Source organism: Panthera leo, chromosome C1 (genome assembly GCF_018350215.1).
Source record: "Panthera leo isolate Ple1 chromosome C1, P.leo_Ple1_pat1.1, whole genome shotgun sequence".
In the NCBI taxonomy this organism is placed as follows: Eukaryota; Metazoa; Chordata; class Mammalia; order Carnivora; family Felidae; genus Panthera; species Panthera leo.
The window spans coordinates 172,792,628-172,864,716 of NC_056686.1; the positions used below are offsets into that span (position 1 = coordinate 172,792,628).

General features: G+C 37.6%; 1 protein-coding gene across 4 annotated transcripts; it reads left to right on the forward strand.

Annotated features, from left to right (window-relative positions):
* The first annotated feature begins 10,148 nt into the window (after window positions 1-10,148).
* ZC3H15 (zinc finger CCCH-type containing 15) lies at window positions 10,149-59,726 on the forward strand. 4 transcript variants are annotated; one of them, XR_006205597.1, is made up of 13 exons: window positions 10,149-10,349; window positions 18,321-18,422; window positions 22,776-22,887; window positions 23,939-24,091; window positions 24,535-24,626; window positions 25,773-25,955; window positions 27,553-27,699; window positions 27,865-27,966; window positions 28,647-28,770; window positions 30,218-30,594; window positions 44,973-45,045; window positions 53,972-54,166; window positions 59,433-59,726. XR_006205597.1 is itself a non-coding variant. In XM_042949389.1 (10 exons), the coding sequence occupies exons 1-10, from the start codon at window positions 10,275-10,277 to the stop codon at window positions 30,406-30,408; spliced, it is 1,281 nt and encodes a 426-aa protein (XP_042805323.1). In that variant the 5' UTR covers window positions 10,149-10,274; the 3' UTR covers window positions 30,409-31,035. The 4 variants fall into 4 exon arrangements, 1 of the variants encoding a protein (XP_042805323.1); XR_006205596.1 differs by having other exon boundaries at window positions 44,976-45,045; XR_006205595.1 differs by lacking the exons at window positions 44,973-45,045; window positions 53,972-54,166; window positions 59,433-59,726 and adding an exon at window positions 34,625-34,782.
* The last annotated feature ends 12,363 nt before the right edge of the window (window positions 59,727-72,089 follow it).

Consider the following 72,089-nt stretch of genomic DNA (forward strand, 5'->3'; position numbering starts at 1 on the left):
TTTGTCAGCACTGTTCTTTCCTTGCTTTCCTTCAACCTCTCCGACAACTTCTTGTTGTCTTGTTTTCTTCAATGTCTTTGTATGTTATCTCTTCATGTGTAATGAATCACCATAAAACTTAGAGGCTTAAAACAATAAATTTTAACTAACTCAAAGTGCCTGTTGGTCAGGGATTCAGGAGCACCTTGGAGTGGGGGGATGGGGCCATTCTGGCTCAGGGTCTCTGATGAGAGGCAGTTAACACATTGACTGGGGCCACAGTCATCTAAAGGCTTGAATGGGCCTGGAGGATCCTCTTTAATGATGTGTCTTCCACATGGCTTTTGGCAGAAGTACTCAGTTCCTCTCCACTTTTTTCAGATGATTCAGTTCCTCACCAGCTGTGTGCTAGAAGCCTCAGTTCCTCACTACATGAGTCTTTCTGTAAGTTGCCTGAGTGTCTTCACAACATGGCAGAGGACTTCCCCCAGATCAAGCAAAGAGACAGACAGACAGACAGAAAAGCTGCAATACCTTTTATGCCCTAGTCTCTGAAGTTGTACACTGCCACTTTTGCTTTAATTCTATTTGTTGGAAGTTAGCCACTGAGCTCAGCCCAACACTCCAGAAGAGAGGAATTAGGTTCTACCTCTTGAAAAGTATCAGTTAATTTGTGGACATATTTTTATATTACCACAGACTTGTACATTTCATCCCTTGAATGTTACTGTTACCTAAGGGTTTCATCTCCATGCTCTTGCACTCTTGCTTTATTCGCTCTTTCTTGGTGATCTCAACTACTCCCATGGTTTCAAGTGCCGTCTATATTGTTGAATATATCTGTCTATATTGAATCTCAAATCATTATTTGAGATTCATTATTCTAGCACTGACCGCTCTTCCAAAACTTGTATTTGTAAATATTTATTTATTTATTTTGAAAGAGAGAGTGTGAGGGGGGTAGGAGCAAAGAGGGGTGGGGGGGAGGGAGAACCCAAGCAGGCTCAGCGTTCTCAGCGCCGAGCCCAACACAGGGCTCAGTCTCACAAATTGTGAGATCATGACCTTAGCAGAAATCAAGAGGAAGACACTTAACTGACTGAGCCACCCCGGTGCCCCCAAAACTTGTGTTTGTAATGTCAACTGCCTATCATACATCACCAGAAAGCCAACTCAGCCTAAACAAAATCATATTTTTGTTTTCCTCTCTCCTTGCTTCCAATTCAGCTTTCTTCTGTACCTTCAACCCAGTTATCCAAAATAGAAAACATGAAATTATCCTCAATTCACACCTCTCCTCACCTCTTATATTCTTTGATATATTCTCATTGTTTATACCTCCTAAATAACTCTCGATTTATTTCCTCTATCCATCATCACTATCTCTGTAAAGGGTGCCATCATTTCTCTCCAAGACTACTACAGTAGTCTAATCATTGATCTCTATGTCTAGTCTCTCCTCTTTCTAATTTATCTTTTGTCAGATTTATCTTGGCTAAAATATATACCTGAGATCATACATCTCTATAAAAACCTTGAACGGCTCACTAATAACTTCAATTTAAAGTCCACGTCCTTTAAAATGATATACAAGGTCCTTTAAAATCTGATCCTAAAACGTTTTTAGCTTCATCTCTTGTCACTGTGTTAACACATCTTCACCAAATCATTGGTGTTCCCCAAAAGTGTCATCTGCTTTCACAGTCATATGTTTGCACATACTATCTTCTCTGTCTGAAATACCCACTACTCCCCACTCTGCTTGGTAAATTTGTATATTCAGAGTTCAAACAGCACCTCCTCTAAGCTCCTCTCTCTGACTTCTGAGGTGTGAAGTCATTTTTATCACACCATTACATCTTGCATATACTGATGGCATATTTTTGTCACCTATATATAATGAACGTTTTTAGGGCTGCTTCAATTTCAGATGTTCTGTCTTTATTTCTGTACATGAATAAATTTGTCAGACTATGTTTCCCACTTTTTAATTCAGAAAATGTTACTCCTCGTGACATTCCTTGTACCCTCTAGGAATTCCAGAATAACTAATTGCAGGAAGACACTTTCTCTCACAGAATTTTTGGAATATTGTTAGATTTTATGTTGCAGACATGCACCATTAAAGAGGCAAAGAGTCATTTCAAGCCCAGAGCACAAGTAAATATTTTATTAGCATTTATGCCCTTCTCCACATTGCCCATTCCCCATCTACCACAACCCCCAACACACCTTTGCAAACCCACATTTCATAATAAGCAGCTGAGATGTCATCAGGAGAACTGGAAGAAAGGAAGCCTACAAATGTGTCTCTATACCTAATTAAAGATGTTTATCTTCAGAAATATCATCTATTAATTTTGTCCTTTTCTTGTGGAATGTTGGCATTTAGTGACATATATAGCACATCTCCATAATTACTGGAAAATTCCCCAGATGGAACTGGATGCTCAAAACATTTTGGCCCAGAGGCTTTTATTAAATTCATCTCCATAGATAAATACCAAAACTAAATTTACTCTTACAGAGAAAATGGGAAGGAACTCTCATCTCTCACCTTAGTTCTCAGCCATCATTTACTTTTTTTTTTTTTAACACATTTACGGAGTTCCTTCTAAGAGACAGGTTGTGTTAGGCACTTTTAAGGCAAGAGACTCAGGATCCCTACTCCCAGGAAGCCTACATCCCGGGGCAAGAGACTAAGAAACCAATTAAGAAATAAAGAAACAAAAGCACAAAGTAATTACAGATTGTGGCAAAAGCTATTAAAGAATTGAGGACTAATGAGATAGAGACTAACTGGGAGCAGGGGATGGGAGCCCTTTGTATATAATGGTCACAGATAGCCATTTGGAGGAATTGGTATCTGAACTGAGACCTCTGCCATGAAAATGAGCCAGGCACATGGAGATCTGGGAGAAGAGTATATATACCCCAAAGAGGGAACAAGGGCAACCATACCCTAAATGGTACCCTAACCACAAAATGCAGGTTACCAGCAGATGGCAGTATCCATATATACAAGAAAAGAAACATAGACCAAGACTGAAATATCTAACAAACATCAGAATTTCATGTCTTAAATTGAATGTCCAGTGCAATTCATCCTAACTCTAAACGTGTAGCCATATTTTTAAACCAACTCCAAAGTCAAAATTACCCTGTCGACAACCTCCTACATGAAAGATTCTTCTTCCTAAGTATCCCTGTCACAGTTGCCTCTTCTCACTTTCCTCCCTGAGCTGCTTTTTCTATATTTGCCTTTTAAATGTTGTTCCCCTGCATTCCTATTATTTTTGCTATATATTCCCTCTCAAAGTTGTCTATTCCCATTGACACCCATATGTCCCAAAGTCTCTCCTGAGTTTCCAATATGTCAAATATCCACATGCCATTGGATTTCTCCGCATGAATGTCCTGCTAGCACCCAAAATTCAACAGAACAAAAACTGTGTACATTACTGCCTGCCTTGTCTGCACACTCCATGCATTACCGATGTAACCTACCTAACATCATAACTGATTATTTGGCCATGCTTGACACATGGAAATCCTCTCCTTACTGTCTGACTTCTTCCCCCTCAGCTCCCACACCTAGTAAGTAGCCCAATCTCTCAATTTTGCATTCCTAATATTTCTTGGAACAAATTCCTTTAGAAATTAATGAGTCAACACTAACTTACTTCTTTACACTATGACTTGGATCATATAGTAATATAAACTAATAATGTGCCTACTATCTGCCAGGCACTCTAATTCACATGCATTAGATCATTTCATCCTTCTAACAGCTTTATAAGCTACGAACAGTATTATTATTTCACTTTTATACATAAGGACACCGAAGCTTTGAGGCATTCAGCAATTTGCCTAAAATCACTTACAGAAGTGGAAAGGATGAGGTTTAACCCACACACTTCTGACTCTAAAATTTGATCTTTTAAACATTGTATCACAGAGAAGTAGAAAGCTAACTTTCATAACAGAAAAATCAAGCAATTAACTTGATGGTTCTTTCCAGGAACAAACTTAACACCTCAAAGGTTTTAGCATTCTGGGATAATTGGCACTAAAAGCAGATATGTAGGGGACATGGTATTTGATTAATTAAATCAGTTATTCTAAAATGTGTTCAGGTAGCAAACGTCTGGAAGTTGTGGTGTTATTTGGACAATAACAAAAAATATATACATTTCACAAAAACCTAGATATGTGTCTAACAGAAAATAAGACTATTTTATATAATATCCTCAGATTATTTGTAATGTATACACAACATTCTTTCATCGCATGAAATATTTTATCCATTACTACTTGTTGCCTCTTTGTTCATTTCATGATCTGCTAACTAAAAATGTAGCAATCTACTAACTTTTTAAGAATAAATGTGAAGGAGAAAGGTTGAAATTGAGAAAAAGACTTTCTTGCAACAGTTCAAGCAAGAGATGTGGCCCTGATATAAAGTAGTAAGGTGAGAAGGGCAAAATTCGAAAAATATTTAAGAGGTAGAGTAATTAGGACTTGACTGGATTTGGAGGCTGAAGGAGGAACCAAAGATAACTCACCAAAGTTTCTATTTATGGTGCTTGGAGAAAAGGTAGACAGTTTCTGTTACATACATAAGGCTATATATGAAAAGCTCTAAGAGTGTAGAGAATATATCAGATACAGAGGGGATAGGAAAAGTTGACCTAAAATGGAGAGTATAAACTGAAATAACCAGATGAAAAGTAGACACTCTTGAGCTGAGGAAAGTGTAGAATCCTCAGTATTGAATTCAGAGGGGCATGGGAAATCATCAGAAAGCTATTACTAGGGAAATGACATGATTGATGGGAAATGGTTTTAACTTCAATGAAGCAAAAAATATTTGGAAATTGTACATCTTGATATCTTGACAAATGCCATAATAACTATTATCAGAATGACACCAAGGAATATTTCAAATAGCAACAGATAAGTCACCCACACAAGTCACCCATTTAAGAAAATTTTATGTCAGTGTAGGTTGAAGTGAAAGTTTACAGAATTGAAACTCAAACTGACAAGTTAAAAGAGATTTTACATGCTCTATTGAAACATTAGCAAATCTTTTGTAATAGTTTATTATTTTGGAGAGAAAAAAATGTCTTAAAGGAAACTGCCTACATGTCAGAAGCTTTTTGAAGAATCCAACACTTAAATCAAAATACTTTCTAATATGTACTGCCTCAACTCATAAAATGCATCGGTAACTTACACGTCCAGATTAGTCTTGTCTTTATGACAAGACTTTATTTAGAAAAGCTAGCAGTCCTGTCTCTGCTCACCATCAAAGCAACAGCCACAGCATAGATCGGTCCTTTATCAGTCAGGGTCTATTGCTAGAGCTGCCATAACAAAATATTACAGACTGGGTGGCTTAAACAACAGAAATTTAGATTCTTATGACTCTATAGGCTACAAGTCCAAGATCAAGGTATTGGTTTCTTCTGAGGCCTCTTTCCTTGGCTTACAGATGGCTGCTTTCTCGCTGTGGACATGTGGTATTTTCTTTGAGTGTAGGCATTTCTAATACCTCTTTGTGTGTTCAAATTTCCTCATCTTCTAAGAATACCAGTTAGATTGGTTTAGAGCCAACACTAACAGCCTCATTTTAACTTAATCGGATCTTTAAAAGCCCTAGCTCCAAACACAGTCACATTCTGAGCTGCTGAGATTAGTGTTTTTAACATATGAATAAAGGGGGTATAATTCATCCCACGACAGAGTCCTTAGTTGCAGACAACTAAAATCAAGTCTAACTTAAGTCAAAAGGGAATTTATTGGAAAGATTGCTCACAGAATTTAAGGAATCCTGGAAATCTTAGTAAATCAGAATCTTGGGAAGCCTAGAAATTAGGCTAGGAAAACAAAAGCAGCAAGAGATAATAGCAAAGAATGTAATTAAAGTCCAGTACAGATGTTGCCATTGGCCTACCACCACTGGACTTGTAATACGTTTAATGCTCTTTAGGGGAAGAAAGGAAATGGGTCGGAGGGGAGGGATATAAGCTAGAGTTTGTCAAATATAACATCTTTTGTAGCTTTGCTTTTAGAGCCATGTAATTATTTTATAGTTATGAAACAAGGGTTGTGTCAAAATGGCTCGGGGGTAACTTTCAAAACCTGCCAATGGACCAATATGGGACAATTTGAGGATCAGTGCAAATTATAACTCTATTTGTATGAAATTATACCAAAATAAAAGTGAGTATCATTCAAAAAGAAACAAAACAAAACGAACTCAACGCTTCCAGAGTCTTGTCTCATTCCTTTGAGAGCAAAAGCCTTACGCATAGGTAGGAGATAACAGGAAGAATCTGCCTAACTCTAAATTATGTATCTAGGATTTGGTTGAGATAAGGGAAAAGGAAAAACTTGCCCCCTTTAGCTGGTAAAGCAGGAATTTTAATGTAATGGGGAATTTCTCGCTCACACATACACACACAGGGAGGACCTTTGCTTTGTTTTCGATCTTGGATCTCTACCCCTTTCTCTTTCTTCCCCCATTTTTATTGATACAAGTAGCATATAACACTGTGTAAGTTTAAGGTGTACAACGTGATTTATGCATACACTGTAAAGTGATTACTACTATAAAATTAATTAACACATTCATCTCACCTCACATTCACCTCACAGTTACTTCTTTTGTATGTGTGAGAGACCTTTTAAGATCGACTACTCTCTCAGCAATTTTCTTTTTTTTTAATTTTTTTTTTAACGTTTATCTATTTTTGAGACAGAGGGAGGAGACAGAGCATGAACAGGGGAGGGGCAGAGAGAGAGGGAGACACAGAATCCGAAACAGGCTCCAGGCTCTGAGCTGTCAGCACAGAGCCCGATGCAGGGCTCGAACCCACGGACCGTGAGATCATGACCTGAGCCGAAGTCGGACGCCCAACTGACCAAGCCACCCAGGCGTCCCCTCTCTCAGCAATTTTCAAGTATATCAACTATGGTCAGAAAGGACCTTTGGATGTTGGGTAGCAAAAAAAAAAAAAAAAAGAAAAAAAAATTCTACTTCAATACCAAATCTCCTAGAGCCTAGTGACTCAGGTTTGAAAAATACATTCTGATGTCTTCTAAAGATGCAGTTTTGGGAATGATATCCAAGGCAGTAAATTCGCAGCCTGTCCCTCAAATCAGCCAGACATTTTTTGCATCTTTTTTTTTTTTTTTTTTTTTTGAGCTTTTATGGTGGGCATTTACTTCAGGTTTGGTCCTGGTCCCACTATTCCCTAACGTATTTCACTCATCTTGACACCCAAGTTTATATCCCTGCCTTCTGGGCATTTGAATTTGTAACCCCAGACTACAACATTAAACTTCATTTAGTGGAAGTTCACTTTGAATTATGAAGAAGTAGAGTAGAAGGTCTAGAATCCCTACTCCTATTGCCATTTTCTATTAGAGACCGCAAACAAGAATTACCTTATTTCAGAAAATAGTGAATTCAATGACTGAGACTTATTTCTAATCAATGAAGAAATAACTATGAGAGGGAGAGAACTATCAGAGAAGATACCACATTTAGAAATGTATATATTTCCACCTGAGGCCAGGAAGGATCTTTTTTCTCTACATATCACAACTTCAGGGCAGAAACAAAAGCAAAGGCTATAGGCAGAAGGTATAATAAGAATTATGAGCCTGGGGGCGCCTGGGTGGCTCTGTTGGTTATGGGTCCGACTGCGGCTCAGGTCAAGATCTCACAGTTCATGGGTTTGAGCCCTGCATTGGGCTCTGTGCTGACAGCTCAGAGCCTAGAGCCTGCTTCAGATTCTGTGTCTCCCTCTGTCTCTGCCCCTCCCCTGCTCATGCTCTGTCTGTCTCTCTAAAATAATAAACATTTTAAAAAAAAAAACAGAATTATGAGCCTGGGGCGACTGTTATAATTTATGAGATTCTAGATTCTTTGTATTTTCCCTATACTTGTTACTTATTATTATTAATTAGTTTCATGATTGCCAGTAAAAATTCTTCAAAAAACAAAGGACCCAAAGTGTATCTTTGAAAGCACTAAAAAAAAAAAAAAAAAAAAAAAAAAAAAAGAATAAATTAAGGCAACTACATTCCACCCCTACAGGAAGTCTTAAAGGAGAGGATCTCCAAAGAATCAAACTGATTATAACACTGAATAAAGGGGGAAGCAGGCTGGGTCCCTCTGTGCTCTAAGAACAACTACAAGAACAAAAGATAAACAAGGAAGTAAATAAGTAAGTAAAAGACAGCATAGTCCATCAACCTGAGACAGGAGACCAGATGAAGTAAATTTCATGAGTGTATACACAGACAGTCCCCAACTTATGATGGTTTCACTTACAATTTTTTGACTTTACAATGATACAAGACTGATATGCATTCAGCAGAAACCATACTTCAAATTTTCAGTTTTGATCTTTTCCCAGGCGTTTATGTGATAAGATACTCTCTTCTGAAGCTAGGCAGAAGCAGCAGCCACAGCTCCTGGTCAGCCACATGATCACGCCATTCTGTTTTTATGCTTTCAGTACAACATTCAATAGATCGCATGAGCTATTCAATACTTTATTATAAAATAGGCTTTGTATTAGATGATTTTGCCCAACTGTAAGCTAATGTAAGTGCCCTGAGCACGTTTAAGGTAGGCTAGGCTAAGCTATAATGATCAGGAGATTAAATACATTATGTGCATTTCAACTTAGACGATATTTTCAACTTACCATGGGTTTATCAGGACATAACCATAAGTTCAGGAAGCTCTGTATATACACACTTCAACATTATCTATCTTAACATAGAAAGCTACTATTCAAATAATCAATTGCACTAAGTAAGGAGATTCCTAGTTCTCTTCTTATGGAAATTAATGAAAAAGATTTTAATTTTTTAATGCTTTAGTTTTAGTTTTGAGAGAGAGAGTGCACTCGTGAGCAAGAGCAGGGGAGGAGCAGAGAGAGAGGGAGACAATGGATCTGAAGTGGGCTCTGCGCTGACAGCAGAGAGCATGATGCAGGGCTGGAACTCACCCATAGACCAACCCCAACCGTGGGAACATGACTTGAGCTCAACTTGGACGCTTAACCGACTGAGCCACCCAGGCACCACAAAGAGATTTAAAACCTTTATCTATAAAGATGACTCCGGGCACGACAATACTTCCTAACAAAAACAGTTTAATAATCATGGAACAATAACAGCCAAGCATTATATATTTTTTAAAAAATAGCATTTTGGTTTATATAAATATTAATGGGCACCAATCACTCATTCAAGTATTTTTTCAAACAAGACCACTTTTGTAATGTTAGTGATAGGAATTTAGACTTCAGAGTTTAAATCCCGGTCTCAGCCTTTACTATGACCTTGGGCATGTGCCTTCCTTTCTGTACTTCATCTATAAAATGCAAATAGTAACAATTCCTACCTCAAAGTCCTTGTAATAACTAAATAAAATAATGTGTGCAGTGTTCCCAGTAGTTCCCAGACTTTCAAGCACTTCATGAAAGCTGTTGAGATGTGCTCTTCACACACAAACTACGTTTGGTTAATTTCACATTAAATTTGGGTTTTTAGGTTTCATCTAGGCACTTTCCTAAAATCTGAAAATAACTTGATAAGTATTGGACATCAAAAGATTTCAAGTTCCCCTTCTCTGGGAGGTTACTCCTGGCGCCCTTCAAATGAAACTTTTTCATTTCTTTATAAACCTTCACAGGAACCTGAAGCATGCTGTGCTCGCCAGCCGACTGGCCCTGTTCCATCTGTGCACGAGAAGAAAGTAACTGCATAGTTTGGGACCTGAGTTTTGGTGGCTGCTCGGTGATCATTCAGGATAGAGACAGTAAGGGCGACCATTAAACAAGCAAGCAGGATAAAAGAATCTCCCATCTTCAGCGAAAAAGAACGCGAAGGAAGGACCCAAGCGCAGCCGGCACCAACCAGCTCGCCTCACTGATCCTGAGGCCTGCCACAACCTAGAGAGCCAGGTGGAGGAGCGACATCACAAGTGACGCCAAGTCATTTTCCCACGTCCCTTCCCTGCCCCCTCCAGGCCTGCCGCGGCACAAGCGCACGCGCAGCTCCACTTCCGGGCTCCGCTCTTCGCTACCCACCATGCTCTGCGGCACCGACCTGTCGCAAAGGCCGCATTTCTGTGGTGAGTGAGCGCCTCGCTTTCCGTGCGGTGCGGCGGCGAAGGAGGCCCGTGTCTTCTTCCTCCTGCCGCGGGGCCAGATCCCCTGACGGTGTCCAGCTGCGCTTAAGTCTGGCCGGTGCCACCTCTCTCCGCAATGCCCCCCAAGAAACAGGCTCAGGCCGGGGGCAGCAAAAAGGCGGAGCAGAAAAAGAAGGAGAAGATTATTGAAGTGAGTACCCACCCCCCCTCCCCCACTCATGCTGCGAGCCCTCAGGGAAGCAGCCTCCTGGTCCCCCGCTCCATGGCTCCTGCTCGCGTCCTCCGGGGCGACGTGTCCCTCTGTTTGGCTCTGTGTAGCCCACTGCCCCTTCTCCAGCCCCGTGATGAAGCTCGCTACCTCTCATCGCTATAGTGACGCTGCTGGCGCCCCCGCACCCAGCCTTTGCTTTGCTTCTCCGCCCACACGCCCGCCTTCGCCGACCCCGGTTCAAGAGGGCACCCCCACTCCAGTGCCCGCTTCAGGGATTTTGTCCTTCTCCAGTCCTTAAAATTGAAGACGTTTCTAGGCTTGTGTTTTTAAAAAGTACGCTGAATGGGGTCGGGCTAGACTCCTTCTAGCAGGCCGGCTCAGGACGAGCTTTGTGTTTTTTTACCTAACACTTAGGAGTACTAGTTACTTATTTCGAGCCAACAAATTACCATTTCGTGGTTTTCCGATCCATTTCTAAACTGGTACAAGTTGCATAGAGAGTGTAGGTTTCTTTAAGGTCGCAGCCCACCGATTTGTACATAGCTCTTGATATATACGTTGTAAATTACATCGACAGTGCTTGAAGAGATTACGTTTCAATGTCACTAGCTGTGTTGTGTCGTATCTGAATTTATTATATATATTCATTTAGCGCACTGAACCTATATAGCTCTTTAATGGCAGAGAATACTATTGACGTTCTTGAATGTGTTGTATTTGCCTTCCAACGACTGCTAGTGAGTTTCTGAAGAGAGTGAACCATCAGTGAGTTTTAAGTAGTTCTTCCTGAGCTTTGGATGTAATTGGAAAAAAAACATGACCATTTTTCTGCGTGTGGTGTACCGGAATAATGGACAGTCTTTGTGGAATCGTTACTTTTTACTACAGCCCGACCAAAATGCCTGTTGGGTGTTTTGAAATGATAAGTTTATTTATAAATGTTCACTATTTTTAATATTTGGTATTTACAGCCGTGAAAAATAGCAATGAAAGCGCTCAGGGCTGCATAGTATAAACTTAATCAGTACTTGTGTTTGTTTCTTTTCACATAATTTTTAACGTTGCTGGTTTAACCTGCCTATAAAGAATTCTAGTAATCTTGGCCAAGTTCCAATTCTGAAGCAGAACCTGTATTCTAATTGCCAATTTGTACTATTTAGAACTGTGAGGAAGCAACATAGCCAGAACTTTAATTTTTTTAATTTAAATTTTTTTTTTTAACGTTTATTTATTTTTGAGACAGAGAGAGACAGAGCATGAATGGGGGAGGGTCAGAGAGAGAGGGAGACACAGAATCGGAAGCAGGCTCCAGGCTCTGAGCTGTCAGCACAGAGCCTGACGCCGGGCTCGAACTCACGGACCATGAGATCATGACCTAAGCCGAAGTCGGACGCTTAACCGACCAAGCCACCCAGGCGCCCCAACATAGCCAGAACTTTAAAGGCAGACTGTCATCTTCACATCTGTGTCTAGTATTATCGTTTTGAACAATCTGGACTACTGGCACTTAAGTGGATCCCTGGGAATGGTGATCTGCTAGCATTCAGTGCTGTGTAAACCAAGGATATTTTAGGGATGACATTTTACTTGTCAGTTTTCTTTACTGAAAATGAATTAACATGATACAAAGTGAAATTTCCTTGTGGATAAGAAATTAAATGTTACCTGACAAAGTACCTCATGCATTATTGAGCTGTAACTCTATGAAGTTATTTGTTTCATTTGTAATTGGTAGGAGTATTTTTGTTTTAAGTAATTGTGAATGAAAGTCATTGATAGTATTTATCGACTAAGAATGTCGATAATGGCTTTGTTCATCTTGTACAAGGTTATTCTTAAGGTAAAGAGGAAGCAGCCTTAGTTTCATTAATGAAGACTTAGCCAAAGAAAAAAACAAAATTAAGACAGTTGCATTCTTTCATTCTTTAACTGACAAAAAAATACCCTAACAGAGTGGTGAACTTAGCCTGTCCCCCCCACTCCCATTTATCATAAATGATGAGCACCTTTTTAAAAATTTTTTTTATTTTAATGGATGTAAGGTTTTGCAGATGGAAGTGTGTTGCATGGATATTTACTACCACTCGAGAGGTACAACAATACTGTGAATTAGTGTTAAGTTTTATCATTTGTTGTAAACTAGATTTATAGAGAAAATTCTGTTACCCAGCCTAGTTAGGAAATAATATATTCCTTTTTGTTAAATACTATAATAGGTGCCTTTTTTTTTTTTTTTTAACTTTGCTAAAGCCCTAGCATGTCTTGATGGTTAGTGCATGGGGTTAAGGATAAAAATTGATTATCCAGAGCTAAAACTGCTGTACCTCTCATCAGCAAAATGGAGTGAATTTCTGTATTACAGAGTTATATGATTCATGGGTTAAATGAGATGACATGTAAAATACCTGACATATGATACATACCCAATAAATGGCAGCTACTATTATTTATTAGTATTATAAATAAGAACTAGTTAGGAGAAATAATCAGACTGACCTATACAGTCTGTACAGGGCTTACTTTCTGTCACTTGAAATAATTTCTTTCTGTTGCCTACATTTTTTCTTTCCTTCTTTAAACCTCCCAAAATTTATGAATTCATTTGGATTAATAGGTATTTTTTTTCTGAAATGAGTATATTGAAAAGGTTATAGTTCTGTTAGACGTTCATGCAGTTGTCCCAAATGGCATATAGCATTTGCTTTCTTATAGCTAACATTTAATAAACTGAAGTCAGCTTTGAGAAATAAAGGGTTTGATTATGGAAAGAGAGAAATAATCTTTGTGTTTGGGACAAGTAAATAAAGGACATCCAGCCAAGGACTTGTAGCAGCAAGGAAGTAGTAATAAGACACGTATAGAGATGGGATCTAGATGTGTGAAGGATAGAGGAAGAGAAATGATTGGTTGCCAATGAAAAACTTAAGTCCAAGTCAACTGTTGATTACTTGAAGCTAGATTAACCAGCTGCAGAATATCTCTTGTATGAATGGACAACAAAAATACATTAGACAGTAAGTACGTGGGGGGGGGGGGGGGCGGTGGGTGAACGTGACCAATTAATGAAATAAAACAGTGCTAGCCTCTACTTACTCTAGTGACCCAAAAGGTAGACCACAGTTATCTTGGAGCACTAGTCAGTATTGACCTGCTTTCCCAACCCCTTCCTTTTTTCAGATATCTTGTTTAAGGAGTGGAGGTTGGCTGTAAAAGAAGCATGAATATATAATAAGGTGGGAAAGGGAAGAAGGCTCAGTTTTTTTTTAATGTTTATTTATTTTTGAGAGAGAGACACACAGAGTGTGAGCAGGAGAGGAGCAGAGAGAGGGAGACACAGAATCTGAAGCAGGCTCCAGGCTCTGAGCTGTTAGCACAAAGCCCGATGCAGGACTCAAAGCCATGAACCTTGAAGTCATGACCTGAGCCAAAGTCAGATGCTTAACCAACTGAGCCACCCAGGTGCCCCAGAAAGGGTTAGTTTTAAATGAAGTCTGGAGTTCACTGAATGTTAAGGCTGTGGATCCTCAGGGAGCCATCCTTTTTTAAGAAATACTACCTGTTTTCTAAACTCCTTTGTATTCAGTTTCCCAAATCTGAAACACGCACACAGACACCTACACACACTGTTCCTTCCTTATAACCTAACTTTTGGGGCCTTATTGATCCAGTAAGGACTATTTGTTTTATTTTAACCATGATTTGGATTTGATTGTAACCTCCAGTCTTCCTGTCTCATATCCCCCAGACCCCCAAATCCAGGATAATCTTCAGGTAAGTGTTTGTCCTAAATTCAAGAAAAAGGGAGAAAGTCCTTTTAAAGTATTCCAGATTATAAACCATTCTATTTTCACTAGGTGTTGTTGATTTCCCAGATCAACAATGTGGTATTCAGAAAGCTTTTTTTGTACCAACCTGCACAATAACCTAATTAGGTTTCTCTGGGAAATAGTTTTTCACAGTGGGAAGAACAAAGACTTTGCTTGGAGTCAAATATACCTTGGTTCACATTTCATCTGTGTCACTTAATAGTTAACTCTTACTGAGCCAGACATAGTTATCGATGTGTTGGAGAAAGGAGAGAAGACAGCCATCTACAAGTGATAAACTTATGCAGCTTCTTTAATTCTCTCAGTAAGATAAGTATTATTACCCTTTTTATAATTGAGGAAACAGGAACAGAGATTAAGCAATTTGCCCAAGGTTACTAAACTGGCCATTGGCAGAGCCAGGATTTCAACCCTGTAGGTCTGGCTGCAGAGTCCTGTTAACCAGTGTGCTATACGACTTCTTTATAGTGAATCTTTTAACTTTCGTAACAATCCTAAGAGGTTAGAGTGAGACCCACTTTATAAATAAGAAAACTGTGGCAAAGAAGGTAATTTGCCCAGTTTTGTTTGAGATTAGAACTTTGGCAGTCTGACTCCAGAGCTCATAAATCGTCACACTATACAGTCTGACTTAAGAAGAATTATTGAAGATTTCTGAGCTTCAGTATCCACATTTACAGAGTGAGATAATAGTACATCATAGAATCGTTAAGAGGATTCAGTAAAATAATATTGAGGTGTTTAGGTTTCGTGAATGCTAAATGGATGTGTCCCCTGTCTCCGTAGAAAAAATAATTTCTGAGCTCCAACCTAATTAGAGACTTTAAAAAACACAACTCATTCATTATCTCTTTTAGGCTGGTTAATTATGTGCTAAAGCAGTGTAATTAAACCTGAAAAACTGTTTTTCTTCAGGGATCTGGAGCTTATATACCTCCACCAGAATCTGTTGTCATGAGTACTTCTTTCTAGCTGGTCAAGTCCCCTTAGAGGACTTTTGTTTTTCCTAAATCTTTATATGTCAGTATCTGCCTTGATATTTGGCCTTGTTTATTCATAGTTTGTTCATTTTCTGTCGTTAACGTTTGGGGCATGGTTTGAACTCCAGTTATGCTTTTCTCTGGCAAGGCATATGTAGATGCTGTTGCACTTTTGATACTGATTTCTTTTTATCTAGGGTTTTCCATCTTCCCTGCCCCCCATGAGAGCTCACTTTTTGTGAAAGGAAAGTATGGCATTTCACACTAGTTGATGTATGTCCTCACCTCTCTTCATATGTCACGTTATACTTGACCATCTTTTCTTCTTACTGAATTGAATGTTAAATTTTCTTACCTAAAAACAAGGAAAACCAGCCATAAAAAAAACTCAATTTCAGCTTGTATGTACCTTCTTTTTAAAAAAAAATTTTTTTTAATGTTTTTTATTTTTGCGACAATGCAAGAGACAGAGTGCAAGCTGCAGAGAGCAGGTAGAGGGAGACACAGAATCTGAAGCGGGCTCCAGGCTCCGAGCTGTCAGCACAGAGCCCGATGCGAGGCTTGAACTCAAGAACCATGAGATCATGACCTGAGCCGAAGTCGGACACTTAAGCAATTGAGCCACTCAGGCTCCCCACCTTCTATCTTTTTTTTATATATACATAGGTTATAGAAAATTCATGTAGAATTTTGTAATATGGGATATTAAAACACGAGAATAGAAATTTAAGTAGGGGAAAGTGAAATTTTGATATATGGATGGATATAGATGTGATGAATGAATAAAAAGAGAACTTTGTAGAGCTAAACCCCTCTTCAACTTGTAGTCTTAAGAACATTGATCTATTTTATTGATTCTGAGATTCTGCAAAGTTATGTTGTGTTGGAATGTCTTCACATACTAATCCTATCAATACTGTTGTTGTTTTCCAACTTGTCCACATAGGTATTCTTTACCTATAATACTTTCTTCCTATTATCTTGTCCCTTTCCTCAGAAATAATACCAAAGTAAAGGCTTCAAAATAGTCCCATTTATTTCAGACTAAATTCCTCTCAGAGGGTCTCAGGTCCCTTTCAAAAGTAAAGACCTTTTTGCCTCTTCTTCCTTTTTCAAACCCACCCATAACCGAGAATGAGAAAGAATGCAAACTCCATTTTAAAATTAAACATCTAGGGGTACCTGGGTGGCTCAATTGTTTAAGTGTTCAACTTTCGCTCAGGTCACGATCCTCATGGCTTGTGAGTTCAGGTCTGCTTCGGGCTCTCTGCCCTGAGTGTAGAGCCTGCTTGAGATCCTGTGTCTCCCTCTCTCTCTCTCTGCCCCTTCCCCACTTGCATGCGCTTTCTCACTCTCTCTCTCTCTAAAAAATAAACACTAAAACAAATTAAACTTCTGTTTCAACCTCAACCTACAAAGTTTGGTAGTGTATGGATAAGTGGGTAACTGGCTCAGTAGAACAGAGCATTCAGGCCTGACTGCCACCTAGGATTGTGTCATTAAGAACCAAGTGGATTTGCTCTGCAGAATTCTGGAAAAACTCAATAATGGGAGGCACTGGTTAATGCAGAAGATGAGAGGCTGGAAACTGAGGGTTACAAGTCTTAGAAGTAGCTGATGGTTCTTATCTACGAAGACTAAGCCAGATAATTTTCCCAGTGAGAAATCAGGGGTGGAATAAATCAAGAAGCCTCTGTTTCTGGAACTCTAGGCACAAAGGAGGTGGAGGGGAGAGTAGGAGTGGGGGTGGTTAAAATATGAGACTGAAAGGAGTCTGTGCAGTGAAATGAGCTAAGAGACACTCTCTCTCACCTGCTCTCTTCTCAAGATCTTTAGTCAGGCTTAATGCACTCCTAGGCAGAGGATCCTTCTGAGAAACAGAAAAGCCATTTAAAAAAAAAAGACTTCAGATACCAGTATTTGGTGATTTCCTGACAGCCTTGCCACCCATTCATCTAAGGATGGAACCCACACAGCAAGCCTCCTGTATTAGTTTCCTAGGGCTGCTGTGACAAATTGCCACAAACTGGGTGACTTAAAACAACAGAAACTTATTTTCTCACAGATGTGGAAGCTAGAAGTCTAAAATCAAGGTGTAAACAGGGTCATACTCCCTCTCAAAGCTCTAGGAAAACATCTTTTCTTGGGTCTTCCAAGATTCTGGTGGTTTCTGGCACTCCATGGCATTCCTTAGCTTATACCTACTCAAATACACACTCAAACTTGTAGAGTGGCTTCTGAATGTTTTTGTACTAGATGCTTATGAATAGATAGCCAAAGATCATTAGTGCCTTGCACATAATAAGCATTCCATATGTGATAGCTGCTATCATATTAATAGCTTTCACAAATTACTATATTAATATTCCAAATTTAAATAAGGTATCGCTTTTAGTTAGGTATACCTCAATTTTAGTATTTCCATATTAACAACAGCTAGGAATGTGTACGTTTCAGAAATTTGAGTTCTATAAATTTAACTGATTTGAAGGTCTCCTGGCTGGCTCAGCATGCAGCTCTTGATTGTGGGGTTGTTAGTTTGAGCCCCACATTGGGTGTAGAGATTACTAAAAATAAACTTAAAAAAAGTTGTTTTGAAAAGATAACTTACCAAAACAGAACAAAACAGTGCAGAACTTAATGTATCTTATGCAGTATTTCCCAAAATGTGTTCAGTACTACACAATCCTGTAGGATACTCTGAGAAGAATGCATTCTGAGGTAAAATAAGATGTGGAATTGCTCCTAACTATATCCCTTCTGGTAAAGGCTCTAAGATATTGTACGCTTAAGAATTAAAAATACTGTTAACCAAACATTTTCCTAAACTTACTTGACTGTAGGTCATCTTGTCATGTATCACAATTCTGCACATCCAGAATTTATATTCAGAAACAGACTTTGGAAAAAGCATCATAGAGTAACAGGTTTAGTAATGATAAGTATGTATTGAATTGTAAAGAATCCTGGGTCATATGTTGCCTTGACTTGATGTTTTAGCGTTTTGCATGTCTATATAGCATAAGAAGGAATAGTTTTCTTACCAGTAATTAAATGAAAGAATGACTTTTAGATATGACTGAAAAAAACAGATAAAAAATAATATAAATTGCTAAGTTATTTCTGTACTCTTTTTCATTCAGGATAAAACTTTTGGTCTAAAGAATAAGAAAGGAGCAAAGCAACAGAAATTTATCAAGGCTGTCACTCACCAAGTTAAGTTTGGTCAACAAAATCCACGTCAGGTAAATAACTTAAATTTCTGCATTTTCTTCATATGAATGTAATAAGGCGTCTGTTACAGATAAAAGTATTTGGCATGGTAATTGTATTTGAAAATGTAATCCTCCTCTAAAACTTTTCTGCATCTTCCCTTTGTTACTCAGCAATACCTCTTAGATATTCCTCCAAGCCATTTTGATATAGCTCTAATTTATTCTAATGGCTGCGTACTGTTCTAGGATGTGGATGTACTATATCCATCTGTTTCAGCTATTTATAAATGATCTCTTTGTTTCCAGCGTTTTGACACTAAGAACAATTCTGCGAGAAGTATCCTTGTACATGTGTTCTTATAGGCATTTGTGCTTTTTTTTCCTGTGCCGTAAATTATCTGTGACACATTTCTAGATCAAGGGAAATGGATTTCATTTTTTTTTCCAAAGGAAATGGATTTCTAATTTAATAAATTATGTCCCTTTCTGTAGAGATTGTAATACTTCACATTTTCATTTTCAGTACATGAGTTATAGATACTAAAGTTCTTTTTAAGGTTTTCCAATCTGGTAAGTATAAAATGAGATCTCATTTTTATTTTGTTTCCCTCACTACTAAGAGTTTGAGTATCTTTTGTTTTGGTTTGGTATGTTTTTGTTTTGTTTGAGTATCTTTTCATATGGTTGTTGACTGTCTGGGTTTGTACTTTTCTGACTTGTCTATTCATATCCTTTACTTTTCTGGATGTCTTTTTCTTGTCAGTTATGAGAGACACTTTATGTCTGCATTACAGATAATTTGTGATGTTTCTGTTATATTTGCTATACAACAATTTTCACTTTTTGTATTGTTAGATATGTCTGGATTTTTTAAATAATCTGCACTACTAGATCATGTATGTTTTCTTACAGTCTATAATTTGTCATAAATTTTTATGTCACAAAGTTAATTTTCTTTCAAATGAATAGCCACTCATACCAGCATCATTTACCACTGAATTGAGATACTACTATTGACATATAGTAAAGTCTCAAATATGTTAGGATCCATTTCTGGATTCTCTTTTATGTTCTATTTATTATATGTCCATAAACTAGTGTCACATTGATTTTGATTCTTGTGGCCTACTAACATTCTATTAGATATTAAAGGGAGTCCTTTCCCCCAGATGTTACTCCTTTTATATTTTTCTTGGCTACCTTAGGCATTTATTCTTCCATATGATTTTGAAATAATTTTATCTATTGGCAGTGCATTCAAAAAAAGTTAGTCCCTTTTCTTCAAGTTATTTAAATCTTTCACTTTCTTGAATTTAAGATTTTACAGACCTGCATCTATACTTTTAAAATGTACTTTTTTCACCACTCTGTCCTTTTTCTTAACTTTTGGAAATACTTTTCTTTTCATCTGTGATATCAGAATATATATTTGTGATCCCAATCTGAAACAAATTTCTGTCACTCAGATTATCTCTTTAAATTAGTGCCTCCAACATAGAGGCACAGCCAAAAACTATTAATCTTCCATGGTGCTAATTTAGTAGCCTGGTTTAATAAAAATTCATGCTGAGATCTTGGAGTCAGATCAATTTGGGTATGAATTCCCCTATCTTCTTTGTTATATGATCTCAAGTTATTTAGCAACACTGGTCTTAATGTGTACAGTGGAAGGGCACTTACCCTTGTAAGGTTCCTATGGTGGTTAAATGAGAACATAACATAAATCTTCTGGTGTAATACAGGTGTGTGGAAATAATTCACTTTTCTTCCCTTATCCCTTTTTTCAATCCTATTCTGCTCTCCATATTTTCACTTGTGGGAGGTATATTGACTGGTAATTTTATATTTCATAGACCTGAGAAAGTCATAGCATTCGTGGTGGTGGTAATTAGGATTCGTAGTACATTCAGGATTATATTTTTTGATAATTTCTTGGGTACCTGGGCTTTTATCTGTGAAATGAGCAGCAGTCCTGCTGTTAGAGCCAGGCAATAGGCACCCTACTGTAGGCCTTGTGTTGCAGAGGATGACCCTACTCTTTTGCCTCCAGACATAGCTCTCCCACAAGCAAGGAGTCAGTGAGGTCAAGGGAATTTGCACCATCTCTCTCCACAATAGTTCAGGGCCTACAGAGGTCATATTACCCATGTTTATCTTAGAGTATCCTGTGCTGCCAATATGCCTGAAGTAGTCAAAGGTAGGGTGTGTGTTCACTTCAGTGACACATGTATGACAAAAGAAGGGTGTGTGCTAGGAGTGTGGACAGAGCCTGAATCCACACCATATCCTACCCCATACCTTCCACCTTCATGCACTCACATGATGGGATGAAATTCAGGGTGGGAAGAGGAGGAGGAGGAAGGCGTTGACTGTTGCTTTACTGCCACGCTCCAGTGTAGAACTCCATGGAACCTGAGCATTTTAAATTTGAACCTGTCCTTCCAGGTCACAAGGTATATTTCTTAAACAGAGGTATAAACCATACTTTGTTTAGCATTAGCTTGATTTCTAACTTACAAATATTCTAACTTACAAAAATGGTTTATGAAGCCTCCATTGTACTCTTGCTCTAGGCCCCATAAATGTTAGACATGTGCCTAGTGAGCAAAAGATATTTTCATTAAGATAAAATGACTTAAATTTTTTCTTTTTAAAAAATGGTTTACAATTTTTCTGTTTAAACACATCCCATCACATCTTCAAAGTCAGGATTTGGGATGTCTTTAACCTAGCATTTAGTTATTCCCTTCCTAAAATTTCTTCTTCCATGAATACTTCTTTGCGCTGGATTTCTATCTATTTCTTTGATGTTTCTTGGACCCTTTTGTAGGCTTTTTAAGGTTCTGTTGCCTCATTTAATATTGGTATTCTTCAGGGAACTGTGCTCTTGTCACTTTTTTTTCCTTGTCACTTCTTTATGCTGTCCTATCTCATACACCCTAAAGTTTTAATTATCTATAAGCTGTTTCTAAAATTTTTATTTTAAAGCAGACCCTCTCCAGATACCAAGATCCATGTCCACTTGCCTTCTGAGTATTAGCTCTATCCAGATGCTCTGTAAGCATCTCGTACTCAGTATGTCTAAAACTGAGCTCATCTCTAATTTCTACCCAGAAACCTGTTCCTCTTGTATTCCCTGTCTCGTTTAACAGCACTAACCATAAATGTGATAATTCTAGACTCCGCCCTCTCGCTTACATTTTATATCTAGTCAGTCACTTAGTAGTGTCAGTTCTGCCTCTTTAAGAGTTCTCTCTCTCACTTCTCTCATCTTTTCTGCATCCTTGCTACTAATGTCTATGTTAAGCTCTTGTGTTTTCTTGCCTACAGCAGTTGCATTAGCCTCCTAATTTTCCTTGCCATTCTTTGGCTCCTTCTAGTCCACTTTTCACACAGTTGCCATTGTGATCTTTATAAAACACTGTCTGATTATGTCATTGACTTACTTTAAGCCTTTGAATTTTCCCTGTCACCTACTGATACAGTCCAAACTTTTCATTGATGTTTCTCATACCCTGTTCCTTCTGGTGCCTGTATCTTTGCATTGGCTGGCTCTCTCTGCATTCCTTTCCTTGCTCATCAGAAGAATTCATCCATAAAGTATTAGCTCAGTTTGATTTTTATAGGCATGTAGGTAGGCATTCCTTGTTCCCAGAGAACCACATATTATATTATAGTTGTTGACATGTCTGTCTTCCCACTAAATTCTGAGCTTCTTTAAATAAGCATCTTTATCTTTTCATCTTTGTATTCCCTGTCATCTAACATAGGACCTGACATATAAATATTTGGATGAATCCTCTAATCATATTAGGTATGTAAATCGTGTGCCTGGGACTGTGTCATATGTCATATTTGTTTTGTTTAATCTCCCACATTGACCTAGCTCAGTGTTTTCCCACAAGGGTACTGTAGGTATTTTGGGTGGTACAGTTCTTTATTGTGTGGGACTGCGCATTTCCTAATGTTGGCATTTCTGATCTTCAAAACGCACCCACATGTTTCTGGGGAGTGGGTGGTTGTCATAAGAAGAAAATCCCAGGTGAGAACCATTTACTAAAAAAGCTGGGCATGTAGCAAATGCTTAATAAATGCTTATTGCTGTAAGCTTTTGAATATGCTTTTTACTTGGCATGGTACCATTTATAAATTTTTTTAAAAGTCAACTGATATAAAATCTCACAGTTTCGTTTAAAAGTTTAACCACACTATTTAATATATACCGAAAAGCCATTGTAACACTGATACTAAGAGGTAAGGACTATGTACGTGTACATGTGTGAATGTTTTGTTATGTTAGTGATGCTATAATGTACTATTGTATAGTGAAAACAATTTTATTATATGAAGTCAAATTACATATTATACCTGGGAATATTATAGGTAGCACAAAGTGAAGCTGAAAAGAAGTTGAAGAAAGATGACAAGAAGAAAGAATTGCAAGAACTAAATGAGCTGTTCAAACCTGTAGTTGCTGCTCAAAAAATAAGTAAAGGTAAACTTTAAATGTGAGGGTATTATTTTTATCAAATAATATCAAATATGAATATCAATAATATCAAATCAAATATTCATGGTTAAAAACTCTTAATTTATTTTATGAATACACAGACCAAAAAAAAAAAATAGCAGAAACAGACCCATAAATTACAGAGAACAAACTGATGGTTGCTAGAGGGAAAGGGACTGGGGGGCGATGGGCAAAAGGGTGAAGGGGAGTGGGAGGTACAGGCTTCCACTTATGGAATGAATAAGTCATGGAGATAACAGGTACAACATAGGGAGTGTAGTCAGTGGTATTGTAATAGTGTTGCATGGTGACAGATGGCAGCTATACTTGTGGTGAGCATAGCATACAGACTTGTCAAATCGCTGGGTTGTACTCCTGAAACTAATGTAACATTGTGTTATCAACTATACTTCAATTAAAAAAAAAAGTCAATTTGTTTTAATGTCTATTTTCTTCAGATTATAAGCCAATGTGTCTGCTATGGAAATGATCCTTCCTTTGTCAAAATCTGTATCAGTGACTTTTTTATGAGCCCTTTGTTTATCTGCTCAGCTATGTGATTGTACAACTATAACTCCAGCTACTAGCCTCCCACTTAAGGCAAAATTAAGGATTAGACCGTCCACTAATTGATTTATAATATCCATTCTTTGGTGGTGGCCAAGGCAAACCTATGGTTCTATAAATTGTAAGTTCTGAACTCTTGGCAGTATACCTCTGTGTATATTTCTCTTTTGCCTCTGCTTCATTGACTCCAACTAGACAATGACTGTGGAATGTGTAGGAGTTTGTTTGGTTTCCCACCCCTGGAAATGAGAGTAAGAATGGTAAGAATAAAAGAAACAAATGCAGATATGAAATGCTGTAGAAGGGACTTTAAAGAAATGTCTTAACAGTCACTTGTAAGTGGTATTTTCCTCTCACATCAGTGAATAGAAAAATAACCAGTTCACCAACAGTAATTATATCTCAGATAGAAGCTATACTTTGTGATCTGGCAGATTGTAATACAAATATCGTGTGCCATTTGACATAGGTGCAGATCCCAAGTCTGTGGTGTGTGCATTTTTTAAGCAAGGACAGTGTACTAAAGGAGATAAATGTAAGTTCTCTCATGACTTGACTCTGGAGAGAAAGTGTGAGAAGCGAAGTGTTTACATTGATGCAAGAGATGAAGAACTTGAAAAAGGTATTTTTTTAAGACCTTTTCTTAAAACTATCTTTTGGTTGTTACCAAGATATTTAGTACTTGAAGAATATTTTGGTCTTTATGAGGGCTGTGTTTGGATGGATGGATGGATGGGTGGATGGATGGATAGATAGATAGATAGATAGATAGATAAAATTGTTTTCCATAAAGTCTGAATTTATAGCATTATGTCCTTGATTAAATGAATTTTGAATTTTTCTCACCCTCTCTTCCAGTACCACCTTCTTACTTGTCTAAACTACGTAGGATTTTGGTGAATAATTTCATAACACTGTTTATTCCTACCTATGGCATAATTTAAAGAAAATGTGTTAGGTCATAAGTCTTATGATACAGTTTTCCTGTTTAAGGAGATATGCAATATGTTTTGGAAACAGTAGATAAAATTATAGTATTTAGTTTTCATATCTCTTTTTATTTAGATACTATGGATAATTGGGATGAGAAAAAACTGGAAGAAGTAGTGAACAAGAAGCACGGTGAGGCGGAAAAGAAAAAACCAAAAACTCAAATAGTATGTCCTTTTCTTGAATTGAGTTGCTGTGATATTTATCATTAGGGAGAATTATGTGGCAAGGTATTTGCTGCCATTTTCTACTGGATTATTTTTTAAATTATTGGATCTTTTGATAAAGATAAAGTGCATCAAGCTTTGTTTTTGGAATTTACAAGTGTAAGTTCTATAAAATTAGATTCTTAATTCAAAAGTAACCTTTGAAAACCATGTGACTAAAGTCTTCAAATACCATTTTTTGAGGTGATTTTACTTTCTATCAAATATGGATGAATACAATTACATATTCAGATAAGAATTCTTTCCTTATTTTTTGTGCAAAATGAATGGAAGGAGAATTAATAAACACTCTGTTTTAGTGGTAGGTAGACTTTAAATCAAGAAGGTTGAAAATATTGTGACATGAATTGCAAAATGAGCTTTGGGTAGGTAATGGCTCTAGTATTCCAGGAAATGTACTTTTAAAAATCGGTGCCTGTTTCTCAGACCTTCCATTCATGTCCACATATTTATCTGTAGGGAGGTTATGGTGAAAAACTGTGGTGTGCTAGAAAATTTCTGAATACTAGTTTAACTTATATCTGTTGTATTTTTTCGGGAAAAGAGTATTGTTTGTTAGTCAGTTTTTCTTATTTCTGAAGTTTATTACATGAGGCTTCAATGCAGTTGTATCCTTTGTTGTTCCTTTTGTACTTTGCTTCCTTTCTCTCTTCATAGATGTGAGAAATTGCCTATAATTTCAGATAATTCAAATAATGTATCATTATTGCACGTAATTAGTTTTTAAGAAGGATCAAGCCAAAACAAAATCATTGGTTTTAGTTTTTTATAACCATTTATATTTTTTCACTTCTTTAAAAATCAGACTGGGTGTATATTTACAAAGGCTAAACTGAGACATGTCCTTTTGTATAATTCAGAATTTGGAACAGTGTTGAAAATTTTATGTAGATCCTCTCTAAAGGGAGTTTGCCATTGTATTAAAAATTTTAAGATTATATGTACATTTCTGCACAAAGTGTGCTCTGTACATAAGTGAGTAGCATAAGGATGTGAATAAGAATGTACTTGTTCCATAAACTTCAGCATTTACCTTGGAAATGGACTACACTGAGCCACTACTTGTGAATATTATTGTCTCTATAGGTGTGCAAGCATTTCCTTGAAGCTATTGAAAACAACAAATATGGCTGGTTTTGGGTATGCCCTGGAGGTGGTGATATTTGCATGTATCGTCATGCACTTCCTCCTGGATTTGTATTGAAAAAAGATAAAAAAAAAGAAGAGAAAGAAGATGAAATTTCATTAGAAGATCTAATTGAAAGAGAGGTAACTAGAATTTTCTCATGCTATGAAACTAAAGCAGTATTTATTGGGAAATTATAATATTTACCACTTGGGGGCATTAGCATGTTATGAAAGGGGAAGAGACCTTTTCCCAAAGTTGCCTTACTTTTTATTTCGTTTTTTTTGTATGTCTAAAATGTAAACCTAGCCATAATCGTTAGCCCATCATGACATTAATTTTGGGATTATAAAATAACTTCTAATGCTATTGGCTTATCAAATAAATTCTTTCTGTAAGATTGATATACTAGTATATTCATTAAAATAATATTCAGATTGAACTTGAAGTTTTAGATGTTTTTCCTGATGTCTTATTCTTTAGCTATTTTACTAATCAAATGTGTTAAAGGAGACAACTTCTACAGTTTTTCAGTTCATGTTTTTTCATCATTCCTGGACTCAAAGCACTCACTCTGTTGATAGAGGGGAATATGTCTCATTGAAGAGAATCTTCCGCTATTCATTTCTGGGTCAGCACAAAAGAGGTTTACTCCATGAAATAGTAGACACGGCTACTGAGTTAGATATGGCTTTTGGGAGTGACAGGAAAATGTTGAGATTATTGGAAATTCTAGATTTAGGGTTGGATATTTCAAATTATATCCAGTTTTCCCTTCTTTTGGATAACCTAAATAAGTTGTATAAATGTCTAAGGTTGGGATTATATATATTTGTTCTTAAATGGTCATATTGTTTAGTGTCTCACAGGAGGCAATATGCTATAATAGAAAATACAGACTTCAGAGTCAGGTATATTTGAGAATGTTTGTATCCTAGTTCTACAACATATTAGCTGTTAACCTTTGGTAAATTTCCAATCTCTTTCTGTTCGCTTATTTGTGGGGATCAATGTGGTAGCATATGTGTATAAAGCATTCAGTACCAAATACCTGGCAGATGGTCAGCAAGTATTATTTTTCCATACATTTATTACTTGATTATTGGCTCTGAGGAGATGATGTTTTTGCTTAGTTTTTTTCCTCATCTCCTGAGGAACACAAATGAAACCTGGGTATTGTCATAGTGTTTTTCATATTTTTTTGTTTTCATCAGTTAACTTACGTTAAAACAATTTCTCCTGACAAGTTTTCCTCACTTTCAATTTTGAAAAGAAATCCAGCTCAGGATAATATATTTTACTGCATATAGAAGTGTTTGTTTTTCTGGGGCACCTGGGTGGCTCAGTCGGCTGAGCATCCAGCTCTTGGTTTCAGCTTAGGTCGTGATCTTAGAGTTTGTGAGATCAAGCCCTGCATCAGACTCTGCGTTTACAGCATGGAGCCTTCTTGAGATTCTGTCTTCCTCTCTTTGTTCCTCCCTCGCCCGCACGCACGCTTGTGCTTTCTCAAAATAAACGTTAAAAAAAATAAACATTAATGTTTCTCAAAATAAACATTAAAAAAATGTCTCTCTGGACACTCGTTTTGCTCATTGCTACATAAAATGAAAATGAATCAATTTATTCTAAATTTGATGTCTTAGTCACAGGTAAAGACTTACTTGCATTAAGAGAAAACTCTTAAATACTATTAAAGGTGATTTGGTGGGGGAATAAAAAACAACTCTTTTCTCTTTGCAGCGTTCTGCCCTAGGTCCAAATGTTACCAAAATCACTCTAGAATCTTTTCTTGCATGGAAGAAAAGAAAAAGACAAGAAAAGATTGATAAACTTGAGCAAGATATGGAAAGACGAAAAGCAGACTTCAAAGCAGGGAAAGCATTAGTGGTATGTCCCAAACTCACCCGAATAGATTCTTTATTCTTTCTTTCATTTTATAATTTCTGTGCCATGCAAGAATTTATTGTAACTTAATCATGTGTATGTCTGAAATCAGTAACCAAGAAATGTTTGAAATTTGCCCTGAGTCGATATGTTTGTGTACCTGAATAGATTAGTGGTCGTGAAGTGTTTGAATTTCGTCCTGAACTGGTTGATGATGATGATGAGGAAGCAGATGATACCCGTTACACCCAGGGAACAGGTGGTGATGAGGTAAGAGGAAGCTTTGGCACTTCTGCTCATGTTGATGGAGAGAGCCAATAGAAAGTAACAGAGTAACATGGTTAAGAGTAGCAACGCTGGGACATTGGTTCAGATCCTGACTCTAACCTGAGAAATCACCTATACTATAGGTCTCCACACTCTTCTATAGAGACATGCAAGGTACTTGTAGAATTAAATGGATTAATAAGATTATAATTCTTAATAAATTAGAACAGTGACTGGTATAGTTAAGTACTTGTATATATTAGCTGTAAAAAGTATGTGTTTTATTTTCCCTCTAAAAGAAAAAAAAGATTTGTTTTCTAATATTTTATACTGAAAAAGAAAGTACAGAGTAGGAAGCAGGAGACAACAGCAGAATCATTTAGTTATAGGCAAACGTAGCTGACTATTCATTCTTGGTATGGTATAAAATTCTGACTTCTGTCTTTGAGTTGAAAATAAAAACATCATATTCTATATGTCAGAGGAAGAAGCTTGAAATATGGCATTGTTTTTCTTTTTCTCAAGTTTAGAAAAAGGAATGAATTTTGACAGTTGTCAGTCATTTGTTTTCACTTGGCATTAGTGAAAATTTTGTTTCACTAAGATAAATGTCAGAGGTGAAAGGCAAGTAATTTATGAAAACTGTCCTCCTAAGTAACAACTTTCTTTTCTGTGTTTTTAAGGTTGATGATTCAGTGAGTGTAAATGACATAGATTTAAGCCTGTATATCCCAAGAGATGTAGATGAGACAGGTATTACTGTAGCCAGTCTTGAAAGATTCAGCACGTATACTTCAGAAAAGGATGGTAAGTATGCTAACTTGTGTGTAATTTGAAGAACTAGGATTCTGTCTAAAGAGGGAAGGGGGTAGTTTAGACCACACTGGCAAACTTGGATGCCTGCAGGGACCAGACTGGCAACATAAATGTGTGATTTGACTGTATATAGAAATAGTGAATAGTGGAAGCTGTAGAAATGGGTGACTGGGTGGATATTGAAGCCATTAACTGAAACTAGAAGGGGACAGAAATGGGTTTGGAGATGTAGGTAATCAGTTTGGGATTTCATGATATGAGAACATTCTAGAACACACTGCAGACCTCAGTGTTCTGGAGTAGTCAAAAGAGGGAAAGCTTAGGAAAGACACTGAGAAGGACAGAGGAAAATTAAGAAAGAAGTTTCAGAAAAATCAAGTAGGATGAGAACTGGAAATAATTCTTCAGTTGCTGTTAGGGAAGAAGTTGTAGGAACAGGGTGCCAGTTTTCATCAGGACTGCGATGATAAGAGGAATGAGGAGAAAAATAAGCACATATGTAATAGTGCCATGACTGAAGAGTTTGAAGAGAAGTGAAAGTTCAGCATGGTTAGTATGAGAGAAAAAGGTAGGAAGAATACTAATCAAGGCAAAGGTTGAGAGAGCAAAACTAAAACTTATTTTTACAATAAAGGAATACAAGTTATAACTTGAAAAACTGGCTTGCCTTCCTGAGATCCAAGTGCTGTAAGACAATATTATCTTAATGCCAGTATGGAGACCGATTTGCTCCTTTTACAAGTAGGACTTTGGTGACAGTAGGTATGATTGTAAGAACTTCCGAGGCTATAATCCCTAAGATTTTTGTGATCAGAGATGTTTGAAATAGCTAAAATCTACATTAGGCTATTAAAAATTATCTTTGTGTAAATATTGGTGTCACGAACACAAAAAGACTGCATTTTTGTTTTCTCAGTCTTTTCGAGCCTGTAAGGAAAAGTAGCTGCATAGCCCTAGTCTAGGTTCTTTTTTCACAGCTTGATGACAGGATGAAATGTTTTTGGATTCACATGTATTTGCACCGTTACAACTGGTGTGATTTAACTACTGTTACCCCAACCAAAAGCTAAGTAGCTGCTTAAAACATTTTTTGATTCCATAATTATTTATTCAAATAAAATATGTGGAAGTTGACCGTTTTAAAACCTAATTGCTAGGTCAGGTAGGAAACAAAATTGTATAAGGTAAATCTTGTTCTCAAATGTATAGACTGTTAAGCAGTTAAATGTCTATAGTACAAGACATACCTTACACTAGGTCTAGGTAATTGTCACAAATAAGCTTAGAAAAAGAAAGATCAGGTCTTGGTGGAGTAATCTTAGGGAAGGCTTTCATGAAAAAAGGAAAAGAAATGTAGTATCAAGTCTGTGACTGTCAATTGCTAATGGAATAGTGTTTTTTGTTTCTGGGCCTTATTGATTTCAATATTTATTTTTAGAAAACAAATTAAGTGAAGCTTCCGGAGGTAGGGCTGAAAATGGTGAAAGAAGTGATTTGGAAGAGGACAACGAAGGGGAGGGACAGGAAAATGGAGCCATTGATGCTGTTCCTGTTGATGAAAATCTTTTTACTGGGGAAGATTTGGATGAACTAGAAGAAGAATTAAACACACTTGATTTAGAAGAATGACACCAAACAAGTCTGAAAAAATTAAGCCAGCTCGGCATGAGTTGAAATTGACTACAGTAATTTTTTTCCACCTAGAATTCTTCAACAGGATGTTTATTTCCCATGCTGATTCTGGAGGGCTTACTCTCCTCCCAAAAAGGAATATTCTCCCTACGTCTTGTCTTCTGACTTTGGCTACATCTCATAGTAAGTTCAGAGTAGTTCATGATAAATTGAAAATATAATGGTCATTGCAGAAAATGATTGTTGTAACTGTCCATTCAAGTAGGAAGTGTAACTGCTTTTCCAGCTTTTGATTTTCATTGGGCATGTATTATAAGAACAACATAAATTTAAATTTAAAATACCTTTCATTTAATGCAGTTTTTAATGAGTGATTTCGTTTTCTTTGTATTTATATGTTTTGAAGACTGCCTTTAAAATATGAGCACTGTATTTCATAAAGGAAACTGCATATGCAGATTCAGTATTGTATATCTTGGGACAATTAGATGGACATATAAAAGGAAACTTCTTTAACCTGACAGAATCAGCTGCAATGCCCTGTGTTAAACTGTTTTAAATGTTTCCCTCTTCTTTTTTGCCAATAAAGTTGTAAATAAAGACCATCATACATTAAAATCCAAATATGGTCCTTTTTTTTTTAAGTTTTTATATGAATATTTTCTTAAAACCTCTAGCTTAAGGATTTTAATTAAATATTATCTCGTATAGTTACCACAGAAGGAACAGACATTTAAGGATTCTCTTAACTGGATATGGACTTGTATAGAATACTGACAGTACTACTATGAGTTTAGTAAACTGTTATGAATTTGGCCTTAAGAAGAGACTGTAGGTAATGCTACAGGAAAGTCTAATTTCCTGAATTGATAGATACCAGCCTAATTAAATATCACCCTACAGTTGAACTAAAAACTGCTTAGCATCATTGTGGAGATGGCTGATATTACAGTAGTATATACTGAAGTTTGATTACTATGAAAGCATGTAAACAAATCCACCAAAAAACTGAGCTGAGGTTCTTTGTCATTGAGTTCCCATGAAAAATTAGGGTGATACTTTAAAATAATTTTTTTTGATGTTTATTTTTGAGAGACAGAGTGTGAGTGGGGGGAGGAGCAGAGAGACAGGGAGACACAGAATCTGAAGCAGGTTCCAGGCTCTGAGTTGTCCAGACTCTGAGTTGTCCCTATGCAGGGCTCAAACCCACAAACCATGAGATCATGACCTGAGCCGAAGTTGAACCACCCAGGCGCCCCAAGGGTGATACATTTTAAATGGACATAATTTGCAAATGACAGATTTGTACTAGTTAACACCTTTCTGTCACTTTATTTTCAAATATTAATACAGTGCTGCTTTTGTTATCTGCAAGTATAAATGGATTTTAAAGCAATCAAGATAACATAGTATTAACATGTCGGGTGACCTGAGCCCTAATCTCATTTTTGCCTCAGATAAATTGTATGATTTTTAAATCGGAATCTTAGTTTCTTCATCTGCCTATAGCAGTTAAAGTGCTTCTTAATTGTAAAACCTAAGAAAAGATTATTATAAATCTTGTCAAATGATATAAAAGTTGATAATGAAATAGACTTTCTATCAATTCAGTACTAGTACTGACACTTTTCAGATGTAGAACATGAGCCAAGTTTATTTTCCATATGCAATGAAAGTATACTGAAATACTCTGCATATGAAAAGACTGCTTGAGTTTTAAAGTTTTTATCTATGAAAGATTTGTTTCATTCTTTATACAAAAGTTTTAAATGTTAGTAATTACTATTTTAATAATGAAACATTTTCAAAATAATCCAAAGAGCTTAAATCTTTCTAAAGCTATAACCCAAGCAATCTTTTTTTTTTTTTTTTAACCCATCTAACACTTTTCTGAATAATTATATTTACCTTAGACCCTACCTTTGGTCCATTTACTTTAGACTGTAAGGCATTTGTGTGTATGTTTAATGTATATGGTATAAAGTATTACTAGCTTGGGGCACCTGGGTGGCTCAGTCTAAGTGTACGGACTCTTGGTTTTGGCTCAGGTCATGATCTCATGATCTCACAGTTCAGCAAGGTCAAGCGCTGCATCAGGCTTTGCTCTGACAGCTCAGAGCCTGCTTAGGATTCCCTCTCTCGCTCTCTGCCCCACCCCCGATCGTGCATGCACACACACACTTTCTCTCAAAATAAATAAATAAACATTAAATAAATACTGTTTTACAGCAAACGTGATTTTGAAAACCCACATTTTCTTTAATAAGTGAGTCAAAGAGATGATGCTACAGTGGAGGCAATTTTTGATATCTACAGTTCCTTAAATCTAAGGTGGTCTTCATCTATCTTGCCCTTAGGTTTCTTCCATTATAAATACAATAAAAAATGTTCAGAGAACGCAAAAGTATTTTAATATGAGAAAAAGTACAAAATTAAATCCGCTTCTAAAATAACATATTTCAGAGGCCAGTAGGTAGAGTTTTGTATTGTTCACAGTACAGTTACCTTATATTGGTACAGTAAATGTGAAAATGGCTCCTCTTTTCAAACCCATTTGCACATAACTTTAAGTAGTTTTTTCTTACAAATCGTTATGTATATCCCATGATTAACAGTACATCTCTGTAATCTAATTTCAGTTATATGACGAAGCTTCATTTTAAAAGTTTGTGGTTTATGGGACTCCTGGGTGGCTCAGTCAGTTGAGCTTCTGACTTTGGCTCAGGTCATGATCTCACGGTTCACGAGTTCAGGCTCACTTTGGGTTCTCTGCTGTCAGCGTGGAGCCCACTTTGGATCCTCTGTCTACCTCCCCTCCCCAACTCGTGCTCTCTGTCTCTCTCTCAAAAATAAATAAATAAATAAATAAATAAAAGATTTGTGGTTTAAACATTCAGAACTTAACAATGTTAAGCCTTCCTCAGAAGGGGAACTATGGCTTTGCACTTATTTCCTTATAGTCTATAAAGTGAGATTCTTTTCCCAAATGTAACAACTTCTCATTTTCTCCTTAACCTAGGAGATTTCATCAGCCCTCACTCTTTTTATCCTATTTACCATTTCTTTGGTAGTTAATCTCTAGGGAATACTAATGTTTTCAAAGGAACATACATCAGTTTCATTCTACATGTGCAGATTTCTACCTGTGAATCCTTGAAATTATCTCTTTTTTTATCTTAGTCTTAAGGATCTGTATTTCAGTGACAAAGGTCATCTTACCACCTTTACTACTCTACATATTTTAAGAATTTTATGGTGTTTCCATATTTAATAATTATTCATTTTGAGTAAATTTGTCTGTAGCATGTATAGAAATGTAGTATCAAAGAATGCATCATTGAAAGTACTTGAGTAATGGAGACCCCTCAATTTAAAAGTACAGTGTATAAGGGCACCTGGGTGGCTCGGTCGGTTAAGCGTCCAACTTCAACTCAGGTCGTGATCTCATGGTTTATGAGTTCGAGCCCTGCGTCAGGCTCTGTGCTGACAGCTCAGAGTCTGGAGCCTGCTTCAGATTCTGTGTCTCCCTCTCTGCCCCCCCCCCACCCTCCTGTCTCTCAAAAATGAAAAAAAAGTTTAAAAATTTTAAAAAGTGTAGCGTATAATACACTAATTGTGTAGATCACTTCATGTTTGTGCATTATTGTATATATTGTGTGTATTTCACTTAGAAAAGTTCTGTGTAGAAGAAGTAGAATCCATTGCATTAGTAGGAATGTTCATCCTTGAAATTTTACTCAGTATTGAATAGATAATGAAAATAAAGACTTAAAAAGAAAGAAAGACTGTAGTAACTATATCCATTTCATAATTTTGTGAATTAACATGAGTGAGAAGCCAGTTAATTTGTGGAGACAATGTATAACTATACCAGCTGTCACCCATTCAGTTGTATTCAAGCTAGATTAGCCAACTACATTGGTGGCTCACTCCATGGATCATTTTCTTCTAATATGCTAAGAATTATTAGCTATTTCTATATCTCTTGCACTGATTACCCATCATGGGAGGAAAAGTAAATATTTAATTAACCTCTTTTATACTCCAGATCTATCTTCCACCCCTGGAGGGGTGGAAATTAATTGCTAATAGCTGCAGCCTATTTATCTTCAATAAAAAAGTAGGACCAAAAAGAATTATGATATAATCTAGTTTGAGCTAATCATTGCCATTTGTTAATTACTTGCTTGGTCTTCTACATTTTTTTCCCCAGCTCAGTCTTTTAATGGGAAGGGTAAAGCCTCAACTATTTAATATGCAGCCTTCAAGAACCCTTAGATGTGTGAAATGGCTTAAATACAGGAGACCCCATTCATCCCTGACACCCATCTTACCCCTCCCCTCTCCCAAGAAGATTTTTGGCAGCAAAGAATTCTTTTTAATTATTGATCATTCAACATTAGAGGTAACTAAAAAATTATTTAATTTGTAGGTTTATTACCCATGTGGTTTCAGATTGATGATATGTATAAAAGTCAACACCATATGAAGGATAAAAGTAGATACACTTTATTTAAAAAGCCAGTAGAATCACTATTAAAATTGATAAGGAACTATCAACACAGGTGACTTATCTATAAGAAAATAGTATTTAGAAGACTGGGAAGACATTCACTGGAACAAGTAGTCTTATAACTTGCTAGTCATAGAATTCTATGGGGGTGCCTGGGTGGCTCAGTCGGTTGGTTAAGTGCCTGACTTGGCTCAAGTCATGATCTCGTAGTTGGGTGGGTTCGAGCTTAGAGCCTGGAGCCTCCTTCAGATTCTATGTCTCTCCCTCTCTCTGCTGCTCCCCAACTTGCACTCCATCTCTCTCTCAAAAATAAATAAACACTTAAAAAAAAGAACCGTATATCCATATATAGCATGTTACTGTACAAACAATATTCTTTAAAAACAAGGGAAATGGTTTAGGATCAGTTTTCTTAATTCATTTGCATGAAGTCAAAAGGTTTCATCTGGGCAAGAGCATAAATACACTTGATCTTTTACATGTGTCATGTGCATGTAAAAGGAAGAAAGAAATCGTTTAAGTTTCTAAAACTGGGTATGAGAACATCGTACTTGATTATTACAAACAAGCATGATGAATTCCACCTGATAAATTCACTTTAAATGAAATACATTAATGCTAACTATAACATTTGAAAAAGCACAGTTCCATGCCCCCATATTTCAAATTTGAAGAATATCACCAGACACTTAGCAATTAATTTCAGTCAGCTATTTCTATTAAGGAGTAAACTATGATAAAATTCCCAAAATTAGAAGAACCAAACTTACCCTGTTCACATGTCTTTGTCCCCTCACACCCCACCCCACAGTTTATGTAAACACAATTATTCAAAGAAATACAAGATGAAATAAGGTAAACATTTGTTGAAGAGAAGAATATCAGATAGTATTCCGTTGTTTGCAAATAATTGAGTTTGAATTTTCAAAGGCTTGAATATCAATATAATAATAATAATAACATAATAATAATAAATAAGCCATACCAAAATGCTGTGTGGTTTTAGCAAGCACTCTGAAATTTTTCATGGAAAATTGGAAGTGCTACAGAAATGCACTCTAGAATTTTTTTTATTATGTTTGAAAAAACATTTCTTCAAATCATTTTTTTGATAGTATTTGAATCTTCAAAAGACAGTTTTCAGGTCATTTCTGAAGATTAATGTTTATTTTTGAGAGAGAGAGAAATATGAGCGGGGGAGGGGCAGAGAGAGAGGGAGACAGAATCTGAAGCAGGCTCCAGGCTCTGAGCTGTCAGGACAGAGCCTGATGTGGCGTTTGAACTCACAAACTGTGAGATCATGACCTGAGCCAAAGTTAGATGCTTAACTGACTGAGCCACCCAGGTGCTCCCATATCTGGAAATTTTAATTAGAAGAAACCTAGTATGTGGAGGAGATAGTGACAACGGTAAATATTTATCACTACCCCTTCCCCCCCACCCAGAAACATGCCATTCAAAGAGTAGAAACAGCAAAATTGTAATTTAAGTTTTCCTGAATGAATTTAGCCAATTAACATTTTAAAGTTAAGAGATATGATTGACAACAATAAAGCCTGTTACTTAAGCATCATTAGTCTTTATTTTGTCTACCTTTACTTAGCTGTATGTAATTGGAAATTGAACCTATTCAAATTTTTTTAGGTTTATTTTTTTTTAATCTTGTTTAATTTACATTCAAGTTAGTTAGCATTTGTCACCCTATTGAAATTTAATAGGAGCTTTCTATGCTGTCTAGAACTCTGCCAGTTTATTTGAATTCAAATGAAAATAACATTTTTTTTTAAGTTTCAGATTCTTAAATGCATAATGTGAGATATCACTTACTGCTCATACTTCCTGAACAGAGTTGAGTGGTGCTAACAGTTTTCAAAAGCCTGTCCATCTTTTCATCTTCTCTTCCCTTTGATAGTTGAAGATCAGAAGAGTGAATGCAAAATTGACTCTCAGAACTTATCCAGAGGCAAAAATAAAAGCATAGGAAAAAATTAAAGTGAGCCAATAGTATTTCAATAATATTTCAGAGGCTTTGACAAGAAACTTAGGCTGCCAACAGGTTTATTCTTGTACTTCTATTTTTGTATCTAATTCAATTGCATACATAAGTAAGAGTCATCATACTTGTGTGTAGAACTGAAACTGAGCTTTTCTATGAGAAATAGAATAATATGTTGGAATTTGCTGCGCAGTAGCTGTGACATGGAGATTTTTGCCCCAGGTTTTATATTCTTTTTAAACTTTTATTTAAATTCTGGTTATTTAACATATAGTGCAATATTGGTTTCAGGAATAGAAGTCAGTGATTTATCACTTACAACACCCAGTGCTTGTCATAACAAGTGCCCTCTTTTTTTTTTTTTTTTTTTTTGTTAATGCAGAAAAGTAATTTTATTAAAGCACAGAGACTGGAACCATGGGCAAGAAGACATTCCTTTTTTTTGGACAAGTGCCCTCCTTAATATGTATCACCTATCTAGCCCATCCCCCACCCACCTCCCTCCATCAACCCTCAGTTCTCTCGTGGTTCATTTCTCTTTTTTTCCCCATCCCGTATGTTCATTTGTCCTGTTTCTTAAATTCCACATGATGAGTGAAATCATATGGTGTTTGTCTTTCTCTGACTTATTTCGTTTAGCATAATACACTCTAGCTCCATCCACGTAGTAGCAAATTTGCCAGTTTTATAGGAGACTGATTCTTTGAAATGTGAGCTTATAGAGTTATTAACATTTAAAGGTGTAAAATAAGCCAAATTTCAGAGGTAAATTGATAGAAATGTCTGAATTAATTTCTTTGATAAAACTAAATGGCTTTCTTTTCATAAGTCTTCAAAACAGATTTATTGAAGTATAATTGACATAATAAGCTATACATATTTAAACTATACAATTTGGGGCACCTGGGTGGCTCAGTCGGTTAAGTGTCCAACTTTGGCTCAGGTCATGATCTTGCAGTTTGTGAGGTCAAGCCCCACATTGGGCTCTGTGCTGACACCTCAGCCTGTATGGAGCCTGCTACTAATTCTGTGTCTCCCTCTCTCTCTGCCACTCCCTTGCTTGCTCTCTGTCTCTCTCTCTCTCAAAAATAAAATAAACATTAAAAAAATTTTTGACTTTACATTTTATGTTTGATAAATGTATGTACCTGTGAAATAATCACAATCAGGATATATTGTATATATTCATCTCCACCAGAATATTTCTCATGGTCTTTGGTAGTCCTTACCTCTGCAAATAAGACCTCAACACATGGTTTAGTTTGCATTTTTCATAATTTTATTTCAATAAAATCATATGTACTCTTTTTTTAAAAAATGTTTTTTAAGTTTATTTTTGACAGACACTGTGAGCGGAGGAGGGGCAGAGAGGTAGAGGGAGAGAATCCCAAGCAGGCTCTGCACTGTCAGCACAGAGCCTGATGTGGGGCTTGAACCCACCAACCGTGAGATCATGACCTGAGCCAAAACCAAGAGTCAGACCTAGATGCTTAACCGACTGAGCTACTCACGTGCCCCCTCTTTTTTAAATTTTAACTCAGCATGATTATTTGGAGATATATCCATGTTACGGGAGGTATCAATAGTGTATTGGTTTTTTGTTGCTAAGTAGTATTTTCTTGTATGGATATAACACAACTTGTTTATTCATTAATCTGTTGGTAGATTTTAGGTTTATCTCCTAGGACTATTATAGTTACTGTGAACATTTACATACAAGTCTTTGTATGAATATATGGTTTCATTTCTTTTGGGTAAATACATAAAAGAGGAATGTGTAGTTCGTATTTTTAACTTTTTAAGAAATTTCCACAATGTTTTTTTTTTTTAATGTTTGTTTATTTTTGAGAGGGCGACAGAGCATGAACAGGGGAGGGACAGAGAGAGGGAGACACAGAACCTGAAACAGGCTCTAGGCTCCGAGCTGTGAGTACAGAGCCCAATGCGGGGCTTGAACTCAAGAACCACAAGATCATGATCCGAGTTGAGGTCAGACACTTAACCCAGGCACCCCTCTACAATGTTTCCTAAAGTGGTTAATACTGTTTTATACTTCCACCAGCAGTTTATAAGAGTTCTGTTTGCCTCACATTCTCACTAACACTTGTGGTCTGTTTTAATATAGATCTATTACCCATTTGGGGTTAATTTTTTTATCTTGTCCAAAGTATAGGTATAAGTTAAATTTTTTGCACATGGTGAACAACCTAATTGTTCCGGCACGATTTATTGGAGGACTGTTCTACACTGAATTGCCTTTATACCTTTGTTGACCATCATTGACAATTCAGCTGTTTTTTTTTTTTAACTGTATTTTGATTCATGTATCTGTCATTACATCAATACCATACTTTCTTCATGACTGTAGCTTTATACTAATAAAGTCTTGAAATCAGAATAATTCCTCCAACTTTGTTAATCTTTTACAAAGTTGCTTTGGCTATTCTAGATTCTGTGCATTTCCATGTGCATTTTAGAATAATGAGCTTGTCAATTTTTACCAAAAACTATGGAATTTTGATCAGGCTTGCATTAAATCTGTAGATCGATTTGACATCTCAGTATTGAATCTTCTGATCCATGAATATGGTATCTATCTCCATTTTATTTAAGTCTTTTTTAATATTAGTGTTTTGTAGTTTTCAGTATGTAGTTCTTACATATCTTTTGTCATATTCTTCAGTATTTCATATATTTTGATATTACTGTACATGGTACTTTTTAAAATTTTTTTTAATGTTTATTCTTGAGAGAGACAGACTGTGTGGGGGAGGGGCAGAGAGAGGGATACACAGAATCTGCATCAGGCTCCAGGCTCTGAGCTGTCAGCACAGAGCCCAATGCAGGGCTTGAACTTATGAACCATGAGATCATGACCTGAGCTAAAATCAGATGCTTAACTGACTGAGCCACCCAGGCGCCCCTGTACGTGGTACTTTTTAAAATTTCAGTCTGCAACTGTTGATGGTTAGTATACAGAAATACAATTGATTTTTGCATTTTGATTGTATTCTGTAACCTTGCTAAACTCACTTATTCTAGTAACTCTTTTTGTAGATTTCATGTCTTCTACATAGATGATCATCTGAGAGTCATATGTGAATAAACACAGTGTTCTTCCTTTCCAATCTGGATATGTTTTGTTTCTTTTTCTTGCATAATTGCATTATTGTGCATGAATCAAGAAACCTGTTTTTGTAAATGAAGTTTTATGCAGAAACACTTGTTTGTGTATTATCTTGCCTGCTTTCATGCTACAAGGATAGTTCAGTAGTTGCCACAAAGATCAAATGGCCCCACAAAGCTTGACTTATTTACTACTTGACCCTTTATAAAACATTTTTAAGAGGCCAAACTGCCTTACTGTACTGGCTAGAACTTTTATTAAGTATTGAATAGAAGTGTAAAAGCAAACCATTTTTACTGTGTTCATGATCTTAGGTGAAAAGCATTCAGTCTTTCACCATGAAGTAATGTTAAGTGTAGATTTCTCATGGATTCCTTATATAGATTGAGCAAGTTATCTTCTTAACTTACTAAAAGTTGGAGGAGTTTGTTTTGTTTTAATGAAGAACAGGTGTTGGCTTTTGCATCTACTGAAGTGATCATATGGCTTTTTCTTATTGTAACATGTTATGTGGTGAAACCAGCTTGATTCCTGAAATAAACTATACTTGATTCTAATGTAATTTTTAAAATACACTGTTAAATTTGATTTGATAAAATTGTATTTAGAGGACTTATGGCTATGTTCATAACTGATGAGTTAGTCTATAGTTTTCTTGTAATGTCTTTGGTTTGGAGATCAGAATAATATTGTTCCTGCATTATGGAATGAGTTGTGAAATATCTTGTGAAATATCTCCTTGTCTTCCTTTCTGGAAGATTCAGTGTATTATGTCTTCCTTAAATATGTATGGTGGAATTCACCAGTGAAACCACCTTGTGGAGAAAGGGTTTTTTTGTTTGTTTGTTTGTTTGTTTGTTTGTTTATCTAGAGTACCACTTGTGCGAGTGGTGGAGGGAGGGGGCAGAGGCATAGAAAAAAAATCTTAAGCAGGCTCAGGAGCCCAGTGCAGGGCTTGATCCCAATCCCATGACCTGGAATCATGACCTGAGCTGAAATCAATAGTCTACACTCAACTGACCGAGACACCAGGAGCCCCTATGGAAAAGGTTTTAATTACAAATTCATTATCTTTAATAGATATTGGGATGCTTACATTATTTCTTCTTGTGTGAGCTTTGTTAGTTTGTGTCTTTCAAGGGGTTTGGCCATTTCATAATTTTTTTTTAGTATCTTAGCATACATTTATTTTTTTCCTTCTAATTACTGCTTTAGCTGAATTTCATAAGTATTGATATACTATATCTTATAAATTTGCATTTTTATCCAGATTAAAAATACTTCCTAATTTCTCTTGGCCAGTGAGTTATTTAGAAATGTGTTATTTCAAAATATTTGGAAAACTTCCAAGAATCTTCTGTTACTTATTCCTAGTTCTGTCGTGACTGGAGAACATACTTTTTAAATTTGGATCCTTTTAAAATCATTGGGACTTATTTTATGACCCAGAGTATGGCTAATCTTGGTGACTATCCCATGTGCATTTCTGCTTGGTTGTTGGTTGGTGTTCTATAAATGTTTATTAGGTCAAGTTGGTCGATAGGGTTTTTCAGCCCTTTTGTGTCATAACTGATAAGTGCTAGCATTTATCCTATTTGTGTCTTTATATATACTTTTAAAGTTCATTTATTTTGAGAGAGAGAGAGAGCGCACTGTGCACACACACACATACGCATGCATGAGTGGGGGAGGGACAGAGAGAGGGGGTGGGAGAGAGAGAGAGAGAGAGAGAGAGAGAGAATCCCAAGCTGACAGCACCAAGCCTGATGTGAAGCTCGATCCCACGAAACATGAGATCATAACCTGAGCAGAAATCAAGAGCCAGACGCTTAACTGACTGAGCCATCCAGGTGCCCCTGTGTCTTTATATTTAAAGTGGGTTTATTTTAAGACAACAAGTAGTTGGGTCTTACTTTTTTATCTAATCTAATAATCCCTGCCTATTAACTGAGGTGCTTAGACCATTTACATGTAATGTGATTACACATACAATTGGGTTAAAGTCTACCATCTCGCTATTGTTTCTGTTTGTTCTTTGTGTCCTTTTTTCCTTTTACTACCTTGTTTTTAGGTTGAATGTTATGTATGATTTCATTTTATTTCTTCTCCCTTCTTAGCTATAATCTGTGTTAAGTTTGATTAAGTTTTCTTCTCATTATGGGTTATATTTTCCTTCTTTTTTCACCTGAGAATTTTTTATTAGATATTAGACATTTTGAACTTTTCCTTGTTGAGGGCTGGATATTTTTGTATTTCTGTAAATATACTTGAGTTTTGTATGTAGTTAAGTTACTAGGCACAGATTTAGTCTAGGTCTAATTTTCCCCACAAGTGAGGCAAAAACTTTATGAGTACTGTGCCAGATGCCCCATGAATTATGAGATTTTCCTCTCTGATTGTTGAGAGCAGGAACTATTCTGGCTCTATATCAACTCTGGGTATTATTCTTTCTAAAACTTTTAGGTGGTTTTTCCCTCCAGCCTTGTATCCTGAAATGCTTGGGCTTGTCAGTACTACTTAGTTGAAGACACAAGGGGGACCCTCTGTATATCTCTAGAGTGGCTTTGTGTGTGGCTTTCTTCTCTCTGGTACTCTGTCTTGCAAATTGTAGCTGCCTTCGCCTTCCTGGACTCCCATCTCCTCCTGGGTTTCCCGTTCCTGCCCTATGGCCTGGAAATTTCAGGCAATAAGCTGGGAGCAATCAAGGGACTCACCTTTGTTTTCCATCTATTAGGGATCACTACCTATTGTCTGATGTTCAGTGTCTTGAAAACCATTGTTTTATATATGATATCTTACTTTTTAATTGTTTCAAACAGGAGGTAAATCTAATTCATTGTCACATCTTGGCCAGATATGGAAGTGAAGTCTAAACTTAGATTTGCACTACTTCTTTGATACAGAATATATTTGATTGAACCTTGCTGATGAATTTTCTCTTCAAAACCTGACAGAACTGGGGGGATTCATAAAGTACCAAATCCATCCTCTCCCCCCCCCACATTAATTCTTCACCACAGATCCTTATGTTTACCCAGGTAGCTTATGTTTCTAGGCAGTACTACTTGTAAAATCTACTTGACAGAAATAGTTTTGTAAATATAAGAGTGTTCATATTCAAAAAAAACAATTTGCTTTATTCTATTAAGATTCTTTTTTTAATAGCTAAACATTTAGTAGGAAAAGTCTGTATGTGAATATAGTATGAAATATTAAAATCTCATGAAAACAACTCAGGTGTAATATAAGTAAATGTCAAGAACTTAAGGGGAAATTAACAAAAGGGTCTACAGAGTGGCTGAAAGTATGATCTTGTTACAGTACATAATTGCTTTGAACTCACTGTTAGAAAGATCTATCTGTACTTAAAGTGATTCTGTGAAACTGGGGCGCCTGGGTGGCTCAGTCAGTTGAGCGTCTGTCTTCAGCTCAGGTCATGATCTCACACTCCATGAGTTCAAGCCCCACATCGGGTTCTGTGCTGACAGCTCAGAGCTGGATGGATCCTGCTTCAGATTCTGTGTCTCTCTCTCTCTCTCTCTGCCCCTCCCCTGCTCATGCTCTGTCTCTCTCTTGTCTCAAAAATAAATAAAAACATTTAAAAAAAAAAAGTGATTCTGTGAAACAGAAAAGTTTCCCCCCCAAATTACTGCTTTATCTTTCCCAAGACTTTTCAGGTAAAAGCCATAGTAACTACCAACAAATTATTTAAAACTATAGAAATTTATAGAAACTGAAATACTTAGTGGATTGCCTTCTCAGAGAAGACACATACATATTTTTATGTTTTGTTTTTATTTCCATATATTTGGATTAAAAGCTGTTGGTTAATTTATTTTTTTTTATTTTATTATTTTTTTGTTTTGAGAGAAAGAAAGAGAACAGAGGAGGGACAGAGGGAGAGAAAGAATCTTCAGCAGGCTCAATCTCACAACCAACCATGAGATCATGACCTGAGCCAAAATCAAGAGTCAGATGCTTAACTGACTGAGCCACCCAGGCACCCCAGAAGTTGTGGCACCCCAAGAGCTGTTGCTTTAAATTGGATCTTAAGAAATATTTTGGCACATTTGACCACTTTTGGTTTCTTGGTTCATTTACTTGCCTATACGTTAATGATGAAAACTGAAGTTAATGCCATCCTAAAAATGGAGAAAACATTTGAAGTGAACAGTGAAGTCTGTTCAAGATCTCCACCTTAAAAATTAGGTTCTGGAATGCCTGGGTGGCTCAATTGGTTAGGTGTCTGACTTCAGCTCAGGTCATGATCTCACTGTTCGTGAGTTTGGGCCCCACGTTGGGCTTCTACGCTGACAGCTCAGAGCCTGGAGCCTGCTTCGGATTCTGTGTCTCCCTCTCTCTCTCTGCCTCTCCCTTGCTTGCACTCTGTCTCTCTCAAAAATAAACATTAAAAAAAAAATTAGGTTCTAGAAAGTCAGGGAACATATAGGATGGCAGTTTATTTTGCCTTATTCTCTGAACATATCATTGACATAATCATTTAGGTGTTTAATCCTGGAAAAGAGAAAACTTCTCAGTATCTGTGTAGGCAATTCTTTACTAAGCACATTGCCAAAAATGGTTTACAGAATTTTTGTTAATAACATGAATATTGTAGTCCATTTTCAAAAAAAACAAAGATGAGGCCATTAATGTCAAACAACATAGTGACTGGCTAGAGCTATTTGTTGACTGTTGACAACTTATTACTGTATGTGTTTTTTACCATCAGGAATAAGCTTCCCATGGTGACCATACTACAAATTTTCAGTTTTACATGTGAAAAATCCCAGTGCCAACCTGGAAAGATTGGTTGCGTTAATGAGTAATGAGCTCTGCATATTGCAGATTACCATGTTACCTAAACCCATCTCACAATATTGGTAAAGACTCTGAATTCTTGACACATATATTTTTTTTCCAAGCAGGTATTAAAAGCACATCGTCTGCTATTCAGAGAGTCTTAGCAGAGTTGCTGTGCAATTTGTCTTTTTGACGGTAGGTTAAGGTTTGGAATGTATTGAAATTGCTTGGAAAGATTCATTATACTGCTCTTTTTTCTCCTTCGTAAATTAATTCCTAGTGGGCTGTCATTTGTTTTCAGATAGATGGAAAAATATGTTGTCTACTTTAAACTGTTTTGACTCCCAAAAGTGAATTTTGTTAAATGGAGGGGAAAGATAGCATAGAAGTTGCAAAGTCACTGTTTTCAGACTTGTAGTTAATTACAAATGTTGGTATTTACTGAAACATCCAAAGTTTTTTTTTTAAAAAGAGATAAGTTTAGGTCGCCTGGCTGGCTCAGTTGGTAGAGCATGCAACTCTTGATTGTGGCATCATGAGTTCAAGCCACACATTGGGTGCAGAGATTACTTAAATACATACATATGTACATAAACACATAAAAGACAAGTTTAAAAACCATGCGGGAACTCCTGCTATTTAATTTCAACTTTCTGCACAGTTAAATGAAGTTTTGCATTTGAAATGCTTTCATGGCTTTGTTTTAAGGCCAAAAGAATATGAATTTGTCTTCTAAATTGTAACATTTTAAGTGTACTTTTTTCTCATTTATCAAAACAGCCTTAAGATTATTTTCTCATTTATCAAAGCAGCCTTAAAATTAAATTCAAATGTCTTTTTATAAATGTGTATCAATTTCATATAGTAATTTTAGGGTGTACCTGGTCTTCTGTGGGTGAGACTTTCATCTCTATATAAATCAAACAGTGAGTCATGGGCTTTCACATATGAAGGCTAAACAGTTTGTCAATATACCATGTAGTTCTGAATGCGCTGGTAATACAGACCTAATTCTGTTCTTTAGTGTTCATGTCATCACTGATAAATTGTGGGCAAACCCTCAACTTGACAGTCTATGGCAAGTTATGTGGGAAACAGTATTATTATCCTTATACATATGTTAATGTACAGGAAAGTGAGTGACAGAGAATGTATATACGTAGGTGGTCCACATCATCTACTGTGATATTTACCTTCTATCTGGGGCGGAGCAGAATATGCCACCCCAAACTATGCCACGTCAGCATTTTGATTGTTTTGAATTAAAGTTACTTAACAAGGACACTCTGATCCTCTTGTGTCCCTCTGAAAACAAGAAATAAATCTCCCACGTGAAGGTATCCTCCCTATACCAAGAAGGTAGAATGTATTCTTATCATCAGAGATAGGGAATTCAAGGCCAGGAAGGCTGCACGCACACATTTTGTTACTTCTTCATTAGTTTGTTACCTCAAGCCCAAACCTCTTTGTTTTGTCAAATCTTCACAAATATTGTTTCTTTGTCTGAAAGATATACTGCCTGCTTTGGTCACTTTTTGAAGTTTCTTATCTTTGGGGCTCCCATGAGTACAAAATTAAATTTATTTTTCTCCTGCTAATCTGTTTTATGCCAATTTAATTATTAGACCAGCCAAAGAATCTAGAAGGGAGAAAGGGAAATTCACCTACATATCAATCACTTCTAGTCATGGGCTAAGAATATGTGTATAACCTAACACTTGGGAGGAATTCACATTCAAAAGAAAAATGTTGATGCAAATGTCATGAAATGATAACAAGCAGGGAAGTTTATGAAGTTGCCCTTTGGTTTCTTGACCAGCTACTTTCAGACTCATTCCACATAGGCAGTTGTTGATAATTTTGACTGGGCTCAAGATGATCAGGTAATTGTAGAATTATCTATTAACTATCTATTAACTTAGTATTTACAATTTGAGAAATCTTCTAGATAGGCCTTCCTTGAGGTCCTCTAGGCCTCTTTGCCATCTTAAATTATTCCCTATTCTTTGGAAATCTCATTCACTTTCATGATTTCAATAATCACTTCCATATGGGCAACTGTATCTTCAGCCTCACGTTTCCAATAAGCTACCACACAGCTCAACTTGAATATCCTGCTGGAGCATCAGATTCCAAGCTAAAGTCAGCATTTTCTCTCCTAAATCTTCATTCTTATTTTCTTTCTTTTGTCCTCCTTGTTATTGAGATTTCACTATCCAGCTACTTGAATTAAAAAATACCTATTGGTTATTCTACCACACCAAGATTTCTCTCATACCCATCCTCCTATATTACTACCCTGTATTACTCAGGCTCTCAACTCTCTTCATAATTAATCATATTATTTATTTTCCAAACTGGTACATTTTTGAGTGTGAAAGAGATACCATGGAGAGTGAAGAGACTCTTTTAATACTTATACTAGGACAACTGATATACATTGAAACTGCCCGTTACAGTAGTAATAATGATGATGATGATAGCACTTTATTGAGCACTTACTGTGTACCAGTAAGCATCATGCTTTATTTAGCATCATGCTAAATTCTTTGCATGCTAGTCTCCATGTATTCCTTACAAGAACACTGTGATCTGAGTACTATTATCCCTATGTTCCATTAAAAGCAAATGAGTCCCAGAAGGTTAAGAAAATGTCCCAAGGCCAAATAGCTACTAAGTGTCAGAAGCAGAATCAAATCTCAGTTCAGTCTTTTGGGCATATTTTATGAATAGCTCTTTATTTTCAACCTTAGCTGGTGTACTGTGGGGGTATTGTGGTTATCAATACAAAAATCAAAATTACTATGATTTAATTAGAAGACTATCTGAGTATTCAACTGCTCACTTCTGGGCAGTGGATCTGCAAGATGAATTAACTGGGCAAAGGCACAGCAGGTTCATTCAGAATGAATGAACCCTGGGACCCAAATGATTATGCACTGATACCAGTGAACTCCCAAGGCAAAAACTTAGCCATTTAATGAATCCATTTGTTCCATTTTTTGTGATCTACTCATTTCCTTCTTTTCAGTGTAACATTATCCTCACAATAGTCTTTATAACTAGAACTTTATAGTTAGAATGACCAAAATGTGCTGTGATTATATATAGCTTTAATTAGGTGCTGTCATTATATATAGCATTAACTGCAGAGTATTTCACCTGAAATCATTATAGGAGAAGGAATCAGCATAGAAACTGACCACTGTTTACTTACCAATGACTAGTTCAGTCAAGCATGGAGGAGAAAAAAAATAGTCAAATGCCCACAGTTTTGTTCCTTTGTTAAGCATCTTAACTTTTTCATTTATTCAACAAACACTTGTGCAGGTATCATGTACAAGCACTGTGCTAGGTATTGGGGATAACAGAGGTTAAATTAAAAAAAAAAAAAAAAAAAAAAAAAACCTCTTCACGAGGCCCCAGTCCAATGGGGAAGATGGAAAAATAAATGGGTGAATTTAATACAGTGTCATAGATACGTACGTGTGCTATGAGTGGATGTGAGATGAGTGCCTAACTCAAACGGGGAGGACCTGAAGATACCCAACAAGAAATAATACTTTAACCAAATCTTGACATGCAGAGGGAAAGAAATGTGAGCAGTTATGGCCTGTAGTTCAGTATAATCAGAGGAGAGGAGGAGTCATGAGCGATTTCTGATTTCATGGTTGAAAACATTGTAAGCATAAGGAAACCATAACAGATTCTGGATCATAAAAATCCAAAAGCAAGTTTGCATGGTCAAATGACATTGCTGAAGGAATATTGTAAAGGAACATTGCAAAGGAATATTCTAGGCTTGGTATTTTTTCCAAAATGATCCAATTCTTGGATTCTTCTAAGCCTTTTTACCGACTTAAGTAAATCAAGTACTGCTGGCCTTTAGATAAGGCCAGAGTAAGATTTGAAGTCCTGAGGTGGTCTGTGCAGGAGAATGAAGACTACAGTAAGGCTCATTCCTGAGATGGTTCAAGAAAAGAGCCCACACAGCAGAGTTCATCAGCTCCTGTTTCTTAAAATGGCTAAAAAGGCCTTGCTGCCTACTGAGTCCTGAATGTTACCAGATATGGTGATCTTATTTAGCAGTCAATTCCCAAACCCAAGAAGCAGCCAAGTTAATTCTATTGACTATGTTGCACCATCAGAAAGGGTCAGATTTTGATCTCTAATATGTGGATTTTCTCCCTTACCTGCATATCCCATGCACTCCATCTTCCTCCAATTCTTAATAAATTACTCAGCTGTTGTTAGTGTTTCAGTCGAATATACTAAAATTGATAGACATTAGTCCATGTACAGAGCATAAATTAGATTTGCTTTAACTACATTGATCAAATTTTCTTGTATTTATTGAGTTAGATAACCCAGGAAAAAAAAGAATTAAACAGTACTATCTAATTAACCTGTTAAATAAAAATTTTGAAACAATGGATTAAGTTATACATATCCAGTGTAAAAATACAAAATTTATTCTTGAGTTATTTCACATATTCAACATTAAATGAAAAAAAAAAATCTTATTTCCAGAGTTGACCCCAATTCAAGTTAATTTCTAGCAACTTTGAAGGTCTTTAAAACATTTTACTTTAGGTTTTTCTTTCTATAAAAATAGTAAAATGACGTGTTAGAACTTAATATTTCCCATTAAATTGGAAGGTGTTATTATAAATATGTTTTGGAGTCTCATGTTTGAACATAGAAGAAATGTTGCTTTCTCCTTACATTCTTCCACACTGCCCCCCATACTTACGCAAGGACCACAAATTGACAAAGTTGTGTATTCCATAACTGGATAAAGAAGAAAGATTAAAATTATTTTTATATCATGGTAACTATTTTAAATCTTGGTAGCCATGGTTTCTCGCTTCTTCGGGTCCCTGAAAATTGCATCATACCCAAACACATTCACAACAATCATAGGTGCCTCACCCAGTCTCCAGAAACCATATAAGCCATATAAGCAAGGCATGGCTCCCAGCACTAATAAGGGTTTCTTGAATCTGGACCGTCAGAAGCCCAGAGTGGATTGAAGAGTGCAAAAGCGCAGGCCTAAGAGCCCTCTTGGCTTCAGAAGCGAAAATTCATTGCCAGGGTGTCATCCCTCTCCTCCCTGAGCCGTGTTGTCGTCTTGTTTGCCAAGTGGTTTTCCCACCCATGTACAGATACTGCTGTATATGTGTGTTGAAAGGTGTGGCTAATTTGGACTTGAATACGCTTTTTCTTGGAATCTTTCAACTGTATGATATAACACCATGAACAACTTCCTTGTTATATGAAAGGAAAGCATGTAACACACTGGTGGTCCTAAATGGAGATTGGCTGCTATTACAAATTCTTGAGAGGGCAGAAACAAACAAACAAAAATGTTATATGGATTAAAAACTTGTTTTAATCGGCACGGCACAAAATGTTAACGGAGGTGAGGACATTTTCAGCAACAAATGAACGAAACGTTGGATCTAAAAGGAAAAGTAGGTATCAAACTAACATGGCTAGAATATCAACAATAAATCTTGCTATGGCACCAGCCCAATGAAAACCCCAAATGATGACTTTTTAAATATATATGTTTTTCATAAGAATTACTGGAAAATTTTTGTGTCCATTTGTATCTCAGTACTGAGAATATATAAAGTATTTTGGCATTGATTCAAAGAATAGCAATGAAAGTAATTAATATGCAAGACATTTTAATTTAGAAGACATTTAAAGGATTAATTGTACATTGGTTGTGCAAAGGATTTTGAAAGCATACCCTGCCCTTATTTCAGTTCTCTTATTCCACGAAGGAGGTAAGCTGGCCCACTTAAATGCCTGCTTTGTGCCCAGGATATATAGCTCATCCCAAATAGCTTTTGCATTGCCTGGGAACTCACAAAAGAAGGGGCCCCTCAAGGATTTCTAGGGGCTATGGACTAGTTTGAGTACACCATAATCTCTTTGTACATAGTATCCAACTGAGTGCAAAGCCCAAATAGACACTTAATGAGTAATGTTACTTGAATGAACTAACCTGGTTTTTTACCATAATTTGAAGTGAATCTCTCTTGGGACAGATATCAAATTATCCTTCTTTAAATGTCTCTAATATAATATACTTTAAACCACAATGTAACGGGAATAATCATAATTTCTTAGACATATACTGTTCGAAAATTTTTGCTCACTAAAAAGAAAGTTCAGGGAGGCTCTTAAACCAACACTTACCCTAGATACTAAATTTCACTGCATCTGATAAAAACTGATGAGTTGATTTTTCTGTTTGTAGTTGATTCATATCCTTCTCCATCATAGAATGGGTTCCAAGAAATAGGTGGGTTATTGTCCCCGTAAGCAGTAACATTTTATCACTCTTTAATTAGTTAAAAGTGCTGATGGAAAATTTCTTCTGTTCCTCATATTTTCACAAAAGCCTGAGTTGCAAGATTTTAAGCTCAATGGTAAGAACACAGCTACATATTATCACCCTTGACATTTGCAGACTGAAAAGAATTTTTTTTCCCCCCGCTTGGTTTCTGGCTTCACTCGCTGACTCAATAAATAGTACTTATTTATTGTAGAAAGATTTAAAGACCAAACCCAGCATGGTGAAAATGGCTTGTTTTGAAGTAACACAGCCCTAGTCACAAGTGCTGACTACTCCCGTGAATAGCTCGATGACCTTAACCTTCTGACCTTCCTCATCTGTAACTTGTGGAGGAAAAGTCTGCCCTGGGGTTGCTGAATTTTAAAGAAGAAAATGCATGTGAAGCACTTAGCACAAAACCCAACAGTTTATAACTGTCAGCTCCCTTCCCTTTGTCTCCTTCCCCTGTCTTTTCTCTTTTCATGTTGTACAACATAATAATGTCTTTAGAAGAAAAGATTAAACAATATATTTCTCCATTCTTTGTTTACACAAATTACAGTTTTCTTTTTGCTAATATTCATCATTATACAATTCTACCACATTAGAATATGAACAATAACACATTATGATTAAAATATACTAGTACTAATGATATTTTTCACATACCATGCATTCCAAGTTGTTTGCCAGATATTGTAATAAGTTCTAAAGGGCATGATTGCCTCATGTAACAGTCCGAGGGTACGGCTGTCATTAGGCAAGGCTTAATCTAGATGCTCAAAAGATGTCATCAAGAACCTGGTTTTGAAGTTTTAACTTTGTCTACAGACTAAGTCCTCTCCTGGTGGCCGTGATGCTGTAAAAGAGAAGAAAATTCTTTGAGATACTGGAGAAGGCAAGAAGGGATGAGCAGAAACATTTGAGCAAATTATCTGGAGGAAGGACATTCTAGACAGAGGGAAATGAAATGCAAAAGTAACGGAAGGAGGAATATATTTGGTATATTTGAGAAACAGCAAGGAGGCTAATGTGCTGAAGTAGAGTGGACTACACAAAGAATGAGGAGAGATGAAATCCGAGGAGCACAAAGCCAGTTGATGTAAGGCCTTGTAGGCCATCATTGCACAGATACTGACTGTTGCCCTGAATAAGATGCACAGCCCTTGGAGGATTTAGAACAAAAGAGTGACATGATTTGACTTACATTTTAAGAGGATCACTTTGGTTGCTGTGCTGAACTAGACGAGAGGGAGATGAGAGAAAGTGGGGAGACTGGTCAGTAAATTTACAAAAGAGTGGGTGGAAGGTCCTTGGACAAAGAGATAGTGACGAGAATGGGAAGTGTTGAGTCTTGAATATATTTTGAAGGTAGAACCACCAGGGTTTTCTCATAGACTAGATGGTAAATATGATAGGAAGTAAAGAGTTAGGGATATTTGGAGAAGTCTACAGGAGCGGGAACCCAAGGGAGAAAAATTGGAAATTTTATTTTGAACATGTAACATTTGTGATGCCTATTAGGTAGCAAGTTTCTGGCTGATTATGTAAAGTGCCTTATTCTGTTCCAGATGCAGATTTAAGTGCTTATATATATTAGCTCAGTCAACTCTCCCCAAAACCCAATAAATTGGGGGTTTTGAATCGAGGCATCATTATTAGTTATCAATATTAATTAAAACCACAAGTCTGGATGAGATCACCAAAGAAAGAGAGTATAGATACAGAAAAGAAGACCAAAGATTGAGTTCAGTCCATTCCAGTGCTTGGCATTTAGGGACGTGAGGGGGAAACTAGTAAACGGAGATTAAGAGTGGCCCATTAAGGGAGGGGGAGAATATTAAAAATGGGTGGCCACAGGAACCAAGTGAAGTAAGTCTATCAAAAAAACTGAAATATCACTGTGTCAAAAGCTGCTCACATTTCAGGTAAGATGAGGACTTTCACATTTTTGGTGAAAGAGGGCAAACCCTTGGTGCAAATAGATTCGAGAGATGGGAAACAGGGAAATAGAAGTGGCTAGTGACTATAGGCAGCTCTTTTAAGGAGTTTGTCTCTAAAAGGGAGCAGATAAATGAGGTTGTGGTTGGAAGGGAATGTGAGATCCAGGGAGGTTCTTTGTTTTGTTTTTGCTTTTGTTTTGCTTTGCTTTTAAATTAACTATTTTTTTAGATCAGTTTCAGTTTATAGGAAAATTGAGAAGGTACGAAGTTTCCCATACACCCACTGAGCGCACATACACATAGCCCTCTCCACCATCAAAATCTCACATTAGATTGGTACATTTATTACAATTGATGAACCTATATTGACATTTCATCATTCTAAATTCATAGTTTACACTGGGGTTCACTCTTGGTGATATACGTTATACAGGCCTAGACAAACGTACAATGGCATGTATCCACCGTTAAAGCATCCCACCTAATGTTTTGATGGACCTAAACACCCTATGCTCCATCTATTCATCCTCCTCCTCTTCCTCCCCCAAACCCTAGCAACCATCAATCCTTTGGCCTTCTCCATAGACTGGCTTTCCCAGAACCAAATTCCCTAAAAATCCTCTGCACTCTGCTTATTCGTATCTTCACCCCCACCCCACCCTTGAAACAGCTGATCTTTTTATCGCCTCTGCAGTTTTACCTTTTCTTAGAATGCCACATATTTAGAATCATACAGTATAGCCTTTCCCAGTTGGCTTCTTTCACTTAGTAATATGCATTTAAATTCCCTCCATGTCTTCTCATGGCTCAATAACTCATTTCTTTTTAGTGCTGACTAATATACCATTGTCTGGATGTGCCACAGTTTATCCATTCAACTACTGAAGGACCTCTTGATTGCTTCCACATTTTGGCCATCATGAATCAAGCTGCTAGAAACATCTTCATGTGCAAGTTTTTGTGTGGGCATAACTTTTCAGCTTCTTTGAGTAAATACCAAGGAGTGCAACTGCTGGATCCCATGGTAAGATATGTTTACTTTGGTAAGAAATGGTCAGACTGTCTTCCAAAGTACCATTTTGCATTCGCAGCAGCAATGACAGTTCCCGTTGCTCCACAGTCTCGCTAGCTTTTGGTATTGTTAGTGTTTTGGATTTTGACCATTCGAAGAGGTGTATAGTGGTATCTCATTATTTTAATTTGCAATTTCCTAATGATAAATGATGTTGAGCATCTTTTTATATGCTTACTTTGCCATCTATGTTTTCTTTGATAGAGTCTCTGTTCAGGTCTTTGACTCAGTTTTTAATGCAGTTGTTGATTTTCTTATTGTTGAGTTTTCAGAGTTCTTTGTATATTTTGGAAAACAGTCCTTTATCAGATATGTTTTGGAAATATTTTCTCCTACCCTGACACTTGTTTTCTCATTCTCTTGACATTATTTTTTGCAAAGAAGTGTTTACCTTTAATGAAGTCCACCTTATCATTTTTGTCTTTCATGGGTCATGCCTTCAGTGTTGTATCTAAAGAGTCATCACCATACCTAAGGTCACCCAGGTTTTCTCCTATATTATCTTCTAGGAGATTTATGATTGTGTTTTACATTTTGGCCTATAATCCACTTTGAGTTAGTTTTCGTGAACAGTGTAATTATCCTTTAAATGTCCTTGGAAACTGTGGTGATATTCCCTCTTTCATTTCTCTCTTTCTTCCCCTTCTGTTATTCCCATTATGTATATATCCCACCTTTTATAGCTGTCCTACAGTTCTTGGTTATTCTATTCTCTGTTTTCCTCAGCCCCATCTTTTTTTCTCTTTGCTTTTCAGTTTTGGAGGTTTCCATTAAGAGATCACCAAGCTCAGAGATTCTTTTCTCATCTGTGTTCAGTGTACCAAGAAGTACACTGAAGGCATTCTTCATTTCTGTTACAGCTGTTTTGATCTATAGCATTGCTTTTTTTATTCTTTCTTAGAATTTCCACCTCCCTGCTTATATTGCCCATCTATTCTTGCATGCTATTTACCTTATCCATTAGAGTCCTGAGCATATTAAACATAGTTATTTTAAGTTCCTGATCTGATATTTCCAACATCCCTAAGATATCTGAGTCTAGTTCTAATGCATGCTGTCTCTTAAGACTGTTTTTATTTTTTATTTTTTTGCCTTTTAGTACGCTTTTTAATTTTTACTTGTTAGCCAGACATGATGTATGGGTTAAAAGTAAATGTGGTAAATTAAATAGGCTTTTAGTAATGTGGTGGTGAGGTGTGGGGGGAGAGAAAGTGTTCTAAAGTGCACGATTAGGTCGTAGTCTTTTAGTAAGTACTCTAAACTGTGAACTTCACAAATGCTTCTCAGTGTCTGCCCCCCAGGTGGGACAAGATGGCTAGTGGGAGCTGGAGGGGGCTACTTCCCTTCCCCATGTGTAAGGCTAGAAGGGATTGGGGTTGGGTATTTCCCTTCTCCCATATGGAAGTCTAGAGCTGGCTGGAATTGGGTATTTCCCTTCTGCTAAAATCTCAATAGCTTAGGCTCTATAATATAGTTTCTCTTGTGGGCAGGCCTTGTTAAGAAGAGAATGCTCTTGTGTAATTCAGAATAGTTTCTTTTCTCTCCCCACCCCCTGCCAGAAGCATAAGCAGATTCTTTTCTGATATTCACTGTGAGAACCAAGTCAAGTTCCTAGAGATAAAACTCACAAATTTGGGGGGGGGGGGTGGAGTTCCCAATGCTTGAGTCGCCCTGGAGTTTTTAACTCTCAGCCTTGTCCACACTGAGCTCCCAGTAATTTATCAAGTCCAGTTCAGGTTTTCCTATTGCAACAATTGTCCTTATGCAGGTTTCTGCTCCAGTAAGATGTTACTCTCTATATTTGCCTGTCTGTCTCTCCAATTTGGAGGTAGTGGTTTGCCAGTGACCTCACTTCTCAGATGGATCTAAGAAAAGTTGTTGATTTTTCAATGTGTTCAGCTTTTTACTTATTGTTAGGACAGACTGACAATTGCTTACCTCTTTATGTGACAGACCAGAAACCCAGAAAGTCTGGTTTTGTTTTTAATATAGGAGAGAGTACAGAATATTTGTATACTGATGGCAATGATTTAGTAGACGTAGGAGAATTGATGATACAGTAAAGAGGATAGATTTGGGGGCGCCTGGGTGGCTCAGTCGGTTGGGTGGCCGACTTCGGCTCAGGTCATGATCTCGCAGTCTGTGAGTTCGAGCCCCGCGTCAGGCTCTGTGCTGACCTGCTCAGAGCCTGGAGCCTGTTTCGGATTCTGTGTTTCCCTCTCTCTCTGACTCTCCCCCGTTCATGCTCTGTCTCTCTCTGTCTCAAAAATAAATAAATGTTAAAAAAAAAATTAAAAAAAAAAAAAAGAGGATAGATTTGAAAGACACTAATCCTGGAGAAGGTAAGGTAATGAGATGCAGTGCATAATAAGAAGCTATTGGATTTAGACAGGAGCATAGACATTCACCCATGGTAAGAGGTCAGGCAGCAAACACTGGGCCCAATGCAAGTAGATCTGCAGATGTGTTGGTGGGAACATGTGGAGGTTCCCTTCTGATTGTTTCTATCTTCTCAGTGAAATGGGAACTTAGTCCTCAGCAGAGTGAAGATTGGAGAAGCACAGCAGAGGTTTGAAGAGAGAAGAGGCATGCAATAATGCACAAATGAGCTGACTTGGAAAGTAGAGTAGGCTTTCAGGGCTCTGCCAAGCCATGCATTTGAAGGTGAACAATCAGCATGATCATTTTGTTCCATTCTGTTCATCTTCCCAAGGACAGGCAGAGGGGAGTACAGAGTTGAATTCAACCAAGGAGGAGTTTTGCAGTAGCGTTTGAAGGCTAGGAGTACGGTCTCTGCAATCAGACTGCTCACAGTTGAATCATGGTTCTATCACTTTGCAGCTATGTGGTTGCCAACCAACAGCTTACTCTCTCTGTGCTTTAGCTTCCTCATCTGTAAAATGAATAGAGCCTGTTTCTCACTTACAGAGAGACTAGAAGCATTTATATGGATCTCTTTATGCTTTTTTATGCTCTGTCTACCAACCTACCTGCATCTTACTCTGCCATATATTCACAGGATGTTGTTGAGTTACTAGGTGTACTACGTTTAGAACAGTGATTGGCAAGTAGAAAATACAGTAAAGGGCTTTATTATCTGCTAAGAGAGTAAGATGGAGAAAGAGAGGGGCAAGAAAGTGATTAAAGTGACAAGAGGAACTGAAATCCTGCCTCTTTAGATCTCCATAAAAGTGGAGGAAACTCTCTTTAATTTCGGGGAAACCCCTTCTTCCAAAAGAACACTGTGGAATTTGATTTGAACCCAAATGAGAGTGAGGCTGACTTGAAACATGTGATCTCTCCTACAGTTCAGTGATGAAAGGAGAAACATATGCCAAGAAAGTGACAAATGCTTAGTGCAAATTAGAGAAATTCTGCAACTTTGTTGAAAATGGTCCTTCTTTTTTCTACTGTAATTACTTTCCTGGTGTAGGATTGACCATAATCCCTGCTCAAAAGCAGCTTTAGAGCTGTTTTCATACTACCAATTTCAGGAATCTAGAGTTACTTGGTGGCTTGGTGCATATCTTAAGTGTTTCGTGTTCATTGGCCACAAAATTATTTCCATATTCTCATTTGTTGAAGAAAAGGCAGTTTCTGCAGTTGTCCTGACAGAGGTCCACAAAAGTTTCTGTGTTTTCCTGCCAATTCAGTGACTCTATCATGTTTGTTGTGAGGACCTTTCTCTTTACTGTAAATAAGGAAGTCTGTTAGAGAAGGAAGAAGAGAATAATTTCAGGATGTAACAAGGCTTGGGCAGTCATGCAAATGAGCAAGTGATGCCTAGTGCTTAAGAGCGTAGCCTTAGAGGGCAGGCCGCCTCATGGTGGGATCAGTTCCCACTTCCCATCACTGCTAATAGCGACATATCTTTGGAGACTTCTCTTGGTTTTCTCATCTGTAAAACAGATGTAATAGTAGGGTTAGGTGTGAAGATTAAATAAACTAATATTTGAAAATGTTCAGAACAGTACCTGGCACAATAAATATTATTCATCACAAATAAATTAATTGCACTCAATAAATATTATATGTCACAATTAAATGGATACCACATGAATGGATTGTGGTTTTCAGTAGTTTTCTTCCTAAGTCCCATGCCTTGAGACTCGGCATGAACAAAACACATTTGCATACCCCCATCTTTTTCTTCTTTTCTCAAATAACCCTGGGCTTGTCCCTACAAAAACTTTGTATAGCTATCTGAAGGATAGCTCAGTATGTGAGGGGCAGAAAATGGTCAAAGAGGAGATTTTCAGGTAGGATTGTGAGTTCATATATTCTACCATATACTCACTGGGTTATTGTCAAGTTAATGCATATAAAGTGCTTAAAACAATGCCTCGCTGAAGTGTTAGCTGCTAGGAGAGAAAAAATGAGGAAGAGAGTAGCAAGTAATCTGAGAGAACTATCTCCAGTTATCCAAGTGATTACCAAGTCCTGTCTGTTATCTCCTAACGACCTTGGGGGATGTCTCTATCCCCTTGCCTCCAAGCTCCTGAGCACACAGTGCTTCCTCCTGCCACAGGACCCCTGTGAATGCTTACTGCTCTGCCCGAAATGCCGCTGCCCACCCACTCACTCTTTCACTTTGTCACGCCTCTCCCTCCTCCAGATCTCAGTTTAGGTGTTGGTTCTTCCTGAGAGAAGCTTGATTTGACTCCTCAGCCAAGTCTTCAGAGGAGAAAAGGGGGTGGGGGAGATATCATCTGGTAGCTACATAACCAGGGCAAAAGCGAGAAAGGCACGAAGCTCATAAAAAAGTGTAGGATATTAAGAGTTGAGAGTGTTCTTAGAGATCATCTGGTTCCGACTTCTTCGGTATTGACAGCACAGGAAATCCACCATTTAGGCTTTTAATTAAGGACTTCAGCCAACCGCCTTCCAAACAATAACTCTACATTCAAATAAACCATGTTTTCCAAACTAGAAGAGCCTAAATGTGACTCATCAACATCTGCTTTGTTTAAATATTTTCTCTCTCAGAGACTAAAACCACTTACAGGGATGGAGCAAGTTCTTGCAACTTACACGGCCAAAGACAAGGCTTTTATGCCACTTTTTTTTTTTAGTCCCCTCATTTTCAATCTCAAATGATTTTCCCTATTAGAATTCTTTTGTGAGCAATATTCAAAAGCATCTATTGAATCGTAGCTGTAGAACTGCTTGTCTAAGGTTGCTTTAATAAGAGAATAAACGAAGTATTGTCTAATTTCAGTGGAAACCTATCACATGTTGATGGACCTAGCAAGTAGCCCAAGTGTTCGAAGACAAAAAGAATTTTGGCTAAAGGGAGAAAAAAAATCACAGTTTGCTTTGAGAACATTCCCTTTGTCTTTCTCCTTTCTTCCTATCTGACAAAGAGAAAATGTGCCTTGAAGCTCCCTCTCGCTATCTAAGCTCTCCACAAAAGTTCTTCAATAACACAGGCCAGGCTCTGTGTGTCAGCAGTTCTTTGCTTTACCTGTACACCTCATTTCCTCCAATAAAAATTGATGGCAAAAACATTTAATCAGAGAACACAATCATTGTCAATACGGGAATCAGCTAATATGCCTGAGCAGGATAATGACATCCTTTGCCCAGTTAAAATCCAAGTTCCCAGAAAGTCCCTTGAGAGTGACTCATGTGGGGAACTTCAATGGCATCAGATTCCGGGGTTGAACTACATTTGAGCAGTTGGGTCTTTTTCTCCTTATCTTTTAAGTAACACTGTGTAGAGGGCTTCCTGTAATTGACTTTGGGCAGGGTTCACCCTAAAGATGAACCAACTAGTTACTGGAGTGAGTGGCTCAGTCAGTTGAGTGTCTGACTCTTGCTTTCAGCTCTGGTCATGATCCCAGGGTTGTGAGATAGAGCCCGACATCAGGCTCCTCAACTGAGTGTGGAGCCTGCTTAAGATTTTCTTTCTCTTTCCCTCTGCCCTTCTCCCCCACTCATGTGCGCTCTCTCTCTCTCTCTCTCTCTAAAATTAAAAAAAAATTAACTTAAGAAAATAAATAACTAGTTACTGCCAGTAAAACAGCCTAAGAACCTAAGAGTGCCAAAAGTTCTGTGGAAATGAAAAGTTGTTTCCTACCATAGATGCCTTCAACAAAGCTAAAAGACAAAATATAGAAATAGCAATCAAAGATTGCCATGTAGTATCCAGACTATATAAAGAATTTCTGTAAATTAAGAAAACATGAACAACCCAATAGAAAAGCAAGCAAAAGTTATGAACAGGAAACTCAAAGAAAAGTAAGTGCAAATGACCCAGAACCATTTATTTGAAAGGGTGGTCAACATCATTTTTTTTTTTTTAAATATATAAAATTTATTGTCAAATTGGTTTCCATACTGGTCAACGTCATTTGTAACCAGGAAAATGCACACTGAAAGAGCCATGAAATACTTTTTTCATCCGCCAGATTAGCAAATATTTAAAAGTTGGATTTTATCAAAATTTGGAGAAGTATGGAAAGTTTTACTTTTATATACCACCAATGAGAGTGAAGAGCAAAGCAGTAATGCCATTTGTGAGATTCGACATTAAAATGTGCTTCTTTGGAATGCTACATCTCCCTATTCGTCCTGGAAAATACTTCACATAACGTTTAATGAGGCATCTATAGGGTTGCTCATTGCAGTGTCATGTGTATGACAAAATATGAGATGGTACTTCTCTGTTGTCTTATTCCCGAAACTGAAATCAAGAGGTGCTAACCCCCTCACATCCTAAAGAGGTCCTCTAATGATCCCTCAAATTCATTTCCTGAGGATACCTGAAACTGATGCTGCCACAGTACCGGAGCCGTGATGGGGAACAGCCTAAGCCAACAAGCAGAGACGGCATCTAGGTCTATCTAGGATATCATTAAGCCAGTGGCTCTAAGCTTTGGCATAGTTCTATCTGAGAATTTCTTGTTTTGCCTATTGTTGAGGGCATTTTTAGCTAGGCTTTCTAACGTTCTTTATCCAATTATCCACCTATCTCTCAAACCGGATATTTTTCTCATCGACTTTCATACTCAACCCACAGTCTTCCTCTCCACCTTAAACCCTGCCATCCTCCCAAGTATAGACACTGATGTGTGATTCATGACAATACAGCAAAGTAACACTAAATTTTAATAAAAATTATACTTTGAGCCCTTATTGGGTGTCAAATGTGAGACACGTTATGTTATCCCATTTAGTCTTCACAACAATTCTAAAAGTTGGGCACTAATATGATCCCCATTTTCCAATGAGAAAACAGATGTGGAAAGGCTTAGTAACTCCCATGGGGTCACCTAACTACAGAGTAGGTTGGGCTGGGGTTTGGGGCCACTCTCACTGACCCACTGGTTCATATTCCTACACTGCCTTTCCTCACTGCTTTCTGGACTTCCTGCAATAGAGTTCTACTCCACTAGGGCTACCTTCTGACAAGGCCTCCCTGGAATTCATCTTACTTGATGTTGCTCCATTTCTAAGGTCTTTAGCCCTGGAAATTCATATTCTAACCTCAAGTCCTTCCATTCCTTCATGATCTTAACTTTTTTTTACTCCTCATCATATCCATTTGTGTCTTGAACTCTCTCTTTTCTTCAATTTATCCTCTTTTTTCTGGGCTCATTTGTTAGGCCAGGAATATACCACATCATGTCAGGAATATACTATTAACCACTCCATGGCATGCTTGCCATTTTTATCTTCTCATTCCTGCCTCAGCATGGTCAATATTAATATAACGCAAAATAAGCTTTCTCTGCTCAAACTACCTGGACATTAAACATTTCTAGGGAAAGTCAGTAGGCTGGGTCTACAACAATTTAATGTATCTAATTTTAACTAAGCTCTCATTGCTGCCCAGAAATAACTATATTCAGCTACAGTCAAGTCTCAACAATAGATCTCCCATATGGCTCCCCATGCCCTTCAGCTCCTACCTCATTCCTGGCCATCTCTCATAATATACTAGTCACTTTCTTGTTTATCAGTATGATAAATCCAAGATATCTGATATAGACTTCGTGGAATTCTATTTGCTTTATCTCAATATTACTTGGCAATTTTAATTGTACCCACTCTTCTTCTTTACTCTTTCCTCCAGGAAAGATATGTCTGCCTTTATAAAGCTCTATTTCCATTCCTCCCTGTTTCTTCTAGGATCTTATTTCATCAAGGACCTTTCTTTTTTTTTTTTTTTAATTTTTTTTTTTAATGTTTATTTATTTTTGAGACAGAGAGAGACAGAGCATGAATGGGGGAGGGTCAGAGAGAGAGGGAGACACAGAATCTGAAGCAGGCTCCAGGCTCTGAGCTGTCAGCACAGAGCCTGACGCGGGGCTTGAACTCACGGACCGCGAGATCATGCCCTGAGCCGAAGTTGGACGCTTAACCGACTGAGCCACCCAGGCGCCCCTCATCAAGGACCTTTCTTGATGGTGTTTTCATTTACTTTTCCTATTTGAATTCTTACAAAAATTGTCCCTCCTTATAAAGATCTTTCTCTTGAAGCACCTGGGTGGCTCATTCGGCTGAGCATCCAACTTCGGCTCAGGTCATGATCTCACAGTTTGTGTGTTCAAGCCCTGCATCAGACTCTGTGCCTACAGCTCAGAACATGGAACCTGCTTTGGCGTCTGTGTTCTCCCTCTCTCTCTCTTCCCTTCCCCACTTGCACTCTCTGTCTCTCAAAAATAAATAAACAAAAAAATTTTTTTTAAAAAACACATTTAATGGAGAGGTGACACTCAGGTATTTACCTAATGCAATTATGGTAGTAGTGATAGGAGTAGGAGTAGTATAGTGATAGCTAATACGTAGAGTCCTGACTGTATGACAGTTATCATGCTGAATGCTTTACATTAAAAACATATTAAATCTTCACAAAAATTCTGGGAGCTACTGGTACTATCATCTTGAGAGTCCTAGGTATAGATCATCATAAATTTTTACAACCATAGTTGTAGTTACTTTATTATATTATTTTTATCTTATTTTTTTTATTTTATTAATTTTAGAGAGCACAAGCAGGGGAGAGGGGCAGAGGGAGAGAGAGAGAGAGAGAGAGAGAGAGAGGGGGAGAATTTTAAGTAGGCTCCATGCTCAGAGCAGAACCCAATGTGGAACTGGATCCCAGGACACTGAGATCATGACCTGACTCAGGTACCCCATTATTATCACCATTTTAAAGATGAGCAAATCAGGGTTTAAAAGGCTAAATGAGCACACAGCTAATAAATGAGAGAACCAGTATTTGAACCTGATTGTAAGGATGATAACAATGGTGGTCACTCTCATTTCTTAACACCTACTCATGCCAGGACCTGTGCAAGATAGGTCCATGTATTATATTCTCTTACTTCCAGAAGTCAATGAGGTTTTTCTTTGATATATTAGGAAATTAAGGCTGAGAAAGTTTTAAAAGGCCTAGGATAAAAAGCTAATAAATTTCAGAATTCATGTAATTGATTAAAAGTGGCATAAGGGGTGTCTGGGTGGCTCAGTCAATTAAGGGTCCAACTCTTATTTTCAGCTCAAGCTGTGATCTCACAGTTCGTGAGTTTGAGCCCTGTGTGGGCTCTGCGCTGACAACATGGAGCCTGCTTAGGATTCTCCCTCTCCCACTGCTCCTCCCCCACTCACACACGTGCTCTCTCTCTCCCTCTGTCTCAAAAATAAATAAACATTTAAAAGTGGCAATAAATCCTTTTCAGTTGCTGCCATAACAAGGTGAAGTCTATTTTTCTACCCCTTGGAGGATAGAATGGAGCCAGGAGTGACTGGAGTTATTCACCTGAGTGTTCATTCCAGTGGCATCTCAAGCTAATATCCAAGTCTGAGCTAAGTGTCTTATCCCTGTGACAAAAATCTTTGTTATATGCTTTATTCTGAAAAACCAAGGCTTAGAATCGAACAAATAGGGATTCAGCTCCACCCAATTACTCCTATTCCTCAACCTCTGAATTAAATCTGCCTATGTATCATTGCCTGATTAATCTTCACTAAATGCACCTCTAAAGTTACTGTCCCGTTGAAAAACTTCCCATGGGTTTCCACTATATGGCCCATGCATGCCCAGACTCTTCCCCTGCTTCCTTACTTATACTCTAAATTTCAGCCAGAGTAAACTATGTGTTCTTTATCCACATATGTCTCCTCACCACCCTCCTTCTCAACGACATACATACTCACAATTTTCTGCCTTCATGGCACTGCTGTTTGCTTAAAATTCTCTCCCCTTTTCCAGTACATTCTGGAGTAATAATCACATTAAATACTATCTCTTCCTTTTTTTTTTTTTTTTTTGATGTCTCTGGATGGAAGTGATTTCTCCCTCCTTTGAATTTCCCATATAAATTGCTTTTATTATTTTAAGTGTTCTAGTTATTTATGAAAAGTTGTCATTACTTTTACTAGATTTCAAGCTCCTGAGGAAGTGAAGGTATCTTAGTCATCAATGTGTTACGTACAGTAACCTCCTAGCACCTTCCACATAATTGGTTTTGAGAATTTGGGGACCCAATAAATAACATTTTATTCTCCCTCTGAGTCAAAGCCAAATGAGAAAAAGACATTGAAGTGATACTGGTGGGGAAGCATCAGCTTCATTATTGACAAAAACTATATCAGAAAATATGACCAAATGATTTGATAGGATACCTCTAAAATGGTAGGCTCATCATCTGACCTCTCATGGAAGAGCTAAACATGCTCGAATCTTCCCCACAAGGCCAACCCTGACTGTTTGGTGGAGAGCCAGACCGGAATGTACCAAGTCAGCACATGACAGATCCAAGGAGCACACAGCCTAGACCCTTCTCCCAAACCCTGCAGAGAAGCAAATGATAAGGCAGAGACCTCAGGTATTTGAGACCAGCTGAAGTCCCTCCACTGGGCAACATGAGGATTGGCCTTAATGAAGACGGTGAAGTCTATCTTCAACTAATAATCAGATCTGTGAAACAAGGAATGGAAGAAAAATGATTGACATACAGGAGTTTAGAGATGTATGTGAATGTAATAATAATGACAGTACTCGTGGCAATATACATTGAATTTTACCATGAGTTAAGGCATTGTTGCAAGATTTTTCATTGTATTAATTCAGTTATCATCCCAATAACTCTATGAAGCATTAATTAATGTCATTTCCACTTTACAAACAAAGAAAAATGGGATACAGGGAATTTTAAAAATTCATCCAAACTCATAGAGCTAATAAGTAACAGCCAGAATTCACACTCAGGCTCCCTGTAGAACCCAGATATTCATAAGCTGAAACATATTAATGACCCTTCTTGTATTGCTTTGCTATCCAGACCTCCCCCGTTCACACGCCACTTCTCCACCCCTAGCAATTTCAACAACTCGAGGTTTCTCGTGGTCACAAAAAGGTTATTACTGGCTTGGTAGCCTGAAAATGAAAACTACTATTGTGTGATCAAACCATTATATGGTCACATCAATAATGAAATCCCAGATTGCTTTCCAGAATCTAGATGGCCTTCTGCAGTTGGGAAGAGCATCCTTCAATTGCTTCATTTTCCATTGACTTGTTTTTCCATTGTAAAAATTGTATTTAAGTGATAGTCTTTTGTCTAGAGATGCCTCTTTTTCCTCATGCCAATCCCCAACCGTTGAACATGTTGTATTTTCTTCAAAAAGTTCAGTTTACTACTAAGACACCTTGCTTAGCTAAGAAAACATGACAGGCTGTGCGACCTGAAGACATTAGTATGGAAATGAAAAGTTCCTTGCTGATTAAATGCAGGCCTGGCAGACTAAACTGATTTTCTCTTGGGACGTGCTGAGTTAGCACTAATCAAGAGCAATGTGGTACGAAAACAAGTAGGTATATACACCACTCAGTTATTGAGGACAGTTGCTTCCATTGCTGCTACCAGCATGAAGCTCCAGAAAGATACCTACACACAAGCCTACCACCAGATGACAAGCTCCATCCAGAGTTCCTGCAAGCTGAGATGTATTGCATCCACTTTAGAATTCCCAGAATATGTACGAGTAGGTTAGGGGAGGTTAGCGAGAGGAAGCAAGAGCGTAAAGAAAGCAACACACACACAGACTGATTTTCATAATGCCACAGACATTCAGTTAGTTACCTTTTGGTGGCTGCTTTAATAAAAATCAAGGTTTATATTTGGGCACCTGGGTGGCTCAGTCAGTTAAGTGTCTGACTTCGACTCAGGTCACGATCTCACAGTTCGTGGGTTCGAGCCCTGTGTCAGGCTTTGTGCTGACAGCTCAGAGCCTGGAGCCTGCATCAGATTCTGTGTCTCCCTCTGTCTCTACTCCTCCCCCACTCATGCTCTGTCTCTCTCTCTCTCTCAAAAGTAAATAAACATTTTAAAAAATGTAAATTATCTTTGGAACCTGGACAAAATCTGGGTAGAGTCTGATAGGCTGTAACACACTTGAACAGCCCCTCCTTAGCCACAACCAAGGCCTGGGACACCCTGAAGGAGGAGTCAGAAATTTCATTTAGCTGCTTAGGCAATGTCCCTGTATCTGACCCTGACTTTCCATGCCTTATCCCACTTGTTTGTTTTTCGTAAATCCAGTGTCATTTTATTCAACAATACTTATTGAGCAAGGGGCCTACATAAGATAAACACATTCTCTACCCTCATTAAACCTGTAGCCTAGAATATAGAATATACATTCCTGCATGAAGCACTTAGGTAGTTCTTACCTCATAGCATGGTATCATATAGATATTATTATTAATATATTATGTATGATATTGTAGCAGGATTCTTGCACAGAGAGTAGTGACACCAAGGCTTTTCTTTCCAGGAAGCAACTTTATTCCTGCCGCACTGTTCAGTTGGGTTTGTACCCCGAAGAACTGAGCCCCGAAGACCATATGGCGTAGTTTTTTATATATTTTCTACTTCTTTGTCTCCCATATATGGTAACACACAGAAACATGCAGTCTGATTAAGTGATCTCATGTTAGAAGGTCATGAGGCATGTTGTCATGTACGCACATAGCCTGGTTACCCTGAGGGTTTTTTGAGGTTTTTTTCCCCTTAGGGAGGGGACGCTACCACAATATTGTTTGTAACAGTATTTGTATTAATCTTGCTTCCAATTGCCTCTTGCTTGGACTCAGCCTCTCTGCTTATTCCTCTTAGATTCCCATGTTCATCAGACTTTGATTTTGCTTGTTAGCATTTTCTTGTATCACCCTGAACTCCACGTTCCTCAGACAACTCATCAATCTTGATCATTCTCTGCCTCTGTCTCTCTGTCTCTATCTCTCTGTCTCTCACACATGCTCCTCCAATGCCAGGATCAAAGCTTAGGCTCAGTGCCTTAGATTTGAATAGATGCTTCTTAAGCTATAAATTGATTAATTCATACCTTAGTTACAGCTGAAAGAAAAGTTTGTTATCCTCCAGAAAGAAAGGTAGCATGGACCTAACTGCTAAAAGCAGCTGGTAAATGATCCAAATTAATTACTTGAAACTTTGTTTCCATTTAAAATGTAACTTGTTGAATGAGCAATTGCTCTGTTGAGGGATTGTATATATCTTTCCAGTCAGCAGGATGTAGCTCAAAATGTGTTTCCAAAGAACATGAGTTACAATGATTTCACACTTGCCAAAAATACTTATAATTCCTGTTTTAAAGCCAACGAAAGCTCAGATGCTTCTGACTGTCATATCTGACTGGAAACAGAACCCTTAAGCCAATGAATCATTGAACAAAATCACGTACAATACTGACATTACGTGGGGCACTGGGTAGACCCCTGCCTTCTAGCAGCTTGCAGTAAAACAGGGAGACAAACCCGTTGATGAGGAACAATGGCATCGACTTGAAAAAACAGCCTGAATTATATGCCAGTGAGGAGGATAGCCCAGTACGGCTAAGAACTCTAGGGTGTGAATTAGTACCCTTTAGCCCCTAAGGGTGTTGCATATGTAATGCCAGAGCAAGGGTGTGTTTTCTCAGGATTCCCACTGTATATAATACAATAAGTAGCATTTTACCAGTGTCTACAGTACATGGCAATGGGTAGTGTGGTAAATATTTTTTCTGGCTGCCCAACATCTACTTAACTACTTCTGGTGACCACCCACAATTTATGTCTGGGGATTGACCCTTCCCCACTCTCAATCCATGTGGTTGCCAGACAGCTACTTCTACTTGCAGCTCTGGAGTGTGTTATATTCACCAGACTTCACCAGAGCACCATTTTATATGGTGTCCATTATTATTAATTCACAGGCACATCAATCATGCTGAGGCTGCTAGACTTGAAGCCATCAAGGTGGCAGTCTTCTTTCATGCTGGACTCTAACCAGAAATGTTGTGAGGCTGGGGGCTATTGCAACTCTTTTGTCACTATGAGGAGACCTAGAATAAAGCATGAGCATGTCACACATGGATCTTCATATAGATTAAAGAGATAGATATCAAGAGCTTCTTACCCCTGGATTTTTCAGTTAGGTTGTGGTAGGGTCCCCTCCCTAAGGAAAGAAAAACAAAACAAAAAAACAAAAAAAACAAAAAAACAAAAAAAAAAAGCAAAACACAATACCTCAAGGCAACCTGGCTATACGTGTATGTGACACTATCCCTCACAAGCTTGTAACATCAGACTACTTAATCAGACTGCATGTTTGTGTGTGTTACCATATATGGGAGACAAAGAAGTAGAAAATATACAAAAAACTAGGCCACGTGGCATTTGGGGTAGGAACCCAACTGAGCCATACCAGTACAAGTAAACTTCCTTCCTAAAAAACAAAGCCCCGGCATCAGGACTCTGTGTGAGAATCCTGCTACGATGTGAGTCAGTGAATTCCTTTCTTAAACTAGCTTGTGTTTGAGAGTTTTATGTTTTGTTTTTGCCTACCACGACTTGCAGGTAGTGTATATTTTATCTTAGGCAAACAATGGTTGATTCAGGAGCTAGTCCTTAAGGAAACTCCCTTTCTCTCTAATCCATTGAGTCAGTGCTGATTTTTCTCCAGAACCCATGACTCACGTGGCTGCAGCTGGGGTTGTTGCTCCCTTTATGAGGAAATTTGTAAATCAAGTTTTTTCTACCATCCACTTTGCCCTGGAAGTTCCCCAAGAGCCATATGGGTGGGACTCCATCCCCTCTCTCTCCTTCCCACCTCATGGCACTGCCACTTACTGGCTGTGGCACCTTGGAAAACCCTGTCCCTGCCGCCCCCCTCTCCTCTGTTCTTACTGCCCCCTCTGCTGGGGTCCTTTCTCTCAGCAGTGTTCTTGTGAGGCCATGATTGAAGAGGGTCTTGCTTACCCATGGAAAATGTGAGCATCACATCCTAACATTCTGTTCTGTGCCCAAGTAATAATTGTTAACATACGCTGAATGCAAGTGAGGAGACAGTTACTGCCAAGAGCTTTATGTGGATTACCTTGTATAATCCTTCAACAATCTGATGTGTGGGTATATTATTCCTACTTTACAGCTCAGGAAACAGAGACGTAGATCAGTTAAATAAATTTCCCATGGTCATACATTCCATAAGTAGCAGTATTGTAAGATGGGAAGGAACATTATATCCTTCTGTGAATCTTGGCAATACTTTTTTGGACTCCAAATAATGGCAATTTATATATGTCACAGGACTGAGAAGGGGTAGGAGAGAATGAGCTCGAGGTCTGACAGAGACAAGATGATTCAATTAAGTAGAGATAAATTAAAATGATATATGTAAGATCTATCTTTTGGTGGTAAAGAACAGAATAATGTGTAATTACAAGGAAGCTTGTATCTCCCAATTTGCAACTGCTCATAGCAAAGACTGTTCTGGAAAGATATGCATGCCTCACAAATTCATGTGTTTTTTTATCTTTGAAAGGCACCATTGTAGACCTTGTCTTGTTATGTGTTCTATCAGCATCCTTTTCCTGTCGCTGTGTCTTCTACATACTCATTTCATTAATTCAGTTGTCGCTGTGTCTTCTACATACTCATTTCATTAATTCAGTAGGGTTTTTTTGCTTGTTTATTATGTACCAGGCACTCTGCTGGACATGGGCTATAGGTATTGGCAAAAAAGTTCATTGTGCCTGCTTTAATGAAGCTTATGCTGTTGATCTGTATATTACACAAATAAGTGCTAACTCACAATTGAGATACATGTTTCAAAAGAGAGATGATGGTCACCTCTGTGAGAGTCTACAATGGGAGAAGTGTCCAGTGAGGGACGCTAAACAAAATAGAAAAAAAAGATACATATTTGGAGCACATTTGTTCAGACCCTCAGTGTCCATGTTTTTTCCAGTTGAGACATTTCCCTTTATCCCTTCTTTTCTTATCCTTAACTTCTCAGCACTTGTATGAAGTCCCATAATGCACACAGCATACTGCCTAAGCCTGTCTGTCCTTCCTTGCTCTTTCCCAAGTTCTGGGTCATTCTCCAGCCCTCGGTTCCAATCAACATGTACATGTCTTTATGTCTCTGTCTCATTGTTCTGTTTTAAAATCATACAATTGTGGGGCACCTGGGTGGCTCAGTCAGTTGGGCGTCAGACTTCAGCTCAGGTCATGATCTCACAGTTTGTGAGTTTGAGCCCCGGGTTGGGCTCTATGGTGACAGCTTGGGGGCCGGAGCCTGGTTCAGATTCTGTGTCTCCCCCCTCTCTCTGCCCCTCCCCTGCTCATGCTCTGTCTCTCTCTATCTCTCAATAATGAATAAACATTAAAAAAATTTTAAATCAGATAAGTGTGATCATATGGTATCGATGTGGCAAAAACTGCCAATTGCCTAGCCGATATGCATGGTCCATAGTATTTGAATCCTGATTTTATTTGATTTATTAATGCACTAAGCTAAAAATGCTATATTTATCCTCCTCTGTTTAAGCTAGGTGTGGCCAAATGACTAAGCTCTAAGAAATGAAATATAAGCAGAAAGGTTGTATGGAAGCTTCCAGAAAACTTCCTGAAAAGGCAGGTATTATGGGCTGTTTGCCTCTTATTCTTCTATATCTCTTCTCTTTTCCACTGGCCGCTTTATAGATATGGTTATGTAAAGGGAAAAACACTTCTGTCACTTTTTCTGTGTGTCTATCTGCTCTCAATACTCTACTTACAGTCAGAACTCTCTACTTCAAAACACTTCTGATACCAGATGTGTGGGCTTTCCACATACCAAGCAATTCTGTGATACGAGCTGAGTGTCCTACAATTTAACTCAACTCTGAGACTATCTACCTGGAGATAGTGCCGGATCCCACAAGTTATGGTCTCTGTCCCATGAGAATGCCCCCCAACCCATCCACTTCAGATGGCAGTTGAAAGCCCAAGTTGTCACCTGTGCTTCTGACAGATGGCTATAAATCAGAGGTTCACACAATGCCCTCCTTGGGCTCTGTTAATTTGCTAGAGTGGCTCACAGAACTCAGGAAAACAGTGTACGTACTAGATTACTAGTTTATTATAAGAGGATATAACGCAGGAACAGCCAAATGGAAGAGATGCCTAGGGCGAGGTGTATGGGAAGGAGTGCACAGCTTTCATGCTTTCTCTGGGCCACCACTCTCCCAGCACTTATGGTTGGTTCCTCTGACAAAAAGCCCCCATATTTATGAGTTTTCCAAAAATCACCTCATTACATAAACTCTGATGTGGTTGAAAGGTGATTTTTAAGAAAAACAAAAGATACCTATATTGCTCTGAACACTTTGGAATTTCCAAGGGTTTCAAGGAGCTCTGTCCTAGAAACGTTGAAGACCAAATATATATTTCTTACTATAAATCACAATATCACATGGTGGCCGGAGCTAGAGCAGCTATTTTGATCCATGAGGTGATCCTGGAATGGAAGTTGTCAAGAAATACCCAACAAGACAGGAGGAGCCTGAGTTCCCAAGGGTGTTTTGGAGGAGAGTCACC

What these genes read in the sequence shown, in the direction of transcription:
- ZC3H15 (XM_042949389.1), top strand. Translation starts at nt 10,275, where the DNA reads ATGCCCCCCAAGAAACAGGCTCAGGCCGGGGGCAGCAAAAAGGCGGAG. An exon ending in TGCTCAAAAAATAAGTAAAG is followed by an intron (nt 22,888 to 23,938) that starts GTAAACTTTAAA and finishes CATTTGACATAG; the next exon opens with GTGCAGATCCCAAGTCTGTG. An exon ending in AGGGAACAGGTGGTGATGAG is followed by an intron (nt 27,967 to 28,646) that starts GTAAGAGGAAGC and finishes TGTGTTTTTAAG; the next exon opens with GTTGATGATTCAGTGAGTGT.